The sequence below is a fragment of the Magnolia sinica genome, chromosome 2 (assembly GCF_029962835.1).
Source record: "Magnolia sinica isolate HGM2019 chromosome 2, MsV1, whole genome shotgun sequence".
Classification (NCBI taxonomy): domain Eukaryota; kingdom Viridiplantae; phylum Streptophyta; class Magnoliopsida; order Magnoliales; family Magnoliaceae; genus Magnolia; species Magnolia sinica.
The window spans coordinates 27,873,187-27,945,275 of NC_080574.1; the positions used below are offsets into that span (position 1 = coordinate 27,873,187).

Consider the following 72,089-nt stretch of genomic DNA (forward strand, 5'->3'; position numbering starts at 1 on the left):
CAATCCATTTCCAAGGATTGCCTCACCATTGACTTTGGACGCCTAAAATATCAGGCCGATTTTATTGTCATAATACCAGTTTGCAAAATGAATATTTTTGAGTGGTTGTCAATAATTTTTTATCATAGTGCTTACAATATTATTTTATATAATTCAAACTATACATCAAGATATCCCAAACATGGTAATGAAATTTCATTTTTAAAAAACAGGCTTATATAGTTATTAAATTGGCCACAGAGTAGAAGTCAATGGACAACCATCTAAACATCTCTAAATTCACTTATGATCTACATAATATCTGAACTAGTCTGATTTTTAGGTCATGCAATTTTCATGGTCAGGCAATCCTCATGGATGTCTTTGATGTTGCACCTAAGACCTGTTGAACCCCATCCACAATGTTTGTGGAGTAAGAAAAAGCTTGTTCTCCATGCAGTAGAGGATCCAGCCTATGATAAGCCAGAAAGTATAATATACGACAATAGTAATTAAAAATAAATAAATAAAGGCATGTGCTTTGACTTGTGAGGTCCAACAAGATAATAAACTAGGCTCACCATTACTTCTAGAAACCAAAAATAAGAAAAGAGGAAGAGGCAGCAACATCAGCAAATGCCACCAGTGGGCCACCCTTATTGTCTTATAAAAGCCACGTATTCAATGTAAAATTATGGGTTTTTCAAGCATATGGACCACTCCAAATGTCCTAACACTAGATTGGTTGTCACAGTTGCACATGTAAAATTGCCTATGAATGGCAGTTGAGTCCACCTCATAAATGGAGCAGGGAGGCCTTGGATTAGGACCTAAGACCTATTTGGCCGGTATTAAGTTGAATTAAATGGGATTGCATTGCTAATCCTACTTTGAAATAGAGAATGACTTGTTTGGAAGGAGCCTGAGATGGGATTAAAATTAACTTTATAAGCTTTAAAAAATGAGCCTGGTGTTAGAAAGTGTGAGATGGAATTACAAATCCTGTTGATGATGAATTTTTACTTTATTCAAGTTTAATCCAAATATAATTTGAAAGTAAATTTCAAAATTTATTGTTAAATGCATACATTTCAAACATGGTATTAGAAAACATGAGATATACCTAATCCGAGAACAATACCTTAAGCATGCATTTATTGTAACTTTTACAACTCCATCTACCTTAATCCGGCATAATGTAGTTGGCCAAACAAGCCCCTAATCTCGTCTTGCTTTGGTTGGACCATGGCTGAAAATATCTAGCTAGGAGGACAATCTTCTCTCTCTCTCCTGGTCAGTGATGAGATAGAAATATCATCATTTAGGATTTGAAAAGGCCCACCACATGGGCGGCTTTGTCATATCATCTCCTAAAAAGGGTAGGAGTCTATTGTCCTATTGTTTTAAAATTTCAGAGTCTGTCACGTCATTTTGGCACAACAGAAAAGGCATAAAAGGTTGAGTAGACAGTAATCGCCTGTGACCATATTGCTATGGAATTTCAACATGAGGTCATGGTTGGAGTGTATGTACGGGTAAGAGCGCTGAAAAAGAAGAAGAACCACATCTGACTTAATGGAATCAAAACTTAGATGAGATTTCAAGCTAAGTTACTGGGAAATTCACTCATTGAATAGTCAAGAAAATCTATTAATGAAAAATCACTTATCATATTTGACAAATATTTTTAAAATTTAAATGTATGATTATATAATGAATTAGTTTAAATTTTGTTAATATTTTTCTATTAATGTCTAGATAAAATTTAAAATATACTAGTCTTGTCAGATACCCACATTAAAAATGAAGAAATTTTAAAACAAATGACATTTGTGAAAATCTTGCCATGATATAGTTTGTTATTTGTTAATGAAAATATGGCAGGATTTTTCTAACGGCGGTAACCGACAAGACTTGTAAAGTTGTTGTGGCTAACACTGGAAATGTAGGGATTGATTAGAATAGGAGATATGCAGATCATTTCCTCCATCATAAATCCACCTCTTCCCATGGTATCATCAACAGCTTATTCGGATATTATTTATGAATTTTAAATAATTTAAATACTTGAAGTTATTTTTAATGTTTCTTACATAATCATGTTTTGAGGGAATATTTTCATAAAATTTCTGATTTTACCAAACAATGCCTTAGGTTTTATAAATTCCTAAAGGGTGCTTTTATGGGGTTGAAATAATTATATTGCTGTGTACTCTTTTTTTTTTTTCCCAAAGAAGTGATGGAATCAAGCATGGTAGGACCCATCCATATGGTGTGTGTATGCGACCCAGATTGGGTACTACCCCCACCAGGACCTAGCCAAGAGATGGACAGTCCTCATAGAAGCTCTGTGGGGCCCACCTTGATGTATATATTTTATTTAGCCTTTTTATTCATTTTGATAGATTGTTTTAAGCCATGAGTCCAAAAAATAGGTTGATCTAAGGCTGTCATAGGAAACAGTGCGGATGGGACACATTTAAAACTTAGGAGGATTATAGAAGTTTTGGATCAAGCTGATATTTATGTTCTGCCTTCTGACCAAAGCCTGTCTTACCTTATGAATAAGTTGGATGGAAATAAATTTCACAACGAGCCCGGGAAGGTTTCAACGTGAGCATTGTTGTTGCCTGTGGTGTGGTCAACTCAAGACTTTGATCTGACTCCTTATCTAAGCTCATGCACTAAAATGATCCGTCAAAATGGATAGACTGCAGGGATAAAATACATACATCATGGTGGACCCCACGGACACTCTTTCGTCTCACAAGGCAATCTGAACAGCAGGCGAATCCATGAGTGGCCACACATTGTTTATAAGTTTGTGTGCAGTATATATTGTTTTTTAATGGTGTGGCCCACCTGATGATTGGATCAGCCTGATTTTTTTTGTTCATCTGATAATCATGTCACGCAAACCTTTTGGGAGGTTTAGATGTCATACAAGCACCACCTGGCCCACAATGCCAAGCAATACTGCCTCGTTTGAGGAATAAAAAAAACGTAGACGAGGGTAATTTGTTGTTGGACCCCTAGAAAACACTTTCCGTACTGGGAAAAAAAAAGTTACTGCATTTTTTTTAAATCTTTTGGTAAAATCAAGATTTCAAAAGGAATTAAGATGTACAAATCACTTTACGTAGGCATGAAATAGTAAGTGAAGATCTACCGTAGACCAGATCTGCATGGACACGAAGCTGAGTCAGGTTTTTGGATTTTTGAACTACGGGTGAGATCACCTAAAATGCAGTATGTGGACACTATCCTCCATAGAGATTGAAACCATTATTCTTGTAACCCCTGCCACGAATGGCCCATGGTATCTCATCCGTTGGATAACATTATCCCATTAAAAGTAGCTCTTGAAGAATATGAAAAGTTGGCTCCATTCTAGCTTTAGACATTCATTTGTAGGACCCACATGGATGCACCTGATCATCCAACCAGGGTGCTTTCCAAGTCTTGGGCATTCCATTATAGGTCCCACATAGTAGATAATAAATGGAAGGTGGCCCTGTTACAGTGGAGGATCAAAAGAATAAAGGACGGGACTATCTACCCTAAACGTTTTCCTACGGAGAACCTAGCAGACTATAAATATTGACAGCTCCATCAGGACTGTCCAGATTGGGGGTCCATAAAAAAATCAAGCAAGCTCTGTGGTCCAACCATGTTGTCTGTGTGATTTTCACTCCCTCCATCAGAGGTGCTCTCCTCAATGCTAGGCCGTAAGCTAAAAAGCATCCAGATATAACTCAGGTGGGCTAAACTGTTGAAAAGTAATAATTTAGAATACAAAGGGGATAGAGGAAAAAGATAATTAGAAAATCGAATCTATCATGTTCAAGGCTTGACTTGAATAGTCAATTTCTCAAGGCAGATTTGCTGTCTTTTTTTGATAATTCTAGCAAGTGTAAACGAAAGAAATTTATAAATTGTCTTCATGATATAATGAACTTTCAATCCGAATTTCAACATGAAAATTTATACATTTAAGTGTTAAACAAATCTTTAATTTTGACACCGATATACATTAAAAAAAAGGTTATGAATAAACACAGATGATATATCTAAAAATGGAGATGATGTAATAATGTTTCTGAATTATCGTATCTAGGATTTATAGCAATTGAATGGTCATGGAATTCTTCCTTAAAAGATACCAAATCAACACAAAGGTAATAAGAGCGACTATGCGCACGCTCGAAGTGCTAAGTGCTCCTAATAAAGTGCCCAAGAAACCTTACAACCCACGCCATGCATGCGCGGACGGTGCACGACACCGTCTTTGAGGAGATTTGGACCCTGGTTGCAGAAGCAATAACTCTTTTTCTTACCAGTTGATTATACACACTATTTATGAAAAGTTTAAATAATTAATATATTTATTTACTTTTTATAAATAACTTTTATTTTTAAAATTTATTTTTTTTACAAAAGGACAACATAAACCATGTGGAATAATGAAGATGGGATGCTGAGCATAGGTCTGTCTATGGGGCCACAGTGGTGTGTGTCTTTCATCATACCCATTCATCAGGTGGGGCTCATAAGGATGAAAGGAAATGTGAAATTACAAGCCTTGATTCGAAACTTTGGCCATATCATTGATGTAGAGTGGGTTGCAGACACTTTCATGGCAAAGATGGACCAGAGAAGGCCCGATCAGAGGCAAAAATGATTAGGACCGTCAAGACCTTAAAGTAGTCACATCTTACAAATCAAAATGGGTTTTTCACTATGATTTTGGGGTAGGAGAAGCTACTTTATCCAACTAATGCCCACGCCAGTTTTGGATTATTTTATTTTCCTTTTTTTAAAAGGAGAATTCTGATCCTTTACTTGTCGCAAGCTAAAAAAATCCTACTTTCTTGCATCGTAATTGGTCCATGTCATTACTAATGTTGCCAGTACTACTGCATTAAATACAATGTGTGATGATGTGGTCCAATTGGATTGCAACAAGTAGGATTTTCTTGCTGGTGGCAAGTAGAGGATCCGGATTCTTCTTAAGATGTAAGGCAAATATAGTTTTATGGGTTCTATCAGTGAGAAATGTTTACATGCAATGTTTCTGGTGAAGTTTCACATACAATATTCTTGCTTGCTCTGGCTAATTTGTCTCTTCCATGGAAAATCAAAGTTGTTAAAAAATGTAGCCTACCCCTCAAAGATCTCTTGGGATAAATACAAGAATGATCTACTCATCAGGTGGGCCACACTACCAAAATCATTATACAACCCTGATTTTATTAAGTAACCACCTAATGAATGGATTGATACTATTTTTGCTTCATGTTATCTTTATGGTACAACCCACCTGTTGCGCAGCTCAAATACTCTGCACCAGAAACATGATAGTAGGAATGAGATCTGTATGTGAAATTCTCTACATTCAACGTTATAAGTGAACATTTCTCTTTGCATCTATATTATTTTAATATTTTAAGTAATTTCTGGATCTTCATATGGCTTTATAGAAATCTTCAAATGCAACATACAATACTTTATTTCCCTTCTACATGTTATTTATGGACAACATTTCTAGATTTTCATATGACTTTGTAGAAATATTCATATATAACATGCAATACTTTATTTCTCTCCAACATGTTATTTATGGACAACATTACAGCATTGGAAAAGGTGGGTTGCACCATAAAGAACATATGCAGTGAATATCGGATCCCACGCTCATTAGGTAGGCCACACTGTATATTAAGTAAGTTCATAGGCTGTCCAGTGATTTCGACAGTATACCTTCATGATCAGTGGCCCAACTTCATGTTAGCCTTGGTCATGCAGCCGACCTTTTGCATGAATAAGATATTCATGCAAGTGACACGTTGGAGGGAAAGAAATGCAACATTTACTAAGCTGACAGACAGTACATGTCGGCTAATATGCATACGCCATCACGCACGTCGACATGGCAGAAAAGCTGCAATATCCAAGCCATCCATCACAAGAGTACCACCATATATGTACATTAATTATCAGGTTAGTCCACTTGTCAGGTGGGCCACACAATTAAATGAACATCTATAATACACCAATTTAGTTATTATATCATGGTTCACCTACCGAATGGACCACCTTTATTTTTAGGTGAATGGCTATGCGGTTGCGTTTGCAATTTCTTGGTTCTGGATATTGATTGTTGAGGCTTGTTCCTCTCTAACCTGTTTAAAATAAGTTTATTTTAACGCTTGGTTTGTGGGACCCACTATGATCGATGTGTCCATAAAATCCAGTAAGTTTATCATGTGCGTCGTCCTCTCATTTTCTCCTCAGAGTTAAAAAATCAGACGGATTGGAACAGATTATAGAATTAGGCCTAAACCTCTCAAATCATGAGCGTGACTAGTTGGCTGTGACCTAGAACCGCCATGTGAGTGGGACCTAACTGTGGGGCCCACCTTGATGTATGCATAGTATATCCATGCCATTTATTTGTTTTGCCAAATTATTTAGAACAGTCTCAAAAATGAAGTGAATATAAATTTCAGGTGGACCACACCACAGGAAATAGTGGTTGTTGAATGCCCACCATTAAAAGCTTCCTAAGATCCAAGGTATGTTTGTTGACCATCCAACATGTTGATAAGGTCACGTAGGCCTAGATAAAAGTAAAAAAAAAACAATATCAGCTTGATACAAAACTTTTGTAGTCCATGGAAGTTTTTAAACAGCCACTAACCACTATTTCCTGTGGTGTGGTTCACTTGAGTTTTGGATCCCCTCGTTTTTTGTAGAATGTCCTAAAATGAGCTCGCAAAATGGATGAATGGGGTGGATTTCTAACAAACATCAGGGTGGCTCCCACCTAGCTTCCCAGGGCAGAAAATTCATGTGAAAGGCGGACGTGGATTAGATACTGACAGGGTTGAGTACCGAGACTGGCTGATGAAGTGACGTCACCAACTTCTGTGGCCCCACCATGATTTTATGTTTTGTATCCACACCCTCCATCCATTTGGAGAGATCATATTAGGGCATAATCCAAAGAATGAGGCCGATCCAAGGCTAGAGTGGACCCCACCACAGATAAAACCATACTTGTTAGTGGACAATGAAAGTAAAATGGTCGATGGTTAAGAACTTAAGATCATCTCATGAGTGTGATTATTGACCATGCTCCTTCCCGTGGGACTTACAAGTTAAAATAGCCCAAGCAAAGGCCAACCACTGAGAATAGTGCAAGCAGGGCCCAAACAGAGCCCAGCCATTGTGAATAAGTCTGGCGATGGGCAGCGCCTGGGCCCAGCAAAATCATTTTTTTATTAGGACCACATCCCTAAGGCACGCCGGGTAAGTTCGAAATCCGAGCCGGGCTCAGCCCAGTCCATTGCCACTCCTAAATGAGAACCGGCACAAGTATTATGGATTAACGTCGGTTGGGTTGGGTTGGGTTGGGTTGGGTTGGTGCTCAGCCCTACCCCAACCCAAAGTTCCCATACCTCAACTCTAATCCAACCCAACCCAACCTTGGGTTGGGAATTCTCAACCCAAGTGGGCTCGGCCAAGTGCATTCGTATTAACATTTTGGTTATTACATTAGTCTTATTATATTTCAATATGCATCTTACTCTTCAGTACCTATAATTTTATTAATTATATATGTAACTTTTTATAGTTTAAAAAAAAAAAAAAAAAAACCCTTCATTTTTTCTAAACAAACAAGGTAAAATATATGACAGCATATCCTTCAAAAGTTGTATTGTTCAGCTCGCAATATACATGGGAGAGAGATATCAGGTGTTTCTTGTTAGCTTGAGTCATTGGAAATGAGGTGGACTAATGAGACCCAGCAACATTGGAATTTCCCATGCCTTTAACACATACAATCCACACTCAATTATAATTTATAAGTAACTTTTATATCGATGAGGATCGGGTTAGGTTGGGCAGCCTGAGACCTCAACCTAAGCCCAATCCAAGTTTTATCGAGTTGGTGTTTGTATATAGCCCATGCTCAAGATCAAACCTGATACATCCTGCCTAGCCTAACCCAAGTTGGTCAGGTTGAACTCGCCGGACTTTCAGCTCTAGAAAGTATAGGTGGCAATGGGTCCAATCAGGTTGGGTCGGGGTCAACCCAAACCTAACTGACCTGTTTACGAAGTGGGCCAAGAATTATGGCCAAACCAGACCCACCATCCTATATTTTGTGGCCGGACTCAACCCACTTAAAATTCATCAAGTGCGATTGCGATCTATTTAATTATTATCCGGTTGGATAATTCATCACCATATGTGCTGAAATCAGGACCGTACAATTGTTGATCCGTTTGTGGATGAGCATTACGCCAAATCTCACTTAGCTGATGATGGTAACCGTCCGATTTTTTATTTTTTATTTTTTTTAAATGTTTAACCATCCATTTGTTAGCTTCCAATTGGATGGTTGGGATTGTTCAATCGCTATGACAATATGTCCACTATTTGGATGAATTTGATAGCCATACACGTGGGACCTAAGGAAGATGAGCAACCATCGTCCTCAATTATTTTGCATCCACCAACGTTCCATGTGGTTGCAATGTTGCACCTACTGACAAATATCTAAGAGATTTTTAAAATGCCGCCATGTTTATGTGGACAACCAATCCTGTAGAATAAGCTTAAATCAAGTTATTCACCTATTCACTGCTTACATACACGTGGGACCCACTGTGCTGTGTATATTTCATACAATCTAGGCATTGAGTGGTCCCCACCATGTTACCTGCAATTATTGTCATTTTTAATGCATTACTTATTGGATTTATTTTTTTTTCAAATTCCCTTAGAGCCAATAAATTAATTAGACTGAATAATTCAATTGTTTGATTAAAAAAAGGTCATGATAACCGTCCATTTTCAAAACAAAGGACCAAATTTTGAAATGATTAAAATGATCCAATGTAGATTTTTTGTTATATATCTATCATACAAGTTGAGCCTCACCAACGGATTCAAGGCATCCACAGACCATAAAATAAATAATAATAATAATAATAAATAAATAAAAATCTAAAACCTCAGGAAACAATAAATGTCTGAAAAGAAGATTTGTCACTAAATACACCTTTGTATTATTTCAGTTCCCAAAACGGAAAATGGGCCCATACAAATCCATCATGATTGGTGTAAATGGTAGAGGATTTTTTCTACATACTAACTTGTGTGAAGATGGGCGAACATGGTGGGTCCCAAACCCAGGACCACAAACCATAACCATTAGCCTCGTCTCATTTGGATGGGCACGTCAACATCCACATGATTAAACTAATAAGACCTGCCAGGGGTCCACCGATTCTATTAATCTATTGGAGCCTAATAAAGATGGTTTATGTTTCAAAAATCCAAATTAAGTTCATCAGAAAATCTCATCCTTGACCATAATATATTAATTTTTTGCCATATATTTAATACAACCAATCAAGTGGATATTAATGCATAATAAGTGTAGTTTTTCTTACATGTGCCATGCATGTTGGGACCTAATACACCGATGGCCCTGATCTGTAAGCAAAAATGCCATGTTGCTATGTTAAGGTCTGGTTGATGAATCACAGCCATTGGTTCCTGTACACTTGTTTGTTGAAATAAAGCTGTTAGGTATATTTCATTTTTAACGTCCAACGAATTTCAACCAATTTGATAGTCAGATAGTAAAATATTATTTTTGTTTGATGCATTTAAAACTAGTGCCTGAAATTTAGATGCTTTCTTTTGAGTTAGTTGTATGCCATTTTGAAGTATCATTCATTTCACTCTCCCAAAGTATCAAAGTTTTGTTACGAGATGTTTTAAATTTATATATGTAACAAGGGTTCAAGCGATTGATCCTTCTGGTCAATCAATCAAGTGAGTTTTGAATTATATAAATTGATCTTTGGACAATTTTGGACCATCTCAATTGATCGATGTCTCAGCTCGATTGATGGACGAAATTCAAAAATTACTTATAAACTCTCTAGACAATTTTGAGCATATTTGATTGCTCGAATATGGGAGATCAATCGATCAATGGTGTGCTCGATCGACGATCAATCAATGCTTAGATCAACGACACGTAATTTTGCGGAATTACATAGTTTGTTTCCTATTTCGAGTGCAATACTATATTTATGGCTAGAATTATGGGATTAGGGTATGCTAATCAAGAGGCAATCATTTCTAAGGTTTTGAGAGGTGAAAACGAGAATTTTTCAAATATTGTAAGTGATTTCATCTCTTACAATTTTTGCTTTCATAGCAATTCATTGTTGCTTTATGTCGTAGTTTTTTTCCGCAAGAATTTTTTCATGTAAAATTCGTGTGTGTTTGTGATTGCTTTGTTTACATTTGTTTAATCTCGTGTGATCGGAATTCAGGATTTGCTTCTACAGATCCCTTAAAAGTTCTCCTAAAGATGGTTGTAAACACACAATTATTGTACAATATGCTTATTCTACTAGGTGTGTGGGGGCCAACACTGATATGAGACCCACATTTACAGCGTCCACAAGGTGAGCCCCTTTAAGGTTGTTGCATCAAAATATTAGACCAATCCAAAAAAAATTGGGAGGGATTAGTTGGGATGCCGATGCCTACCATATTAACCTTTAGTGTTTTGTTTAGGACCTACTTTTTAGCATTCCATTCAATCTATTCATAACATTAGTCATACTAGGATTAATAGACACCTAAAAATTCAGATCATTCAAAAACTCAAGTAAACCCCACCACATGATTTTAGTGGTTTTAGGGATAATTTTACAATATGCGGAACACCTGAATTATAAATCAACCTGTTTTTTTTTTTTTTTTAAAACCTCCAAGGTGGACACGAAGGGGGCTTACATGATGGATAGAGTGGATGTCAACCATATATAACAATAGGCTCCACACAGCAAGCCGTAAAATAAACTTATACAATGAATAAACTTACATAAGCTTTTACAAACATGATGTACTAAAATATCATAAAGGCTATATTGTGATGAGAGGCATCTTGTTTGTTTTAATATTGATTTGAGAAGTGTATCATGAGGAAGTATGATCAACCTAATATTGCATTGTATGCTATAGTAGTTGAATATTGAACTATAACGCTAGCTGCATGTAAAAGTATGTGGCTGGCACAAGTATTGAGAGACTTAGAGAAAAAAAAAAAAAAAAAAAAAAAACATCAATTATTCTGTTCTAAGCATGAGTATATAGTTTTATTATTATTATTATTATTATTTTATACACATGCACACACATCCCCACACACTCACGCCGTAGTGAGATTTCACGAGTCTACCACCTGAGCATGAGTATATAGTTTGCTACAAGTAAAAGTACGTGGCCGGCACAACTATTGAGAGACTTAGAGAGAGAAAAGAAAAAGAAAAAAAAAGAAGCAATTAATATTCTGTTCCAATCATGAGTAATAGTGTTAGTTTAATCATACTAGCATTTGACATTTTTATGCCCACATGAAAGAATACGTGGAAGTTTATTATTATATTTACTAGAATACCGTGAGCAAATAGGTTGAGTTGATTTACATCTCAACTAGTGACCGAATGATGAATATTTTCAATAAAGCATTCAGCATTTATCAGTTCGATATCTTCAAAAGAAGTTTGGATGTAAGTAGAATTTAACAATGAGAGAGAGTGTTTAGAATACTTAGTTATTAAACAAACATTTAGTTGAGTTCAATTAGAAAATTGATTAGTTGGAAAAAAAAAAAAAAAATCTTATTAGAGTTGTGATATTAGTAGAATTAGAAAAATAATGAGCCTATCTCCTATGTAAAAGCAGGCTAATATATGACATACGAAAAAGCTTTCACTTCTCATCTCTTTCTTGCTTCTTGAATAAAGTGGTTTTTGTCTTTTAATTTTTCACTCATATTTTATTTTCTTTCTCAGTTTCTTCCCCCAATCTGCAAGGGGCTTATAGTTTTTTAAATGTGGTCCACATCTAATGTCCGATATGATAGACGACCCACATTCAAGGCAGGCTTCATATGATGGATAGCCCACATTGAAGGGTGTGCCTCACAAGGCGGATAGTAGTCTACATTGAAGGTAATTAAGCTCAGTACAATGGATAGTTCACATTTAAGACAGGGCTAAGGTGGGACATAATGAACCGTTCACATCAAAGGTTGGCTCTGCTTGATGGATGGTGAATAGTAAGGATGAATTAAATAAACTTGATAAACAAATACTTATGTGATGTTAAAAAGTAAATATAATTTATATATTTTTGCTAAGTTAATTTATCAAAATACTAATCTACTAAATAAGTAGAAAGTAAGATGAGTAATTGGTTGAGCATATGGAATAAATTGCTATCTATAATAGGTCCAACATGATAGTGACAACTGACAATGGACACGTTGGGTAGCCATGTGAACATACTGATATGGATCTAAGATTATGGAGCATGGACCTCCACCGTATCATTCATCTGGTTCTACTTCCTAACACATTAGGTGAATTACCTTACATGTGCATCATTACATGCCAACCTTACACTTGCCAATCTACACAGTGCAAACTATGCTACATCTAAGCTGGAGGGTACCACACTGATGATCGGGTTGGTGGGACATTTCCAATCGTTGGATTCCACGCCCAATTTTTGGGTTTTCACTTGGTACTAGTGGGCCCATGGCTTTGTAATCAAATCCTCACCATGAATTTGACCGCGTCCCAAAATTCTCCACATTAGAAGATCCTAGCCACTCATCTTGGACTGAATGTGAACAGTGTGGTCCGTCCACAATGGAGCAGGTGGGCCCATCTATGATCACCAGTGAATTTTGCGTAGGAGATGTCTGAAGTGAATTGCAAAGGTTACAAACATCAGTATGATCGGACAATCACAGCCATCCGTTGAGGGCATGCAATCGATGGTGAGATTTTAATTTATTTACCGTCCAGATTACATGCCCTAGTCAGATGTCTCTGGTCAAACCAATCAGGTTGCTTTTGGCGCCACTCGTCATTCATCGTAAGCTTCTTATTCAAAGGGCCAATCGTGATAGGAGACCGGATCAGTGCTCTATCTATCAATGGATCAAAAATCAGGAATTATCATTTGTTGATACTTGATTCTTGAACATCAAAACCACATTAACAAAATCAACCGTCAAAATAAACTCTAGGATTAAATATGGTCAGATACCTATAACTTAAATAATAATAATAATAATAATAATAATAATAATAAGGACAAATTTGGTTGGTGGTGTAGGTGGGCCGATCGAACAATCCTCGATCACTTGCGATCTTTATTTTCTGGGGCAAATGTATCCAACGATATCATTCCCTTAAATTAGTGCAAGTCAATTACAAAGATGGGAAAGGTAGTAAGTAGAGGTTTTCTGAAATACATCCGGATGTACTATAATAAGGTACATTGGGACCTTAACCTTTGAATATGGACCATCTTCCAAAGATCTGAACCGTTTATATGATGTTTCTTAATTTTGAGATATTTTGACCAGAAATAAAATCTCTCAATTGGATTATTTCAACCCTCATAACGATTTGGTAGTTTGCTTGAGTATGGACAGTCAACAATATAGCCTTTATATGATCGAAGGGCCAAAATATTCAATCCTAGATTTTTTATTTTTATCTTTTTAATACCTAAATCTTCATTCCAAGAGGATCCCTATCATATGAACGGTTTTGGATCTTTGAAAAAAAATCCTAAAGCCTGAGCCTTGACATATCTTATTAGAATGCATTGGGATGCATAGAGCAAAACGCACAGACGAGCATCAGTTACCAAATCAGATCCAAATAAAATCTATTTGGAAAATGACGATTGTTACAAAACTGTAAGGCCGAATCCTCTGCAACAGTTGTAGAAGGAACCTATCCTACAACTATTGCATGTGGGCTCGTTGGGATGTTTTCATGGCATCCAATCCATTCCCAAGGATTGCCTCACCATGGACTTTGGACGCCAAAAATATCAGGCCGATTTAACTGTCACAATACCAGTTTGTAAAATTAATTTTTTAGGTGGTTGTCGATTATTTTTTTATCATAGTACTTATGATGTTGTTTTATATAATTCAAACTGTTCATCAAGATATCCCAAACATGACGATGAAATTTTATTTTTAAAAAACAGGCTTATAGTTATAAAATTGGCCACAGATTAGAAGTCGATGGACAACCATCTAAACATCTCTAAATTCACTTATGTTCTACATAATATTTGGACTGGTCTGATTTTTAGGTCATGCAATTTTCATGATTAGGCTATCATCTTGGACATTTTTGATGTTGCACCTAAGACCTGTTGGGCCACATTGTGGAGTAAGAAAAAGCTTGTTCTCCATGCAGTAGAGGATCCAGCCTATGATAAGCATAACATACACAGTAGTAATTAAAAATAAATAAATAAAAGCATGTGCTTTGACTTGTGAGGTCCATCAAGATAATAGACTGGGCTCACCATTACTAGTAGAAACAAAAAATAAAGAAAGAAGAAGAGGCAGCAACATCAGCAAATGCCACCAGTGGGCCGCCCTTATTGTCTTATAAAAGCCACCAGCTCGTATTAGATGTAAAATTGTGGGTTTTTCAAGCCTATGAACCACTCCAAATGTCCCAATACTAGAGAGGTTGTCACATTTGCACATATAAAATTACTTATGAATGGCAGTTGAGTCCACCTCTGTAAATGCAGTAGGGAGACCATGGATTGGGACCATCCGCCTAACCTCGTCCTGCTTTCCATGGACTATGGCTGAAAACATCTGGCCAGTAGGACAGTCGTCTTTCTCTCTCCTAGTCACTGATGACACAGAAAGAAATATCATCACCTAGGGTTTGAAAAGGCTTCCCACATAGGCGGCTCTGTCATATCATTTCCTAGAAAGGGTACAAGTCCACTGTACCATTGTTTTAAATATTCAGAGTCTGTCACATCATTTTGGCACAGACAGGAAAGGCATAAAATGTTGAGTAAGCAGTACCTGCCTGTGACCTATTGCTATGGAATTTCAACACTTGGTCATGGTTCGAGCACCCATTGTGGTGGCGTGAGTGTACGTAGAGGTGAGAGTGCCGAAAAAAAAGAAAAGAGAAGATCTACACCTAACTAAAGGGAATTAAGACTTGGATGAGATTTCAAGCTAAGATACTAGGAAATTCACTCATTGAATAGTCAAGAAAATCTAATAATGAAAAATCACTTATCATATTTGACAAATATTTTTAAATTTTAAATGTATGATTATATAATGAATTAGTTTAAATTTTGTTAATATTTTTCTATTAATGTCTAGATAAAATTTAAAATATACAAGTCTTGTCAGATAGCCACATTAAAAATGAAGAAATTTTAAAACGAATGACACTTGTGAAAATCTTGCCATGATATAGTTTGTTATTTGTTAAGGAAAATATGGCAGGGTTTTTATACCGTGGGCGTAATTGATGTGGCTAACAATGGATTTGTAGGGATTGATTAGAATTGGAGATATCGGAATCATTTCCTCCATCATAATCCAGCTCTTCCCATGGTACCATCAAGAGCTTATTTGATATTATTTATGAATTTTAAATAATTTAAATACTTGAAGTTATTTTTAATGTTTCTTACTTGATCAGGTATTTGAGGGAATATTTTCATAAAATTCTTTCTAATTTTACCAAACAATGCCTTGAGTTTTATAAATTCCTAAAGGGTGCTTTTATGGTGTTGAAATAATCATATTGCTGTGTACTTTTTTTACCTCCTAAAGATGTGATGGAATCAAGCATGGTAGGACCCATCCATATAATGTGTGTATGCGACCCAGATTGGGAACTACCCCCACTAGGACCTAGCCAGAGATGGATATTCCTGGTAGGATGATGTAGAGCGGGTCGCAAACAGTTACATGGCTAAGATGGATCAAAAAAGGCCCGGTCAATGACAGAAGTGATTCAGACCATCGAACCTTAAATCGGGCGTATCTTGCAATTCGGAATGAGTTATCTGACGTAAAATATAAGATTTTGAGGTAGAATGAGCTACTGAAGCCAACCAACCCCACTACGCCGGGTTACACAGCCCAGAATTGTGAAAAACCCCTGAATCGACGGTCGTTTCTCTATTTTAATTTTGTTTTTACTATAAATAGTAAGTTTTAGTTTGATTATAACTCTTCATCCGTCGAGCTTTAGGAGTTGCGCCCAACATGAAAGAGCTTAGAATAATTAAGAGAACGGTTTGGTGAAGCCAAATAGGACACTTACCATTTTTGGCCGAAAACCTTATGCACTAGTAGACATCACGACCGTCTATAAATAGTAAGTTTATTATTTATAGTAAGTCATGGATTCTAAGAGTTTGAGTTGTAGTTTGATTCTAATTTCTTTCTCATTGCTTGGTATCCCTATTTAAAGGGTTGTAAACTCGTTTTTATTAATCAATTAATCAATTTCAAATTTCTTAGAATTTATTTTTATTTTCTGCTTTCTTTCCTCGTGGATTCGAGAAGTCTCTGAGAGGAGTCCAGAGAAGCTTCGTGGACTCGGAGTAGTTATCCTCATCACGTTCATTCCTGCGTCATAGGAGCTCAATGGGGCCCATCTTGATCTATATATTTTATCTAGCCTTTTTATCCATTTTGATAGATTATTTTAAGCCATGAGTCCAAAAAATAGACTGATCTAAGGCTCAATTTGAACATGTCATAGGAAATGGTGCCCATGGAACGCATTGAAAACTTCAGGGGGGTTATAGGAGTTTTGGATCAAGCTAATATTTATATTCTACCTTCATCCAAGCCGGCCTTACCTTATGAATAAGTTGGATGGAAATAAATTTCACAATGGGCCCGGTAGGGTTTCAATCGTGAGCATTGTTGTTACCTGTGGTGTGGTCAACTCAAGACTTTGATCTGACTCCTTTTGAGGCTCATGCACTAAAATGATCCGTCAAAATGGATACACTGCATGGATAAAACATATATATCATGGTGGACCCCACGGAGACTCTTTCGTCTCACAGGGCAATCTGAACAGCAGGCAGATCCAACGTGAGTGGCCACACATGCATTTATAAGTTTGTGGGCAGTGTATATTTGTTTTTTTTTTTTTTTATGGTGTGGCCCACCTGATGATTGGATCAGCCTGAATTTTTTATGTTCATCTGATGATCATGCCACACAAACCTTTTGGAAGGTTTAGATGTCATACAAGCACCACCTGGCCCCACAATGCTAAACAATACCGCCACCTTTGAGGAATAAAAAAAAAGTAGACAAGGGTAATTTGTCGTTGGACCCCTAGAAAACACTTTTCGTACTGAAAGAAAGAGGTTACTGCATTTTGTTTTTAATCTTTGGTAAAATCAAGATTCCAAAAGGAATTAAGATGTAAAAATCACTTTACGTAGGCATTAAATAGTAAGTGAAAATCCACCGTAGACCTGATGTGCTTGGACACGAAGCTGAGTCAGGTTTTTGGATTTTTGAACTACGGATGAGATCACCAAAAATGCTGTATGTGGACCACTATCCTCCATTGAGATTGAAACCATTATTCTTGTAACCCCTATCATGAATGGCCCATGGTATCTCATCCGTTGGAATACATTATCCCATTAAAAGTAGCTCTTGCATGAAATTGAAGAATATGAAAAGTTGGCTCCGTTCTAGCATTAGACATTCATTCGTAGGACCCACAAGGATGCACCTGATCATCCAATCAGTGTGCTGTTCAAGTCTTGGGCATTGCATTGTAGGTCCCACATAATAAATAATAAATGGAAGGTGGCCCTGTTATAGCGGAGGATCAAAAGAATAAAGGACTTGAACTATCTACCTTAAACATTTTCCCACGGAGAACCTAGTAGACTATAAATATTGACAGCTCCATCAGGACCGTCCGGATTGGGGGTCCATAAAAAAAATCAAGCAAGCTCTGCGGTCCAACCATGTTGTCTGTGTGATTTCCACTCCCTCCATCAGAGGTGCTCTCCTCAATGCTAGGCCGTAAGCTAAAAAGCAGCCAGATATACAACCAGGTACGCCAAACCACGTTGAATAATGAGGATGGGATGCTGAGCATAGGTCTGTCTGTGGGGCCACAGTGGTGTATGTCTTTCATCGGATCCATTCATCAGGTGGGGTTCACAAGGATGAAATGAAGATATGAAATTACAAGCCCTGATTCAAAACTCTGGCAGCCACATCATTGATGTAGAGCGGGTTACAGACACTTTCATGGCAACGATGGACCAGAGAAGGCCCAATCGAAGGTGGAAATGATCTGGACCGTCAAGACCTTAAAACAGTTGTATCTTACAAATCGGAATGGGTTTTTCGATATGATTTTGGGGTAGGAGAAGCTACTTTAGCCAACTAACCCGTTACGCCAGGTTGCCCACGCCGGATTTTCAAGGTTCCATCACATCGACAGTCAAAAGTCCCTTTTATTTTTGTTTTTACTATAAATATTAAGTTTTAGTTGGAGTATAACTTTTGATCCTTTGAATTCTAGGAGTCGTGCCCAACATGAAAGTTAGGAGAATAACATGGTTAGGCTAAATTGGGCACTTAACTATTTTTGACCAAAAACCATAAGTCTAGTAGGAATGAAGATAGTCTTTAAATAGTAATTTTACTCTTTATAGTAAGTCACGTTTTTTAAGGTGTTTGAGTTGGAGTTTAGTCTAAAACTACATCCTAGGTTTGAGCTCATTATTTAAAGATTGTAATTTTTATTTTTTTTTATATCATGAATCAATTTGTTTCAAATTTATTAAAATTTAATTTTACTTTTATTTCTCGTGGATTTGAGGAAGCTTTGTGAGGAGTCTAAAGAGTCACATAAATTCATACTAGACATCCCCTAAGGAAGACACTGAACGACCTCATCACCTTCCTCCCTGTGTCAATCATGAAAGAATTTTTAAATTGTTTCCACTTATTTGGCCCATCTAAGTTTTCTTCTTCTTCTTCTTCTTCTTTTTTTTTTTTATAAATTTATTTTTATAACACATGGACGCACACACTCACGCCATAGCGGGATTTCACCACCTATGGATACTCAAACCATTGACCAGGTGTTGAAATTCCAGAAAGTCTACTTAAATTGTTTCCACTTATTTGGCCCATCTAAGTTATGTATCCTACTATATCTTGTATGTACGGTGAATATAAGGTTCCTGTCTTAATGGATATAGTGAATTTCACATATACAACATGATGGGTCCCACAGAGTTTGGGTGTTTTGCGGCTGTGTTGCAGACAAATCAGGTCCTAAATTGGTCCATCTGCAAATCATTGCACTAAATGCTTTGTAGAGGAATCCTAAAGTGAATGGGTTGCAACTCATTGTATTAAATGGTGGCAAAATATCATGAAAGCAACATAGTCAGATTAATGACAAATAGGACATGTTTGCACAAGGCACCATAAATATCAGCTGGGGGGAAATTGGGACCCGTCCATTGATTTCGAAAGTATATCATCCTGAATTTTCACCTCAGCTGATTTTTATGGTGCACACTAGCCAATATTTCTCATGAAATTAAAATAAATAAAACTATTCTTTCTCCTAAAAAAGAAAGGGAAAGAAAATACGGAGTTGCTTGAATGTTTGGACATGGGTGTGAAAGTGGAAGTTTGTGTCCGTGGATAGAGCATCCTGGACATGGACTTTAGTTTTGTGTTTGGATGTGTGGATAATGAGCCCATGAATGTAGATTTGTTTCGACATTGAGGCCACAAGTTCAAGTATTCATATTGTGAGCGTGTGTGTAAAAAAAAAGTCCTTGGATGAAATCAAGGGAAGTTCTTTTCCTAGGTAGGGCAGAGCATATATTCAAATGGTGAGCAATGGCTAGGACTGTCAACTGGCCGGGCTTGGGGTACTTCTCGGCTCGGATTTTGAACTGTTTTGGGCCAGCTGTCGGCCTGGGCATAAACAAGATTCTGATTTCATAGGCCTGAGCCCGGCCCATTGGATGGTTGGTGTCCAACTATTGATATTAAAAGTTGTATAAAAATATATAAAAGTTTTTTTAAATATTATTTTTAATAGTTTTTTGTGTTCTTTTTGCAATGTGTTGAAACACAATGTTCTATACACATACGCCTTCATCCATCTTTAAATATCCCACATGACCCAATGTGCACATGCACCACTAGTACTTATTCCAACACCTTTCTTCAATCTCTAAACATGCACCTCATGTTCTGTTATCCATTTTGTGTTCCTTATTTGAAATGTTTGACAAACAACAATTGGGACAAGTGCTCAAGACAGATTGTTCGGAGTAGACTGTCCAAGGTCAAGCATATTGCTATTAAATAGCCCCTAAGAGAAGTATGGATATTTATTTGAAGATTAAAATAATTTTCAATGACACACCAAACTTTTTAGATTGATAAAATCTAAAAAGTAAATTTAGAAAGGAAAATGTCAGATATGAGAAACTTAATGTTTTAGCACACTTGATTTTACGAAACCTGAAAAGGTTAATGGTTAAAAAGTGAGAGTTGCCTCTTAAAAGGCATTCATTTTTTATTTATTTTTTTGTAGAAATGGAGATTGTCATTTTACAAATGGTGTAAACCGCACGATCGGAAAAAAAAGATCGTATTTCCACATTAAAAAAGAGGATTCTATTAATTTAAACAGCCTAAAGTCAATTTTCGCCATCATAACATGTCCATATTCTTATTTCATTTCCTTTCAACTTTCTGCGGTAAGTTGTTAATGGCGTTATCCTTGATTTTGGTTTTTCTACTTTAACTAACTTGGCGTCTTCCCACCATCTGTCGTAGTTTCCTCGTTGAGGAACCGGCCACCCTTGACGACAGACCATTAACATTGTATACATCTCATACCTACCCTTGCAATAGAAATATCTACCTTTGTGAGGCTTTCGTTTGCTAAGATATTTGGTTTAAGGCGTTTGGGTAATTTGTTCTACATCAAGGTATATATGATATGCCTTTTCTAGTATGGCTTATTGTATGAAATGCTTTAAAATCATCAAGGTATGATTTTTGGTTTAAGGTGTTTGAGTTTTTTCTCCATCAAGGTATGATATGCTTTCAATATTCTAATTGTACGACTTATTATAAGTTCTTGAAATTTAAGTTAGTTCTTCTTATCTAGGCTCTCTTTTATCAAAATCTCTATTTTAGTGGGTTTTGGAGGTTATCTTGGTCTTGGATGTTTTTTTTAGGGTTTTTAATTATCCTCTTAAGGTGTAAAATATGGTTTTAGAATTTAATTGTTCAAACATCTTAATTTGGGCATTTTCACAAATTTTGATATTTATCCTTTTAGATTTAAGGTTTTGCAATTTTCATTTGGAAGTTTGGTTACAGGGTGGGGGTTTTGGATTTTTATTTTCCTTCTTTTTTAGGAGAATTCTGATCCTTTGCCTGTCGCAAGCTAAAAATTCTTACTTTCTTGCATCGTAACTGGTCCATGTCATTACTGATGTTGTTAGCATTGCTGTATTAAATGCATTGTGTGATGATATGGTCCAATTGGATTGCAACAAGTAGGATTTTCCTGCCCGTGGCAAGCAGAGGATCCTGATTCTTCTCAAGATGTTAGGCAAATTTATTTTTATAGGTTGTAAGTGAGAAATGTTTATATGCAATGTTTCTTGTGAAGTTTCACATACAATATTTTTGCTTGCTCTGGCTAATTTGTCTCTTCCATGGAAAATCAAAGCTGTTAAAAAATGTAGCCTATCCCTCAAAGATCTCCTGGGATAAATACAAGAATGATCCACTCATCAGGTGGGCCACACTATCAAAATCATTATGCAATCCTGACTTTATTAAGTAACTACGTAATGAATGGATTAGTACTATTTTCGCTTCATGTCATCTTTACGGTACAACCCACCTTTTGCGCAGCTCAAATACTCGGCGTGAGAAACATGATAGTAGGAATTAGATTGCTGTATGTGAAATTCTCTACATTCAACGTTACATGTGAATATTTCTCTTTGCATCTATTTCATTTTAATATTTTAAATAATTTCTAGAACTTCATATGGCTTTGTAGAAATCTTCAAATGCAACATGCAATACTTTATTTCCCTTCAACCTGCTATTTATGGACAACATTTCTAGATTTTCATATGACTTTGTAGAAATATTCACATACAACATGCAATACTTTATTTCTCTCCAACATGTTATCTATGGACACCATCACAGCATTGGAAAAGGTGGGTTGCACCATAAAGATCTTATATATGTAGTGAATATCGGATCCATACGCTCATTAGGTAGGCCACACTGTAATGACTGTATATTAAGTAAGATCATAGGCTGTCCAGTGATTTCGACGGTATATGTTAGCCTTGGTCATGCAGCCGACCTTTTGCATGAATAAGATGTTCATGCAAGCGACACGTTGGAGGGAAAGAAATGCAACATTTACCAAGCTGACAGATGGTACATGTCGGCTAATATGCATACCCCATCACACATGTCTACGTGGCAGAAAAGCTGCAATATCCAAGCCATCCATCACAAGAGTACCACTATGTACATTTAATTATCAGGTTAGTGCACTTGTCAGGTGGGCCACACAATTAACTGAACATCTATAATACACCAATTTAGTTATTATATCATGGCTCATCTACCGAATGGACCACCTTTATTTTAAGGTGAACATCTATTTGGTTGCGTTTTGCATTTTCTTGGTTTTGGATATTGATTGTTGAGGCTTGTTCCTCTCGGGCCTGTTTAAAATAAATTTATTTTACAGCATGGTTTGTGGGACCCACTGTGATGTGTCAATGAAATTCAGTAAGTCAATCACATGTGTCTTCTTATTTTCTCCTCAGAGTGAAAAAATAGACGGCTTGGAACATATTATAGAATTATACCTAAACCTCTCAAATCATGAGCGTGACTAGTTGGCTGTGACCTAGAGCCGCCATGTGAGAGAGACCTGAATGTGAGGGCCACCGTCATGTATGCATAGTATATCTATGCTGTTTATTTGTTTTGCAATATTATTTAGGACAATCCCAATGATAAAGTGAATAAAAATTTCAGATGGATCACATTATAGGAATTAGGGGTCATTGAATACCTAACAATCAATATCCAGCTCACACAGGCCTGGATATTGATTGTTGAGGCTTGTTCCTCTCCGACCTGTTTAAAATATGTTTATTTTATAGCGTGGTTTGTCGGACCCACAGTGATGTGTCCATAAAATTAAGTCGATCATATGCGTCCCTTCATTTTCTCCTCAGAGTGAAAAATTCAGACAGATTGGAACGCATTATAGAATTGGGCCTAAACCTCTCAAATCTTGAGCGTGACTAGTTGGCTGTGCCGTAGAACCGCCATGTGAGTGGGACCTGGCTGTGGGGCCCACCTTAATGTATGCATAGTATATCCATGCTATTTATTTGTTTTGTCAAATTATTTAGAACAGTCAAAATGAAGTGAATATAAACTTCAGGTGGACTACACCACAGGAAATAGTGGTCCTTGAATGCTCACCATTAAAATCTTCCGAAGATCCACCGTATGTTTGTTAACCATCCAACCTGTTGATGAGGTCAGGCAGATGAAAGGAAAAAACAATTTTAAAAAAGCAATTTCAGCTTGATCCAAAACTTTTGTAGTCCACAAAAGTTTCTTAACCGAACTACTATTTCCTGGGCCGCGGTTCCCTTGAAATTTGTATTTGCATTTTTTATTTTTATGTTTTTTCACCATGGTCTAAAATAAATTAGAAAAATAAATAGACGGTATAGATGTAAGGAAGCGGATTGGCTGGTGTACCACACAGATACGTGTCGTGTGATGATGAGTGCCAAAGCGGACCTAGATTAGATACTGACAGGTTGAGTAGGGAGACTCAATACTGAACCATGATGTATGTTTTGCATCCACACCGTCCATCCATTTGGAGAGATCATATTATGGCTTAATCCAGAGAATAAGTCAGATCCAAAGCTCTGGTTGATCCAACGACAAAAAACAGTGGAGAGAGTGATGCCCACCATTAAAAAGTTCTAAGGGTCACAAAAGTGTTTGATCAATGTAATATTTGTGTTTTCCCTTCTTTCATGTCTTCTTTAACACATGAACAGGTTGGATCTCAAATAAACATCATGGTGGACCTTCGAAAGGTTTCAATGTTAGGGTCAGTCTCTCCATTGTTGTCTATGATGGGGTCTACTTCAGCCTTGAATCTTGCCTCATTCTTTGTATCATGTCCTAAAATGATCTTTCAAAATGTATGAACGGTGTGGATACAAAACATACATCATGGTAGGGCCCACAGAATTTGGTGACGTCACTTCAATAGCGAGTCTCACTACTCAACTCGTCAGTAGCTAATCCACGCCCCGCCGAAGCTCGCCGAAGCTCCGCGAACTCTGAGTCGCAAGAACGGTTCAAAGGATATCAAAGTTACATGGCTCCAAAATGATGTATTTATTATATCCACACCACTGATACATTTTTCGAGATTATTTTAGAGCATTATGCCAAAAATTAATCATATCGAAATATCAATTGGACCACACCAAAAATAGTAGCGAGGATAATGATTTTCATCGTTAAAAAATTCTTAGGCCCACTATAACGTTTATTTTCCATCCAATCTGTTAATAAGGTTAAAAATATATGGATAAAGAGGAAAAACAAATTTCATATTGATCCGAAACTTCTATGAGCCCCAAAAGGGTTTCAATGGTAGACGTTCATTCCCCACTGCCTTTTACAGTGTGGTCCAATTGAACCTTAGATCTGTCTTATTTTTCGGCTCAAGCCTTAGGACTAACTCATCAAATGGATGGATGGTTTGGATATAACACATACCTCATTATGGGACCCACAGAACTTGTTGATGTCAATACACCAGCTATATAACTGATGTGTGGCCAGGTTCCTACTGACATTGCTGGTGGGGTTGCAGCAGTCATGCTTTCAAATCTTGTGGTGTGCCAACCTTAGTATTGAAGTGACCAATTTTTTTGGGACGTCCATCCATCCATCCTCTTGAAGGCACCTTTTAAATGGATTAAATGGAGTATACAAAACATAGTGAAATCATATACAAATTGAAATATTTCAATGGTAGGCCATCTCATTCCAACTGTTCCTGTTGTATGAGCTACCTTTGATTTGTGTCGGTCGGGAGGGTGAATGTTGTCCTTACTTCATGGTGGGCCCATTCGCACCACACATCTTGATTATTAGCCTTTAATTTATAAAAGAGAAATCTTCAGTACCATAATTTATAAAAGAGAAATCTTCATGTACAACAAAAAAAATGTGGTAGCTTATTTTAAGCTGCAAGATTTCTTTTTATCATGTTGATATGTCACTTCAGTCGAACATTGTGTCACTGTACTATAAAGATCACCTGAAGTGAAAATTGGAATAATCCATTTATCAGGTGGGCCATACACAATGTATTGAGTTAGACCGTTGGTTGTCATTGATTACATCGGCACTAAAAAAGCTGTGGGCCCCATCATGTTGTAAATGTTTCATCCTAGTCGTTCATCCATTTTACCAGCTTATTTGAAGACAGTACTGAGCTTTTCCAGTGAACACTACTGAACTCCATGCTGGAGGGATAACTACCGAATCGGTGCTCAGTGTTTGTACACGTGTGATATGCCAGCACGAAAGAGACCGTTGTATATTGAAGTTAATATGCAACTGTGCAGGGAAACATTTCTCTTTATCATATGTTAAAGAAATATAGAGAGATGATCACATACGGAAGTTGCATGTGAACTTTTAACACACATCTTGCCTTTCTACGCCAACGTGTCTCATGCCTACAATATCCCATCTATGAAAAAGTGGGCCACACCATTTTCAATATTGCGAAAATGACGCGTCCCGTGAAGTTGAAATCAATGTACATCCGGTAATATGATTTAGTGAAATATTGGCCCCACCAAATGACATTATCTGTATGATTTTTATAATAGGTAATCATCATCGTGTGGCCCACCTTTTAACCGATGATATATATATATATTCTATACATGTGACTCTTTGGCATCAGGGAATGGCTGTTTGCTGAAAGTTCACATATAGCATGTGATCATTTTTCAAAGTGGACGTATTTGATACTCTGGAAGAGTATGATAGATAATACACAGGCACTTGTGTTTATAAGTCATGGAATGCATGCAACTCAAAATTGAATCGTTCAAAATCATGAAAACTAGTAGAGATAGATTCTAAATCAAACTTATAGAAATTGATTAATACATCTCTGATTTCTGTAGTTTTATTTTTTTAATTCTAACCGTTGATGGTTTTTCATATTGACTGTACATCAAATATCGACTAATCATACGGTTAAGGCATTGATACATGATTTTTTTTTTTTTTTTAAACAAAAACATCCAAGGGTGGAGAGTATTTCATTTTAAATTTCTGAGTGATTGCATATCATCTGTTATACTCCGCGGGAGTATAAACTCTCACTATGTGTAATTATCTAGTTTTTCACTTTCCAATTAAGAATTCATGTCTAAATAAAGCATGTGGATATCGAACATGCTTGCGTGGCATTTTATAGAAAGAAGTGCGTGACTTCCATTGATGTGGATTGAAAGAGTTCACGTGCATAAGATCCATCCCGTCCATCGGCTGAGCTATCCCGTGTTTGGATGGAGACCCAAAAATGAGGTGGATTCAATACTCGAGTGGGCCACCCCATGGAAAACCTTTGAGGAAGGAAGTCCACCATTAAACTCGCCAAATTGTACATAGATCCACCACAGTGTTTCTATCCCATCCAATGCGTTCATCAGACACGCCACATTAGGATGAATGCATTACTTGATAATCGGCAGAATTTTTATAGCTTTCACACATGATTTTGCACAGTACCTTACGGTGCGGCCCATCTAAGTGCCGTCTGTATACCATCTAATCCACTCATCTTACTCGCCACACTAGATGAACCCTTTACCAAAAATCAGAAAATTCCAGGACCCATGTGGACCACACTACGTGAATTTAGAGGTTTTACGTATCATTTTACACTGTTCCCTGTGGTGTGGCCCACCAAACTCTTGGATAATATTGATTTATAATATATCAGTAAGAATATGGTGCGCACCTGATTGACGGAATGGATCGGAGGCATGTTTCTCCCGTGGAGAGAAGACTTTGATACTCTGACTTAGCGTGATAAATAATATACAGGCCCTTCGAAATTGCACACGTGGCGTCTATTTAAATCAAATTACACCGCCCAGATGTTAGCAATTACTCTAAATGTTTTCTGAAACTATATTTATAATGAAATGATTCCTTAGCTGGTCGATTAGATGACATGGATGGACGGTCATCATGAAAATAAATCAACGGACAATATTTATAATATAATGTTTCATAAATAAAAGATTGAAGTTAGTAAGTGTTATAAAGTTATAACCTATGAACAGACTATTTAATTTTAGATACAGATATGCCACGTGTATACAAGCAATTGCCTGTGTACCATCCATCCTACTGTGAAAGAGTATAAAATTATGGATGTATAGGATCTATGTAATGAAATAAAGATAGTTATCCATTATCACACAAAGGTATGGCAATTACCATGATTCATTGGTAAAAAAATAATCATAACATACGTTGAAGATGTGCGGGGTCCATGGTTGTGAATGAGTATCATTCAACACGTCTGATAGATGATCCCTCTCGTGTTATTCCTGAATCCCCAAAATACAGCCGCTCCATGTGCATTCTTTATTCAATCAAACAAAGGCAACATGTGTTAACAAACTCTCATACTTTGGTCAAACATGTATAATTAAGATGGTATGGGTAGCTAGAGTGGTACTTAAGTTGAATTCGATTGAATGCTTGGTACAAGCATTGAGATAGGCCGATTATATTGGATAGGAGAGATCATCTACCTTCCTAGGCACTAATTGCTACAACAATTAAGCAATTTAGAAGGAGAGGGATTAGTCTTCATGGAATGGGAGCTTTTTACACATTTCTTTCAAGAGTGATTTACGCTTTGTATTTCAATGATACAGTGATGAAAAAGATAAAAATTAAATGTTGATAATGCTAATTTTATTAATTTATATTTGAAGCTCAATGCAATTAATAGATGAACAAAACAAGTAGAGAAATAAATAAAAGATAAATACCTATGATCGCATGTATAAACAAGATAATCAAGGTGAATGGTCAATAGATATGATTGAGGAATGATCAAAGCAAGGACTCGGTTGATTAAGAATATGATCACAATAGATTATGAATATTTACACTATTCTTATGTGTGTTACAACAATAATCTTAGATAACAACAATCTAAGTTAATTCAAGTTTTGCACATTCTGCAATGTGGCTAGATAGAAGTGGAGGAATGTAAAGCTAAAATAGGATAAGAAGTGTTACGCTATATGGAGAAATTCTGTTTGGTATGGCCCAAGCTCTTCATCGTATGCTCCTTATATAGCTTAGAAGGCGGCAAACCCTTTTTGAGTTTCCATTAATCTTGGCGATCATAGGATGCCTAAATGTTATGGTACAAAATCATTTTTCAATCTTTCCAACTAAAAGAGATCTTCCAAGGTTGTTGTATGAAATCATTTTTAGATCTCTTAGTTGTTATGGGATCCTTCTTGTTGGACTTAGATTCCTCACAATGTATTTTTATTTTTTATGTTACGAGAAGAATATAATTTTCAAACTTCCATACTTATCATGAAAATAGTAATATATTTTGTGAAGAACTCTGATTTGTATAAGATTGTGTTAAACAGCTTTGTCAAGCATATTCAAATAGCCATAGGATCCGGTCTTGATAGTCATTTATATACTTGTCAAATGCAGTACTTCAACCACACATGACACTCACATTACAACTACGTGTCAATTATCACAGTGCTTCAACTGTTGATGTATGTACCTCCCCGCGCCACAATGCTTTTACAACGTGACATGAGATAAAAGACATCCTTAGTACACGAGTAAAATTTTCATCATTTGTACATGATATTGATGCGTGGTCGTATTTCATTGGTCTAGGTGTTAGCACCAGGACAGGTGTTAACCTTCCAAAGCTCAGCTCAGGTGGTCCATTCCAAGGTACACAATGGGAGACCTTGGGGAGAAATCCATTTCAAAAACTAATATGGGCCACAAGAAATTAATATATATGTTTCATTAGGGACGGTATTTTAATCCCTGTGTTATTTCCAAAACATGATTATGATCATAATGATAGTTGATATGTATGGTGAATATTAAAAGTCTGATCAGATGCACGGTTTAGACTTCTTACAAACATAGGGATGAGCTCGAATGCATGAAAAAAAACCATATATTTGAATTTATATTATCATTCAAAAATATTACTAATGCAGAAGGTGTTGTTTCTATTTACGGGAAACAGAAGGAATGAAGATTGCCACTACCCCGCCCGGCTTTAGCCACCGATGCCCAGTTAAGTGGGTGAGCCCACCATAACATATTTATAATATATTTATTTATTTATGCTGTTTATTTCTTTTCTCGCATCATTTTGAAATATGAGGGCAGGAATGAAGTAAATCTAACGCTCACGTGTATCATATCACAGATGACTTTTGAGTTTAGTACTCTATGCATTTAATACAACCCAAGCTTATTATTTGGTGTGGTACATTTGAGTGTTGGATCTGCTTATGTTTGTGTATATAACTTTAAATGATACGAGAGAAGGGATGGACGGCGTGGATAAACAGATACGTCACGGTGGGCCCGCCGTAGAACTACCTATTGGTGGCTAGAGAGATGGGCGTAGAGGCGGGGTAGTACGCAATGCGCGTCCAAACAGACGACGAAAAACTGCTGACGCTTTGCTTCTAATCTCAACAGTGAGTGTTTTTTTTTTTTTTTACAGGATCTAAAGAATAAAAAAGCGAGGATTCTGGATATGGGTTTTCTACTTTTTCAGTTAGCTTAATCAACTTTTTTTTTTAAAAATCTCAGGGGTTAAACTGTAAAAAGGTAGAAATCTAGAGGTGGTTTTTTTATTTTATTTTATTTTATTTTAATCTTCACCGCGGAAAAAATCTGAGGTATCTCTACCACCAACTGGGTTTTGTTGTTGTTGTTGTTTTGTTTTGGGTCTTAATCAGCGATTTTCTTTTAAATATAAGGCATTTAAGAGTAAAAGGGAAGGAATCTGGAGTTGGGTTTATGTCATTGTTAAAGAAAGAAATTAAGGCATCAGATAGTTTGGTTTTTGCTGTTTGTGGGTCCTAATCAGTTAAAATTTTAAATCTGAGGGATTGAATAGTAGAAAAGGGGAGACATTTTTAGGTGGGTTTTTACTGCTATGGTAGAAACCAAGGTATTATGAAGTGGGGTGAAGTGTTTGGGTCTTGGTCAGTGAAAGCAAGGGAATCTAGAGGTGGGTTTTTACTGTTGGGGTTTAAACAGTAAGAAAAAGACAAGATTTCATCATACAGGGGCTGGAAAGGCAAAAAAGAAAAGAAAAGAAAATGAAGTAGATAGGGATTTGACTGTTTGGATTTTGATTAGTAAAGATAAGAGTGAAAACAAGGTAAAAAGGTAGTGTTTAGATTTTATTTACTGTCAGGGTTAAAAAACTTAGATTTTTGTTTTTTGGGTGTTAATTTCTGAGGGTGTTTGCTGTAAAGACTGCTTTTCAGGGGGTTTTTGATGACAGGATTTCACTTTCAGAGTACCCTTTCTTACCATTAATAGACACAAGGTTGTTTGGCTGGTTGTTGAGGTCCCTTTCATCTCCACAACCCAAACCCTAACTCTCCTTTCCATTGAATTCCCCTTTGTAACGCCTTTTTTCTTTCTTGCTTAGAGCTCCAATTCATTACTTCTGTTTTAGCAATTGGATTTTTCTTGCTGCCCAACTGAAGCTTCGATGTCTTTTTCAGCATAAGTCTTGGGTTTCCATGATTTCCATGGCATTTCAAGAAAGTCCCATTTCTTTTGCAACGTAATTACACTCGATTTCTCCTTCTTCTCTGTTTGGGTGCAATTCTCTTGGCCTTCTGTGTTTTCTGTTTGGTTCCTTTTGTGAATCTGACACCCGTTCTTGACTGCATCTCTAAGTTGTGAAATTCACAAGCCTTTACTATGTAAATATTTCTATCCTGCCAATTACCCAGCAGGTATGAATGCCACCCCAACAAAATATTCAGAAAACTACTTGAAAGAGATATTCTGGAATTTTTTATGTGTATTCATGGTTTTGGAGAGGATCTTTGCTTAGATAGAGTACTTGGGCAGGTTCGTTTCTGTGAGGATTATGGTCGGTGATTCGAACGAAGCCAGATGAGCGCTGATGAGACAAGCAGCGGCTCCTCGTGGAGTAGGGAGCAGGATAATTTATTTGAGGAAGCCCTGGTGTCATATCCTGAGGATTGCAGTGACCGCTGGGAGAAGATCGCCGCAGCTGTGCCGGGGAAGACCATCGACGAGATCAAACAACATTATGAGCTTTTAGTGGAAGACATCAACAACATCGAGGCTGGTCTTGTGCCTTTGCCTTGTTATGCATCTTCATCAGAGGGTTCAGCCGACCATGAGGGTGAAGGAGGGGCTGGTAGGAAAGCTGCCCATTTTGGGAATTTTCAGAATGATTCCAGCCATGGCGGGAAAGCGTCGAGGTCTGATCAAGAACGCCGGAAGGGAATAGCTTGGACGGAAGATGAACATAGGTAACTCATGCCATTCTTCTTCTTCTTCTTCTTCTTCTTCTTCTTTTCTCCTTATTGCTCTGCGAGTATAAATATAGATTTCTGTTGAGAAAATTCTGAAAATATTTTTGGATATAGATTCGTTACTGTTGCATTACTTTATTGATTAGTGGATATGCACGTCTCCAATTAAATATTATGCTATTTAGAGAAGTTGGGGCTTATGATGTGGATTTAAAGACTGGATTGAATGGTCAGTTGGAATTGGAAAGTTCAAGTTGTTTCTAGGAATCCTAATGAAAACTCATTTCTATTTCATGTCTCTTATGGACTAGAGTTGCATGAGTCTTCTACTTAAGCTTCTGTTTCTGCTTCAGAAGCTCATGATATCTAGATGGTCAGGGTCCTAAAGTAGCTTATTTTTTGCAATTGTTCCAGCTTCCTTCCAGTTTTGGTGACTATGGTATTGGCCTAGGAATCAGTCGGGGCATTGGTCATTAAACCCAGGAAATGTTCTCTTCATCTTGAACATTTCCATACGTACATGATGAAAAACGTTGTTCGTATGCTTGCAAATTCTGTTACAATTCCAATTGCGCCCGTTTATTTGTTCTTTAAAATTTTATTCTTCTTTTTTACTTTTGATTAAATCATGAGTGTTAAAGTATAGGATATGTACGTACAGCTGTACATACTATAGATTGCTATATGGATAGATACATGTATATTTGTTAAGATCTCTACGTATCACCTGTCTATATATTCTTGTCATTCCCATCAACGAAAACATACAACAAATCTCCAAAATGTAGTCTCTAAAATAACATAGTACCAGGGCCGCAATTTTGATCTACTGTGACCAATCTCCGGTCACCACCATTCCTGCACTGCTGCTGAACCACCTCCACATACACCATCTCATTTCTGACCAATCTGCTGTTCATACATCACCACCTCAAATCTGAATCCACCAGCCTTAAACCCATCTGCCCGATCTGCCACCTCTGACCTTTGTGCTCCCCATTTCAAACCCATCTGAATTAGATCCACCTCCTGCCATTACCGACATCTGTGTGGCTGCTGCCATCAGCACTCCTTGCCCAATCTGCAACCCTATTTTCAACTTGCTATAACCCCATAGCACCCTGCGACTTCTTGTCCTGAACCCGTCGCTGCCATCATAAGATTGCTGTGATCGGACCCCTGTTCACCATTTGCAGATTCCATCATTCATTATTGCTAGCGTCACTTCCAAAAATCATAATTGTCATACCTGTCAGCACTGCCAATCCCCACCACATCCCATTACAGCTACATCTAAACCCATCCTGATCTGCTGCTGTTGTTGGAGATTGTTGATTTGTTATTCCATGCCCACACAACCTGTTGCCTCTTCCGCACTAGTTGCCACCTGTCACCAGTGCAATGATCGTGGATAGCAACTCAATTTGAAGATTGAATGGACCCTGTTCTCATCCCTGAACTGCACTTGAACTACATCGATCAGAAGTGCCAGATCTGATTTTCCCTCACATGCACCTGATCTGATCAACGCCACGACTGTCTCTGATAATCAAAATCCAATGCAATCAGCATCACCACTGCTGGAATCACCCACCGCTACTAGAACCTCCATTATTGCCGTCCAGATACGCTAATCCTCATCACCTCTGAGCTCCCTGCACCACGGGTATCTGATAGAGCACATCTCCTGTTGTTAGAATGTAAGATATGTATGGAAAGCTGTAAATCTATAGCTGTACATACTATGGTAGTGACATGGATGGATCCATGCATACGTGTTAACGATATATTCTTGTCATTCTCATCGATGAAAAACATACAACTATTCCCCAAAATGTAGTCCCTAAAATAACAATAAGTGAGAGAGGAAATTGGGAAACAGCTTCCTTAGAAGTGAAAGATGGAAACTTGAGAAAATAGAAATGGTCCCTTCTAAAACAACTCAGCTCACAGCCATATCCACAAAATTAATCTAGTATGGTTTAGAGGTTCATAAATGATAAAGAAATGTTATTAGGGAGCATATGCAAGTGAAGGGGGGAAGTTACAATAGAAGCTTTTACTTTGTTCCACAAGATCTGAAGTTACTAAAACAGCAATTTATGACAAGTGAAAGCTACTTAGATGGATAAACCTTAGAAAAATGGTTGGCTGATTTTTCTTTCACAACATAAGATAGAACACTACCCTTGAATGTGACCATATTGTGGGTATCTCTTCAAATAGAATTTCTTGTCTTATCCTACGTAAGATGAGATGTTGCAGCCTTGTGAAACTCAAGAGGAGGATATTGAAGATTTGAGAGGTGCGTGTGAGAGAGAAGGGGGAGAGAGTTGTAGAGAATGTGAGGGGTTAGGGTTTCAGAACCTGAAGCATCTCCTTTTATTACCACAAGTCCACAACCATGTGGATAACATGTGGACATATTGGGCCTTTAACAAATGTCTAAGCTCAATAGCCTAGCTTACTAAACTCCTACAAACTTATTCGACTCTATTACAAGACCTATGCAACTGATCACAATACTTGATGTCTAACACTCCCCCTCAAGCTAGAGCATAGATGTTAATTATGACCAGCTTGTTACATATAGATGCACCCTATACATGTGGTAAACCCTTAGTGAAAACATTAGCTAACTGGGCCTTGGAAGGAACATGTTCCATAAGAATCTCTTTTGACACAATCTTCTCCCTGATAAAGTGGCAATTGACTTCAATATGTTTCGTCATTTCGTGAAATACAGGGTTATTGGCAATGTGCATGGCCGCCCGGTTGTCATAGTATAAAGTCATGGAAGTCCCATAAAAAAGGTGAAGTTCTTGAAGGAGAGAATCGACCCACAAGAGTTCACACACAATGTGGACTATACCATGATATTCAACTTCAGCACTAGATTTGGCGACCGCACTTTCTTTCTTACTTTCCACGTCACTAGGTTGCCTCCAATTGCAATATCCTGATGTCTATCTTTCATCTGGTAGAGATCTTGCCTAGTCTGCATTAACAAAGGCCTTGATGTGAAGGTGCCATTCAATCTGTAGAGGTGACCCTATCTTGCAGTACCCTTAATATAACTCAGAATATGGATGATGGCATCCCAATTTTGAGAGTGCAGTTATGCATAAATCGGCTAGCCATTCTTACAGCACAAGAGATGTTTGGTCGGGTAACAGCCAAATATATGAGTTTTCCCACCAGTCTTCTATACTTCTCGGCATCTTCAAGTAACTCGCCTTGGTCATAAGACAACTTTACATTTGCATCAGTGGGAGTGTCATAGGGTTTGCACTCCATCAATCTGGTCTCATCGAGGAGGTCGAGGGTATACTTCCTTTGGGATAGCATGATGCTAGAGTGGGACCTTGCTACCTAAATTCCTAGGAAGTAGTTAAGGAGACCCATGTCTTTAGTTTGAAATTGCTCCTAGATACAATGCTTCACATCGATTCTCCCATCTTCAATTCTTCAATGCTGCCTGAGATGATCATATCACACATGTACATGATAAAGATCACTACTCCCTTAGGTCTATGCTTTACAAACACAGAATGATTGACCCTGCATCAGCGGAAGCCATAATTCATAAGTGCACAACCGAACTTTTCAAACCAGGTCCGAGGAGATTGCTTTAATCCATAGATGGCTTTGCGTAGCATGCATACTTTGCCAGTCTACACCTGAGCAACAAACCCAGGAGGTTGCTCTACATATACTTCTTCAAAAACGTTGCCGTTGAGGAAAGCGTTCTTTACATCAAGTTGGTAAACGGGCCATGTCTTATTAGCAGTAATAGAAAGTTACACTTGAATAGAGTTTAGTTTGGCCACGGGTGAAAATGTTTTTTCATAATCCAAGCCAACTGTCTATGTGCATCTCTTAGCTACAAGGAGCGCTTAAGGTGCTCAATCAGCTCATCAGGACGATATTTAATGGTATAAACCCACCAACATCCAACTGACTGTTTTCCTGGAGGAAGAGTAGTTAGAGAGCAGATGCCTGTACAATTCATTGCGGAGATTTCATTTTCCTTCGCTTTCTTCCATCCAGGATGGGCCAGTCATCACGGAGAGAGGCAAGGACTACAATACAAGACGGGTTCAACGCAGAGGAACGATATGATGGGTGAGACGTTGATAAGAGACAAAATTAGAGGCAAGTGAGGGACTTGTGAAGACACTGAGTGGTATCAGGGACCTCATGTGGCGACGGTGGGCTAGAGGCCAATCACGTGATCTACTCTCAGTCCCATGAGGTGGAGTGGCTGGAACAACTAGAGACAAGGATGAGATGGAAAAAATGTGATGGAGAAATTCAAAGCTTTAGTAATTTTACTCACGGAAAGAAGATTCATGGGAAACTTGGGAACAAAGAGGACATAGTTTAAATTGGAGCTTGGGGAGGCAGTCCCTTTACCAAGGATTGAGGGATGGGGGGAGGGTTAATGTTACCTGAGCTGTTCACTTCAATGATGATCTAGTTCTTATTTTGCTACTCAAGTCAAGCCCCGATGAATGTAGGTTTGCTGCCAAAAACTTTCATTTTGCTATTCTGCTCTCTTTGCTCGGTTAGTGGCCTTGTGCTTGGTTAGGCATGGAAGGTACACTGATTGTCCACATGTTTTGGTCTCGGTAACTTGGACACGGACGTAGATGTTAGCCTTAGGTGCCAGAAATGGGTGTGATGTGTCAGATGTGGTGACTTTGAAATATGAAATGCTGATACATCTTTTAGTCTTTTGATAGCATTGACAAATATGTTATTACAAATCTATTGGTTTATACCCAAGAATACATAGGAAGAAATATCTTGATATTTGAAATATGAGTAATGCTACGACGATTTGCTCAGGGTTGAAGTTTGCATGAAATCCACTACATTCATCATTTATAGAAGATCATTGTAAGGCATGATCCTAGAAATCAGGCCCATCAAAAACTCAAGTGGACCATCCACACGGAATAGCGGAATATGACACACCATTGAAATCTTCTAGGGACCGAAGCAAAGTCTTGGATAAAGCAGATCTTTGGTTGTTTCCCTTCATCCTCCATTTACTCACCTTATGAATGGGTTGGATGTCATATTAACATCATAGTGGAGCCCCTAGAAGATTTCAATGGTGGATGTCTTTATTCTCACATTTTCCTATGGTGTGGCCCGCTTGAGTTTTGGATGAGCATGATTTTCAGGCTTACCTCCTAAAATGGGCTGGCTTAGGCGATGGATGAATTGGATGCTACATATACATCATAGAGAGCCCTTCATCCTCCATTTACTCACTTTATGAATGGCTCGGATGTCATATAAACATCATAGTGGGGCCCCTAGAAGATTTCAATGGTGGATGTCTCTATTGTCACGTTTGTCTATGGTGTGGCCCACTTGAGTTTTGGACTTGCATGAATTTCGGGCTAAGCTCCTAAAATGGGCTGGCTCAAGTGATGGATGGATTGGATTGGATGCCACATGTGCATCATGTTGGGCCCCTTGGAGATTCACGCTGGCCGCGCTAGAGGAGAGGACATGTGTCATTGTAATTTGGTGAATTGCTCAATGAATCGCCTCTGAGTGAATCGCTGTAGCACCACTCTTGAAATACGGTGAAATTATATGAATGGCACCAATAGATATAAAATGTTGATGGTTGTGACGAGCATAAGAATTTTTAAGACTTGTATCATTTTTGTTACATTAATATTGTTGTTGTTAGAATGATGTCTTGATCATACCCTTGAATGCAACGTCGCAACTCAGCTTAGATATCCTCCAACCTTTAGTTATTTGGTTTGTGGTACACTAGGTGTGGTTATGGCATACAATTTGGTGTTCCTTGGCATGATAAATTTGATTTTCTCCATTTAACTAGAATAAGTGGTTGAAACCCATATTGATGCTCATTAGGGAAGGTGTCCCTAGTATGGCCCATCCATTAGAATGGCCTCCTCTTGGATGGGCCATTGCCTGAAACCCATATTGATTTAGTGGGTCCAAAACATGCAAAAGGTCACCTACAATGGCCATTCATTGGACCATCAACGCACTTGTGGGAGCCATTTGAACACAAGAAAAATCGTATTTTGCACAAGCGAGGACATGTCCCCAAAATTTGATAGTTAGCAAGGATAACATGTCTTTACTAAAAAGGTGGGAAGAAATGAGGAAAGCTTGTCTTTAGTTTGGTGCACGCGTGAACATAATGTTTTGCACACATTTATTACATGGCAACCATCCAAGTTCAAGAACCCCTACCAACATTCAAGTGCCTTTTATGTGTCAATGTGCATATGTGCCTGGTCGACGCCATAGGTTTGCTCCCTATAGGTGTAGATTTAATTCCCTATGAATGATATGTGAAAAATTTGGGTGTACAGTCTTCATCATAGGTTTGCTCCCTGTAGGTGAGGATTTGATTCCCCTTCTTGGCGTTCCTTTTAATGGAAAAATCAAAAGCTGAAGGAATGAAAAGATGATCTGTGAGGCAAGTTTTGGTTATCATGAATCTTTTTATTGGCTACCAGTGATATCCAGAAATAGAGAAGTGAATTTTAATGATGATAAGCTGAGATTACACTGTACGCTCATAGATCTCAATGATTAGAATTTTTCTAATTAATGGAATAATACTTTGAACTTGATTATGAAGTTTACCGTGCACTTGAGTCTAGGAGAAAGTAATATCCAACATTCATGAATCTGGGAATTCTCATATCTGGATTATTCTACAAAAATCACTCGAGTTTATAGAAATTGTTCTGTAATTCTCAACTTACTTTTCGCATATTTTGCTCGGGACTAGCAAAATGCTGGTTGGGGGTTGTGTTGAGGGTCAAATATTGCATATCAGACCCAGTTATTGCATGGATTTACAATCATTGATACCGTTTAATAGCCTGATTTAATCGTGTTTGTGATGCAGAGTGTATTTACAAGCATGAACTGAAAAAGGGTGCTTAAACCATGGATTTGACGCTCTGATGACACCCAAGGCAAGGGACGGACTCCAGGGGACCAAGATCGATGGAATTACACACCAGGGATCCGAGGAAATCAAGCCATTCACGTTAAAGAGGCCCGAAAATGGTGAAAAATGCAAGATCACATAGTTCTCGCCATCTGATTGGCTCAAAACTTCATACATGGCTTGAGGGCCATAAATTAACCGTACATATCAAATTTCAGCCCTCGGATCACTATGGAAGTACCCCAACTGACAGATCAGCCCATAAACCGTTGATTCTGGGCCCACCTGATATCTGAAGCTGCCTAAAATCTGGTCTCAACGCCTTAAATAGGGAGATTAATCGAATGAATGGTTTGGATTTTGCATATACATTACAGTGGGCCCCGTATTTACAGCATGCGTACATAACGTGTACACGTATGAGCCGCACCGAGCTAACTAAAGCGGGTCAGCGCCTGCTGACCCGCATCATCTTCCTAAAACGACAATTGCCGTATTAACGCAGGTAACGGACGGAACTGTCCATTTTTACGGACGCTAGTGGGCCCCACACATTGTCCCAGTGGACAATCCAAACCGTCCATCGTGTAGAGGGCCTCGACTACTACAAAACCTTGCTGAACTTTTGGAAAACTTGTTCACACCCCAAGTGCAGGGTTGTGATGTAGTAATAAACTCGGTAAGACCGAGGTCGAATCCACAGGGACTGAAACCTGTACGTTATCTGAAAATAACTAGATCTAGATCTAGGCTAAGATGAAATCTAAACCAATTGTGATTTGAGGAATAATGGTGAAATATTAATCTAAACTTAAAGAATTCAGAGAAAGGGAACTAGGGATTCAGAGGATCCACTTGTAGAGATCAGGGAGATCTTATACCTGCTTCATGGATATTATACTGAACTTACTTGATATAGTTTTCAAGAGATGAAAGGTATAAGAATTAGGTATGATTCCATCACAAATCCATGCCTAAGAGACAAGGTAAACAACAGAACTTAGACCAATCCATAACCAACTAAAAGATGTATGAGTGTTAGGAAGGATTCCATCATCCAACTATGTCTATGAGACGATGGCGAACAACAGGGTTTCCGAACATCAAAATAAAAGGAAAGGAATTATTCAAGCCATCACAAATCTACTGTAATTTAAATCACAACAAACCATTAATGACTAAAAGAATTTCTTAAATCAAAACAAAGTCAAACAATTCAGTTCAATCAAACCTATAGAAGCTCCTATCACGCCACAAGCTTCACCTCTTAGCCCTAGCTAAGGGATTTAGCCTAACATAATCATAGGAAAAAGAAGAAAAATAAAGAAAAAATACATAAAAATTCCAAACACTTCTCTCTCCGCCTCTCTTTCTCTATCTGACGTCCCCTATTCAAGCATACCCTCTTCTCCACGTTTGGAACTCTTTTTATAGCTTTTGGAGTGGTGGAAATCGGATTTGGGAAGCTATCGCACGCGCAGCGAAAGCCTTTTCGCAGCCAAGTTCGGGGCTTCATAACTCTCGCGTTCCTTGCATTATTTTTATAAAATCAGCGTCTCTTGGAAGTATTTTGGCTGGCCTACACGATGGACGGTTCAGATCTGCCATATGATCAAAGATGGTGGGCCACAACTGCCTGGAAAATCCGATTTCGCGGACGTGCGTAGCCTTTCGCACGTCCGGCGCTGACGTGATCGGTGGGCCCCACAGAGGTATTTTCGGGAAAATTCACCCCGTCCATTAGATTCAGGACGAAATTTCAGTCAAGAATGGGTGGTTTTGAACGTCCATTGACGCGGCCCAGAGAAGAAATCACCTCAAAAATCGTTTTGAACGTCGCAGGACCGCCTGTTTGTGGCCTTTGTATCGCGCATATGTACATGCATGGGTGTAAAATCTCAATAAGATTTTGTAGTAGTCGAGACCCTCTACACGATGGACGGTTTGGATTTCCTACTTGGACAATGTATGGGGCCCACTAGCTTCCGTAAAAACGGACAGTTCCGTCCGTTTCCTGCGTTAATACGGCAATTGCCGTTTTAGGAAGACGATGCGGGTCAGCAGGCGCTGACCCGCTTTAGTTAGCTCGGTGCGGCTCATACGTGTACACGTTATGTACGCATGCTGTAAATACGGGGCCCACTGTAATGTATATGCAAAATCCAAACCATTCATTCGATTAATCTCCCTATTTAAAGCGTTGAGACCAGATTTTAGGCAGCTTCAGATATCAGGTGGGCCCAGAATCAACAGTTTATGGGCTGATTTGTCAGTTGGGGCACTTCCATAGTGATCCGAGGGCTGAAATTTTATATGTTCAGTTAATTTATGGCCCTCAGGCCATGTATGAAGTTTTGAGCCAATCAGATGGCGAGAACTATGTGATCTTGCATTTTTCACCATTTTCGGGCCTCTTTAACGTGAATGGCTTGATTTCCTCGGATCCCTGGTGTGTAATTCCATCGATCTTGGTCCCCTGGAGTCCGTCCCTTGCTTTGGGTGTCATCAGAGCGTCAAATCCATGGTTTAAGCACCCTTTTTCAGTTCATGCTTGTAAATACACTCTACATCACAAACACGATTAAATCAGGCTATTAAACGGTATTAATGATTGTAAATCCATGCAATAACTGGGTCTAATATGCAATATTTGACCCTCAACAGTGCCATAAATGCTACATGTGTCACTAGTCACCTTAAGCTTCACATTCCATCTTTACTTCATGTTTTAGGCGTTTTACATGTAGGGAATAGAACAACTGGTCCAAAATAGTATGACCTAGATGGACTTCTATAAAAGAAAATCTTTTCTTTTATCAAGATAGCTAATTTAAGACAACATGACTTAGCTTATGTGGAACACAACTTTGGTTGCATCCAAACGGTCCCTTAGTAACAACAGAATTTTGACCATCCAGTTAATGAAGATTGCAGGTGAACTTTCATGGTTTAGATCATCCAATTGATATGGGTTTTAGGCCATGGCCTATTGGTGGTTGTTGTAGTCGTTAATTTGGATTTACGAGTACTCTCATTCATGAGCGTTGGTGAAGTTTAACACACTTCACCAATATGGTGAAGATTACCAAACCTTATGTATCATCATTGTATCCTTGCCCCACCTATTTGTCCCTGCTTTATGAATTCCATTTCGCCAATTGTTTCAACTTCTGACCTAAGGCCCTTCTTTAGAAGGTGTACACAGTTTCATATCCTGTTCTCACCACCTTGATCCAAGTCCTTATAGGTCTTGTCCCATCCTCCTTTTAGGTCCTTCAACCTTGATTAGGTGTTACTCTTCTCACTGCAGTCATCACTAGTTTTCGTAGCACGTAGCACATGATTGTATCATTTCAATGTGCTCGACATCATTTTATCTCCTATTAGGGCTACTCTTAGGCTTCTTAGAATGACCTTTTTCTTGACCTCTATTTGTCCCCAGTCTTCCAACACATCCATCTCAACATCCTCATCTCCACAATGCTCATTTCAGGTCATGTTGTTCTTAATTGCCCAAAACACACACACACACACACACACACACACACACACACTAATGGATGCACATTTCCAAAATAGCCAAGGCTTGGAAGCTCCTTAGCCAAAATATCTGCTAAGGAATGAACTTCCCTAGAAACTTGTCTAAGGGGGTCTGGATGGAAGAAGCTAGAGCCTAATTTGAGTGATGGTAGAGCCACACTACCTGGTCGAGTGACACTTCCAAGTTATGACACCTTGCCAAAGACACAGAATTACATTTGGCAATTACCCTTTCACCACTAACTTTAACTGCTAAGAGAACTGATTGTGAAGAGATTAAGTCGTATTTTAATGGCTTCTACTTGCCCAAGCTTGATGACCCCTATGTCATTGCAGGCCACATCAATGATTTTGAAGATCCTTGGGTTGCCCATGGAACAACTGTCAACATTTAGTTAAGCCAATGACTTGGAGTTCGGAGAGGATTCCATCTATCAATCTTTTTAGGATCCCCGTGCTTATCCTATAATAGAAGAATCCAATTTCTCGAGAGGCCCGAGATGGTGATGCCTTTAAACTCCATCGTAATGGGGCCCCAAGTCACTAGGAGGATTTTTGTATTTTCCTCGATATGCTTGGTGGGAAAGCAACATCATTGAAAACACCCACACCCACGTATTTTAGTCATGTGCATGTAGCCACAACGAGTCCATTATTGGAAATCGTGTTTACATTTTATCTTACAAATACTAGTCATTTCATACTTGTAGTTGAAATTTTAGAAACTATGCTAGAACCAGGAGATCAAATAGAAGAAAATAATTGCACTCGGAAGAGTCATTTATTCCATGATACATCGTCATCGTCATCATCATTGTTGTCATCATGTAAGCCCAATCCCAATTAATTGGGGTTGGCCATATGAATCTTGTTCCATCATTCCACTCTATCAAGGACCAAACCTTTAGTTGGACCATAGGTCATCAAGTCTTTTTGTACTAACTCCATCCACATCCTTTGGGGCCTTCCCCTTTCCCTTTGAGAGCTTTTAACTTGTACCAACTCAACTCACTCCTAACCGGAGCAGTTCTTGGTCTCCGTTGCACATGACCAAGCCATCTAAGTTTACTTTCCCTCATCTTATTACCCATTGGTGCTACTCTTAAGTACCCTCGATTGCTTTCATTTCTAATCCTATCCTTGTCTTGCTACTCATCCATCTCAACATCCTCATTTCAACTATACTCATCCTATGAATATGTTGTTCATTAATTGCCCAACATTCTATCCCATAAAACATGGCTGGTCTATAAGCTATCTTATAAAATTTCCATCTCAATTTAAGTGGTACATGACAATCACATAAAACTCAAGAGGCATATCTCCATTTCTTCTAGCTGCATTAATTCTATGCACAACATCCTTCCCATTCTCTCCACTCTCTTGAATTATTGATGCAAGGTATCGAAATTGATCATTTTGGGAACTTCTTGGTTAGCAATCTTAATTAATTCATTCACTCCAATTGTTACTAAAATTTCACTCCATATATTTTTTTTAGTCAAACTAATTTTAAATCCGTTAGATTCTAAAGCATCCCTTCATAAATATAGCTTTGTGTTTATGCCCTCGCTTGTCTTGTCAATCAAAACTATGTCATATGCAAACAACATACACCATGGGATCTCTCCCTACAAATGCCTCATCAACTTATCGATAACTAATGTACAAAGGTACGGGCTCAACGTCGGCCCATGGTCCAAGCCTATAGTAATTGACAACTCACTTGTCTCTCCACAAGTGGTCCTCACGTTTGTTAGCACTCTCTCATACATATCCTTAATCATGTCAATATATCCTCTTGAAACTCCTTTCCCAACACCCACCCACCAGATTAACTCTCTAGGAATCTTATCGTATGCTTTGTCTAAGTTAATAAAAACCATGTGGAGGTCCTTCCTCCTCTCCCTATATTTCTCCAACAATTGTCCAAGGAGGAAAATAGCTTTAGTGGTAGACCTCCCAGGCATGAAACCAAACTAATTTTATGATACATTTGTCTCATGCCTTAGTCTTTGCACAATCACTCTCCCAAAGTTCTATATTGTGGCTCATAAGTTTAACTCCATGACAGTTTGCATGGCTCTGTATGTCTCTTTATTCTTATAAATAGGTATCACGGTACTTAACAAAACTTTGTCAACCAAAATAACCCACTATCTCCCATGCACATTGGTATGTCAGCTAGTCTAAGGGCCTTTCCTTTTTTCATATTTTAAAAAGCTTCTTTCACTTTAGATATCGTAATCCTATAAAAGTATATAGTCTTCAACGTCATTTTAGTTTATGGTTCCTTCTATCCCTGTATTCGTAGAGTGGTTGTCATTTAACAAGTTATGAACCACATCATATTCAAGAATGATTTGTACTTGTAGTTGGTTAGGATCCACTTTTGACTTAACTGCATTCCCTCTCAACCTCTATAGTTTGTCTATTGTTACATTTGTGGTCACACATATGGAGTATTGAACATGGTGGCTACTTGAAGCTTATTTCACAATGCATTAGTAAAAATATATTAAAATATTTTCTGATGTTTCTCTTCCTAAGTCTGTTCAGGATGCATTGTTGGATGGAAATTAGAAAAGGGCTTTGGATGAGGAAATGAACGGGTATTCTAATGATACATGAGAACTAATTGATCTGACATTGGGTAAGACACCAATTAAAAGTATATGGGTTTACAGTTTACACGGTAAAATATCTTCATGATGGATCAATTGATCATTACAAAGCCAGGTTGGTTGCCAAAGGGTACACTCAAGTTTATGGAGTAGATTATCTAAATACTTTTTCATCGGCAGCCGAGCTCAATAATAGTTCGAGTTATCTCAATTGCTGCAAATCATGCTTGGCTTCTTTTAGGTAGATGCAAAGAATGCATTTCAGCATAGAGAATTACATGAAGAAGTTTATATGGAGCAACCTTCTGAGTATATTGCTTAGGGTAAGTCCTCTAATGTGTGCAAAGTCTATATATGGATTGAAGCAGTTGCTGTGAGCCTGGTTTGAGAAGTTCATTAGTGTGATGGTATTATATTGGTTGAAGGGAGTAAAGTAGATCACTCTGTTTTCTCAAAGCATACTACATCTGGCTATATTGTACTTGGTTTTGCACATGGATGACATTATAATGATAGGTGATGACTGGGGGGGTATTGAGAAGCTGAAGTCATATATTCAATCTCAGTTTCAAATCAAAGATCTTAGTCTTCATTAATATTTTTTGGTCATTGAAGTGGCTAGATTCAAAGCTGGAACAAATCTATATTAAAGAAAATATGTTAATGACTTACTGGAAGAGACGAGTATGCTAGGTGCCAACCTTATGGATACATTGATAAATCCTTATTTTAAACTTGAGCCTGAAGAAGGAAAGTTATTGGCAGATCTGGCATGTACAGAAGACTTGTTGGTGAACTCGTCTATTTGACCATCACCAGGCCATTCATTGCTTTTTTTGCAAGGTCAGTTTATGCAAAGTCCAAGAGCTCCACATTTAATTGTAGTTATGAGAATTCTCAGGTATTTGAAGGGCACACTGAGGAAATGTATCTTGTATGGATCTCATGATTATCTCCAGATAGTTGGTTATTCCAATGTAGATTATGCAAGGTTTTGATATGACAAACAATCGACTATAGGTTACTGCACCTTCCTTGGTGGCAATGCGATTACCTGGAAAAGTAAGAAGCAGAATGTGGTTGCTAGGGCAAGCCCTGAGGCAGAATATGGATCAATGGCACGCACGATTTGTGAACTTGTTGGCTTAGATCCCTTTTTGTCGAAATGGATTTAAGGTCCAATGCCTTTACATTGTGATAATTAACCTACTATATGTATATTGTGAATAATCCGGTTTCCATGAGAGAACAAAGCATATAGAGGTTGACTGCCACTTTATTCAAGGTAAGATCTCTTAGAAGGAAATTTGCACTCCGTTTTTCTCCTCCCATGTTCAAGTTGCAGATTTATTCACCAAAGACATCTTGAAAAGTGTCGATTCGAAAAGATTATATCCAAGCTAGGCATGTATGATATCCATGCTCTAGTTTGAGGGGGAGTGTTAAAAGTGTTAAATGTCATATGGTTTGGCCTATTTGGGCCTTTCGGGTTTTATTGGACATGTTTTTTTGGGTTTTATTTTTCATGTTAGTAGTGTTTAGGCCCATAGGAATAGTCTTTACTTACATTACTTAAGCAAGGAGGGATTATTGTAATTTTCAGATATTGTTTAGTGCGGCCCTAATAAAACTAAAGAGAAAGGGGTGTGTGGTGGCTATCCAAGTGCAGCTGTCCCCCCTTTTCTTCTCTTCCTACTTTTCTGGTCTTTTCTCTTTTTTCTTCCCTATATCCTGTTAAATCCTTTCCCTTCACACCTTTGCACAGTTATGACACAAAACTGCTGGTATTTTGACCACTTTAACTACTCAAGCTAATGTCTTCACTGTTTGCTTTTCAAATGACAGGTTGTTTCTTCTTGGATTGGATAAATATGGCAAAGGAGACTGGCGGAGCATATCTAGAAACTTTGTGGTGTCAAGGACGCCTACACAGGTGGCGAGCCATGCACAGAAATACTTCATTCGCTTGAACTCAATGAACAAAGACAGGAGAAGGTCGAGCATTCATGATATTACCAGTGTGGGTAACGGAGAGGCATCGGTACCCCAAGGGCCTATCACTGGTCAATCAAATGCACCAACAGGTACTGCCAGTAAATCTGCCAAACAATCTTCTCAGCCCCCATCAGGTGCTTCTGGGGTCGGTATGTATGGGACGACAACTATAGGCCAGCCTGTTGGAGGATCCCTTGTTTCTGCCGTTGGCACTCCGGTGAACCTTCCTGCCCCACCACATATGGCCTATGGTTTGCGGGCCCCAGTTGCTGGAGCCGTGGTTCCTGGCACACCAATGAACATGCCTCCAGTGACATACCCGATGCCACATACGTCTGCCCATAGGTGAATGCTGTTGAATCTCCCAGTGTACAAAGGAAAGAGAATAGACTAAATATTGGGTTCTCTGTCTTTATTTCTTCGAACGCAATAAGGTAGCCGTGGCAAGCATAGCGCATCTATCCCAATGTGAGAATGTTCTAGTCTGGTTTATAAATTTGTTTCATGTCTGAATAAGCCATGAAAAAGGAATTACAGGTCTGTGTATATGCAATCTATGGAGGAAGAGGTGGCAGCTTAATAGATAGCTTATCTTAGTTCTTTTATTTCTGATGTGGTGTGTATCCTTGCCCCATCAGTTTTTAGGTGCACAGTGACAGGCTCTTAGGGAAAATGTGTAAAAACCCATATACTGTTTTGACATTTATGTAGTGGTTTGTGCACATATTGTGCCAATTTGCAAATTGGTTCTGCTCAGATGCAGGGTGACATGGGTTCTTCAGTAGGCATGGGAAAGTGATCTTTGAAGCCTAATTGTTTGCTTCTGTGGATTTATGATGTGCGATGCGGGTGTCATTCATTGCTCACTGTTATGGAAGATCCAGTGCCTAGTATTCTATGCTGTTTCTTAACCTGCTGAGACCTTTAATCTTACGTGGGCAGGCGGGTGCTTTGGTAGCTCCCTCAAAGTGGGGCCCACTCCATCTCATTTTTGGCTGCAATCCTCAAAACTTGTCATCGTAGAGGTGTTCTGATGGCCAATCCTTGCCGCTGTGCAAACACACAATAAAGGGAGTTGGGCATCTTAAAGTAATTCTTTTGCCTGATTGAGCCTTCAGAAACTGAAGAACATAAAGAATGCAAAAAGCTTCTCTTACAGGTAAGCATTGCGGTATATGTCATTTCTCTTTTCTGAGCAGTGAGATGGGACTTTTTCTTTGTTTGGCAGGTTAGGGGGCTTGAACTTGATACATTAGTGTTGAAGCAACGTGTGCCTTCGGTTGAGCTATGGGCTTGAATTGCGGTAAGATAGATTTTACCAATAACCCCTTTAAAAAAATGCTTGGTAAAGGTTGTTGGTTTTTGCAGATTGATGACTCTCTCCCAATTGACAGCTGACATTCCTATTGGAAACAGGAGGTTACTATGATGTCCTATGTAGCACATTAATGAATAATTTTCTTTTTAGAGTCCCTTTGTTTCATTTATATATAAGATGGGATAACGATACACTAGAGCCATTGAACCGTAATAAGGTAGACCAATTAATGTATGCCATGTGGCAATCTATGAGTACATTTCAATAAAATTTAGAATTTTGTTTTGAAAAGTGCTTTTAGATTCCACTTGCTCATTTTTATTGATGCTCTACATTATTACGGTTCAACCAGGTCTACTGATAATTTCCCTATATGCTGCTTTAACATTAAAGAAGACGAAGATCACCAATCTATGAGGTCAGCTCAAAAACCTCCCGAGTCATCTAAGAAAACTGGTTGGTATAAAAAAGAAGCCGAATCAGCATATATGGAAAGTTGCGAACTATATAGGCACGACCAGTTGATGTAAGACACCATTTACTCTTTGTTCTTTTAGTTTGTTGAACTGGATAGGTTGTTTAGCTCATAGTTATTAGTTAAGATAGGCAGATGTTTAACTTACTTTTCTTGAAAGGGCTATGGATTGTTGTGTATTTGACTATTTGGTTGTCCAGATTGTGGGCCCAAGTGTCAATGGAACATAATCCCCAAAAAATCAGAATAATTGGAGATAGTGGTCCACAGTTTAAGAATTTTCAGCAATCCAAATTCCAGTATCTGATATAAAATGGTTAAAATCATCATGCTGTGAATTTTGGACTATCATCATTGGAATTGGGACACTTGGTCTGGGACAACCTAGATTGGGCTAGGTGGATGGATCCATCGTCTAAAAAAATGGCGATGGATGCAGTGTTCTTGCCCATCTAAAAATAGGGCTGTCAATGGGCTAGGTTTGGATCAGATCCTAGAGAATCCATATCTAAGCTGATTGGGTTTTGTTCTTGCTGGGTTTGGGTCCTTTATCAGGTGTGGGTACCCCATTGGATCTTTGGACCTTGATTTCTGTTGCGGTTGTGTTTGGGCCCAAGTCCGGTCTAGGCCAAATGAGGGTATTTTTATGGTCAGGATCACTGAGTGGATGGATTAGATCGTACATGCATGTGCCATTTGACACATACGTGGTTTGTAAATGACCTCTCTTACATCTGTGTGTGGCTTAGCAAACCTCATTCCATTGCTTTTATATATATATATATATATATATATATAAGATTTAACTGAACCCAACCCATCATTGCCCAATTTTGACTGAGTGCAAGATGGTGGAACCGAACAAGTCAGGTTGGGTCCAGAGGGTAGTCACAGGTCCGGTACTCATTGACAGCCCTGTCTAAAAATGACTAGTTGAAGTAATAACAAAATGGCATGTCTTCCTGAACTGGAGCAGTTGGATCATTTTTCTGAAGAATTACAAAATTTCCATAGATGCCATACCCTCTGACTTTCAATGTTTTCTTTTTTCACTAAAACTAACTTCAAGTTTGAGCAGAGTAAGAGCCCGTTTGGTATCAATACTCTAATCCAATAAGAGATTTTTAAATAAGAGCTACTCTAATAAGTTCTTTGTTTTCTAACTCTTGTTTTAAATAAACTCATTCGATAAAATCACTTTTTAAAAGCCAAAAAAAAGAAGAAGAAGAAGAAAAAAAAAACTCATTTGAATTAAGCTCTTTTGATAAAACCTTCAAATAAGAGCTTTTTTAGGCGTAGTTGATGTCATTTTTTAAGATTACAAGAATTTCATTACAAAGAGTTATTCATATAGTTGTTTTGGTGGATCTCATCATAGATGGACTGTGCCTCATATGACAAAAGAATGGATGGCTACAATCTTCATGTTTTGAGACATTTGGGCAATTTGTTATGTTGTACATTGGATGTGGGTCGTCCATCATATAGAGCCCACCTTTGATGTGGAGTCCTTGTGTGAGCCAAACCTTCAAATTGGTCCATCCATCATGAGAGGCTTATTTTGTGAGGCCATACATTAGATGCTGGCCATTCATCATTAGGGGTTGACCTTTGATGCGGACCGTCCGTTATGTGGGGCTCACCTTGATGTAGGTCATCCATCTGGGGGGACTCCTCATGTCCACTACCCATCACTCATCACACGGAGTCCACATTTGATGTCCATAGTGTGGGCCCAACCTTTGAAGTGGATTGTCCATCATGTAGAGCCCACTTTGGATATCCACCATCCATTTATGTGGATCATCCATCATGTTGGGCCACTTCAAATATGGGTTGTCCATCATCTAAGACCTTGGTGTGGACCGTCCATTAGGTGGGGTCCACTTGATGTGGACTGTCCATCATGAGGGGCCACACTTTGACGTGGGCCATCCATCATAAAAAAGGCCACTATATCCATTATGTGGACTCAACTTGATGTGGACCATTTATTGTGTGGGCCCCACCTTCAATATGGGTTGTTCATCATGTGGGCCTACCTTTGATGTCCATCATCCATCATGTGGGTCCTACCTTTGATGTGGACTGCCCCATCAAGTGGGGCTCACTTGATGTGCATAGTCCATACTAGGCCACACTTTGATGTGAGCCATCCATCATTTGGGATCCACCTTTGATGTGACCGTACATTATGTGGGCCTACCTTGATGAGGATCATTCATCATGTGGGGCCTACCATATAGAGATTGGAAAGGTAAGAGAAGAGGGTAAGATGATAATTATTTGAAATGTCCAAGGACAAAATTGTTAAGGTTGTCAAAAATGTCTACCTGCATAAACCAAATAAGCGGGGACTCCACTTAAAAATTACTTGAATCCTCCTTGTGGGATCTTAAGTTCCATGGAAATAGGGTTTGATCATTCCTCCCCTTTTCTCTATTAATTTATAGAGAAGCAGGATCACACAAACATGGGAAATTCAAAAACACCAGTTGCATAGAAGTAACGCCAGCACAAGCTCACACACATACATGCAATGCTCGCATGCAGAGGCGCACGTTCGTGTTTGCCTGCCTTTTGATGTGCATGTCTACAACACATGCACACATGTACATATGTATGTATGTAGACACGGATTTTCAGATCGAATTCGTCGATTGACTGTATCTACAAATCCAGCAAAAGAGCAATTTCAACTAGTTGTCCAGTAACACTTTTTAACCATCTTCTTACTGTGTTTTTATCTTTATTTTCCTCTATTCTCTTTTTTATTTACTGAGTTTCTTGCGAGAATTGATGTGGTTTTGCTCAAGGTTAGAGCGAGTTCCGGTGTTGGTAAGAAGAGAAGATGCTTCAACTGAATAATTGTTTTGCTTTTCTTCTTCTTTTCTTGTTTGGTTTTTTCCTTCTTTAAGAATTTCTCGCTCTCAAAGCATATCATATTTAATGGAAGAAATCCAATGATTTGACTGAATTTAGAACCGTGTTTCATCCTGAAAATCTGTATTTGAATGGGTTCACTGCCTATATTTTATTTTCTCAAGTATTACCTTATTTGGGTGACAAATTCCTCTGTTGGGCCCACCTATGATCGCTATGTAAGACTCCGGTCACATGATCATCTATGTAGATTTCACGGTTGGATTATTCAGATTGAACATTTCAGTACATTTGTGATCATTGCATATTATGAAATCAGAATGTTTTCTGATCAGATAAAGCTTATTAAAGCACAGAATCTCCGTTATTAATGCATAGATGATCCATTAATACAGCAGTACATAGTTAATAGTTAGTATCATAGCATTTGATTGTTGGAGATAGTCGGCCCTATGTATCCCTATTTTTGTCGGCGCTGCTGCTGTGGGGTTAATAAGGGAAAACTGATCGACAACTATCGATGAAGGTACTCCGATATCCATGGTCGTTAGGCCAAACCCATCTCCCGTCCCCATGCTATTCCGCTGCCGCTACTAAGTTCGGCAGCCATGGCGAGCTGCTGTAACCCGAAGGGTTTTCCACTATCGTCGACCCGATGGATGAAGATGAACCCATCTCTAATCGCAATCATTAAGGCAACAGGCCCCCAGATCGAAATCCTCCTCTTCTCCTCAACTCTTCCTCTACCAGTTTCCGTTCGGCAGCCATTAATGGCAGTAGCGACCCCGGGAATGAAGATGATGGACAGAGAATGGTAATCGATCAGTGGCTATTACGGTTTCGACGAGCGAAGATTGGTTGTCCACTATGGCAGTCATGGTAGGTGGTTGCGGTGTCAGCGTACAGAGTAGGGTTGCAGCTAGGGTTTCAGGTAGTGGAAGGTGCTGTTGCGGCTAGGTTTTCCAACTGCAAGGAGAGGTTGGGCGCTGATCTCGTTTTGGGTGGAATGAGCAGTGTGTGGGCCTTTTGTTTGGGCCTATTTGTTGGGTCTAGCGCCGGGACTATCAACTGGCCTATTTTAAACTATTTATAGGATCCAAAATTGGGCATGGTTGTACACACGGGTGGGTTTGGTCCGGTTCTGGGGTGAAACTGAAACCGAACCGTTCCTAACAGTTCTAGGAGAATCAGAACAGGACCGGACCGTTAGCACCCTAGAACCGAACCGTTAGCACCTTAGAACCGAACCGGAACTGGGCCGTTAAAACCAGTTCAGTTCCGGATCGGTTCCACAGTTCTGGGTTTGAGAGAGAGAGAGAGAGAGAGAGGAATGGATGGGGATTGGGGGCAGCCACAGCAGGGGCGGCGTAAAGAGTTTTTAAATATATGGTTTGATTCCTGGTTCGGTTCTACAGATTGGTTTGATTCTACATACCTCCAAACCGAGAACCGAACCGAACTAATCGGTTCTTTGATTCTTGGAACCGAAACTAGTGCACTCTAGAACTGGTCGGTTCTAGTCCGGTTCCATGGTTCTACTGGTTTGTTGTGCACCCCTATGGTTATTGTTTAATCCAAAGCAGCTATTGGGCTTTCTTGAATGGTTTTGATTGAGCTTGATTTTATGCCCATTTCAGTTGTATCTACGACCCAATTTTAGACCCTGATATGGGTATCTTGCAAGATCATTCTAAGCCCAATCTATGGGACATAATATCTCATTGCTCCTTTTGGACCTTTAAGGGCCCACTTTGGGCACCGGGCCCATTGTCCAAGATGATGATCTAAACCATTGCATTAATTATACTTATGCCGTTTCAAAACAAATGAAATTTAAATAAATTAATTCATGGTTGGTAGGTTACACTTGTTAGACAGCCTTGGTAATTTAGTTAATAGGGTTAAATATATTATTTAGTTCTGATCTCACCGAAATGGGGCCATTACCCATCCATTTCAGGTTGATATTTAGTAGTTGACTATTAAGAAATCAATCCAATCATCACTTTATAATATTTTTGAGCATAACATCAGCGGTATTTTGGGCTAAATCAGAACTTTTACATAATGGTTTATTATTGGTAGGACCATGTAGTAATCCTTGAGTCTGTGAGTGGGGATTGGAGTTGGTTATATTAGCTACCAAAGTCACCTCAATTGGTGAAAATTTCACATTCTGACTTTAGTATATGAAATTCAATGACTCTCCATTATAGGATTGCATTAAGTTGCGTTCGTATCCATAACAGACGATGATCAGAACAAAGAAGTATCATCGTTTGGTAGGATGCCAGTGGGGTAAAGTGATTGGTGATGTTAATATAAGTTTGAGAGATCATTTTGCCTAAAGATGATGGACATCTTAGATTTATTTCGCTAGTACTAGTCAGGTTCATGTTCAGTAAAGCTTTCTGTATATCGTAATTTCATTCAAATGAGAAGTCGCGATGATATGCCAGACTCTTATCAAGATTTGATGATTATGACCCATCATCTTTCTAGGTCATTTGATTGAAGGCCCAAATCAATCGAATGTTAATACATGTATAATGTTTGTGCTTTATATTAATGTAGTATTATGTGGGACTTGTTTATTTATTAATGTGAGTATTATGATTTGTATGTCTAGCTATGACTGTTTCCAATGTTCCAAACCAATTCAATTACATTCCTTTGCTTACTGGGTTTAACTAAAAAAATGAAAGTCATCCATTAAAATAGTCATAAGTTGCATGGACTTGGATTTGCCCTGGAGGAAGCCGAGCCTCCTATCCCATTTGACTCCAGTACGGAACTAGAAAATGCTTACTACGAGGTCTAGAGCAAGTCAAATAAGATATATGTCAAGATTATAAAGAACTCGATTCCAAGACCATGTAGGGTGTCATGCCCAATACTGAGAAAGCTAAAGAGTTCCTGACTGAAATATAGAACCAATTCATGAAGTGGGATAAAACTGAGTTGATTTCACTTCTGCATAAGCTGACTTAAGCCACCTATAAGGGTCAAGGAAACATTAAAGAGTACATCGGTGAATTGTCCTATATGGTGGCTAAAATCCGTGCATTGAGCCTTAAGATTGATGATGAACTCCTGGTTTTATTGGTTTTGAACTCCTTAGCTCCACAGTTCGGTTAATTCCAAATCAGCTATAACACTCAAAAGGAAAAGTGAACATTGAACGAATTGATATCTCAGTGTGTTCAAGAGGAAGAGAGAGTTAGAAGGTTGAGCAAGACATACAGTGTACATCTAATGACATTTGATCAATGATGAAAATGGAATAAGAAAAGGAAGCACAATTCGGGAAAGCGTTCTATAGGTCCTGCAAGTGGCAACCAGCCCAACTCTAAGGGAAAATCAAAGAAAAAAAAAGTGGAGTCCCGAAGATGGTTGCTTCTTCTGCAAGAAGCCTAGTCGTCAAAAGAAGGATTGCACATAATTTTAAAAATGTCTTGTTTTTAAGCGTAAAAATCAAGTTTTAGTCTATTTTGAATATAATTTAGCTATTATATCCACAGACTCTTGGTGGGTAAACTCTGGAGCAATTATTCACATATGTAATTTCATGCAAGATATGCTCCAAAGTTGGACACCAACTGATGTAGAAAGATCGGTTTATATGGGGAACGACATTAGAGTAGACATGGAAGCTATTGGAGTCTTTAGGCTTAGGTTATCGTAATGACACTTTTTTTAATCTAGTAGATACTATTTGTGTCTTTTATAAGACTCAATTTAGTTTCCAATTCTTGTTTAGACAAGTATGGTTATGAGTTTAAATTTGAAAATGAAAACTTGAGTATTTTACATGATTCGGTTGTGATTCATTCTGAACTTTAGTTAATAACCTTTATAAGCTATATTTTAATGTTTCCCATATCTACACCATTAGCTACTCACATGAAAATACTAAAGGCATTAAGCGAAGTTTGGCCTGTAAAAATTCATCCATGCTGTAACACATATGATTAGGCTACATCTCTTGTTAGAGATTAGAAAGGCTAGTGCGTGAAAGAATTTCACTCTTTAGACTTCTCAGACTTTAGGGTTTGTATGGATTGTATTAAAAGTAAAGAGACTAGAATCAGAAAAATGGTGCTATTAGGAGCGTAGTGACACATGGTGGATTGTAAGTCCGGACAGACCCAAAGTGGACTCAAGATATATTAATAAGTTGGGTGTCTAGTTATTTACCAGAGCCTAACAAGGAACATCGCTGTTGTGGATAGAGTTAGGGTCTTGTCATCCAGACCATTCAAACCATGCCTCTCATCATCGATTAACCATGCTAAAAAATAAAAATAAAAATCTACATGGTTAAAAAGAAATAGATAGATCCAGATTAAAGAAAAGAGAGAAAGATTGGACGGATAAGGTCTTTTTCTTTAGAGGATTTTGGGAGCATGGTCTATCCATGATGGGGCCACCATGTCAATAGCTTGGATAAGCCAACCTTGCCTCTGCACATACAAACTCCATGTATAAGGGGAATTTATTTTTAATTTTTTTAAAAAATTAAAATTATAAATAAATAACCCATACTCCAATGGGCACGGAGCATTGTTGCGTATTTTAAGCTCGTAGGTATGGCTGCAATAGCCATTAATGAGTATAGATATAATGGGTGCCCATACACCTGACCTGAAGCCGGCCCATTGCCACCACTAATCATAATCAGCTGTGGAATCAGATATTTTATATGTGAGTCCTGCTGGATGTCAACAGGTACCTTAATTTATGAAGCCACATACCCATGGAACCCACCTGATCTGTATGGGTATGGGTCCAATTATAGGACCCCACTTAGAAATTAGGCTTAGCTTCTTGTTTTTTGTTTTGTTTTGTTTTGTTTTTTTTTTTTAAGACGCACCTTCACCCACACATACCACAGTGGGTACTGAACCATGACCTTATGTTGAAACTCTTGTGAGCCTACCACTAAGAGGATCCATTTTTTTTAATTTTTATTTTTTGGGTTAGCTAGTTAGTACACCCACTGTCAGTTCACACTTCACTGTTAGCCACCCCCGCCGGGGAATCGATACCAAGTGTTGAAACGAGGCATCTCTCACTCAGTCTACCACTGAGCTATGGATCAGGGTGTCTGAGGAGGATCCAAATTAGGCTAACCTTCTCTCTACCATTTTAGAATCGATTAAAAATAGGATACTGGTCCTGGGAAGGATTAAGGTTGGATTATAAGTTTTGAAAATAATTATGGTGCAATTATAAGTTCTGAAAACCATTAAGGTGTGATTTCATGTCCCGGGAATAATTATTGTGCAGTTATAAGTCCCGGGAACAATTAAGGTGAGATTACAGATCTGAGAACAATTATAATGCGATTACGGGTTTCAGGAATAATTAGGTGCCATTATAGGCCCCAGAAACAATTATGGTCCGATTCCATGTTCAGAAATGATTCTGGTCCAATTAGGTTAACTCCATCCCTTGTACCCAATTAAAATTGTGTTGGGCTTAGTTGGGTCGGATTGGGTTAGGAGGTCTGGATCAGGTCTAGTTAATTTTATTAGTGATATTATATATTAATTAGGCCAGCAATAAGGTTTGCTGGGTGATCTAGAATCAAATCAAGGTATGCTAAGATCAACACGTGTGTAAGAGAGCTTGTTTACACACCACTCATGTGTTAAGGGGGCGGATAATATGTGCATTCTAACATAACATTTGGATGGTCTTGGTTATGTAAATGCCCTAATTTGATTTATACCTTACTCGGACGTAACCTGGATCTGACTTGAAGCCAGGTCTTACCCAGATCCAATTGGATGTGCGTCAGGCTCCTTTAAACCGAGACCCGAATACAAAAGGACCCGGATCTGACAAGACCCGAACCTGACAAACCGCGTAATGGTACACGAGAACCCGACTGCTGACACCACCAGTTGGATACTCCTGATTCACAGCCAAACATGGGCCCACATTATGTATGGTCTCACCATCATACACATCATGTTATGGTTTGAATTCGGATCTTTCATTTCGTGGGCAATGTCATGGATGGCCATTGTAGAGAAGGTACACTAATCAGGAAATCCAAGCTGTCCAATTGGTGTGGCTATTTTTGTAAGTTTGGTCCATTGAAATTAGGGGTCACCGCAGGTAGCTGTACAATGCATGCAGATCATTTAACTGGTTGGCTCTACCGCATTTGTCCATATCGTAAGAAAATGACACAGATCAGTCGATACCCACCAGATGACGGTCCAGATTCCCCAACCATACAGCCACGTGTACGGTGATGAGTGGGATTGCCTTTACGAGTTCCATCGAGCAAGCGGACGCCAATTTCCTGCGAAACAGAACTTCCTGCGACCGGAAGTTAAGTGGGCCACCGTGATGTTTGTGAGAAATCTACCTGTTCATCAGTTTTTCTAGATCATGTTATGGCATAGGCCAAAAATGAAGCAGATCCAAAACTCGAGTGGGCTCCACAGGAAGGAAGAAGTGGTCAGGGAAATACTTACCGTTGAAACCTTCCTTAGGCTCACCATGATGTTTATAGGCAATCCATACGGTTCATTAATTCATTCCACAAAAATATTAGCCTGATCCAAAACTTTTCCGGTCCATGAATGTTTCCTCAGTGGAAGTTCAATCCCCACTATTTCCTATCATGATTTATGGGACCTATCATGATTTATGTGTTTTATCCACACCGTTCATACATTTTTCCAGATTTTTTTTATGGCGTGAGACCAAAATTGAGGTTGATCAAAATCTCAGGTGGACCACACCATAGGAAACAGTGGTGATTGAATACCCACCATTAAAAACTTCTCGGAGTTACAAAAGTTTTGGATCAAGCTGATATTCGTGTTTTCCCTTCATCCAGGTATTTGAACTTAATCAACAGGTTGGATATAGCAAATAAACCTAACAGTGGGCTTAGGATGTTTTCAATGGTAAGCGTTTAATTAGCGCCGTTTTCCTATGGCATGGTCCACCTGAGATCTGGACCGGCATCAGTTTTGGGCTCTTGCCCTAAAATAAAAATCGAAAATGGATAGACGGTGTGGATAAAACACATACATCATCGTAGGGACCGCAGAGACCCATCCAGTAGCGATCTCGCTACTGACAGTGTCAGTACGCAATCCGCGTCCAGAAAACTGACCGTTCTAGTCGCGCAGAAGTTCCTCGTATCACCAAAAAATTGGACAGTCCAAAATCAAGTAGACTAACCTGGGACGCATGTGCAAGATCTAATCCGTCCATTAGTACTTACCACAGTGTAGGTGTCTGTGTCGAAAATCAGCTTGGGCCACTCTCAAAACAATCCCCTGAGATAGATTGGTTGACTGTGGCCCATCTATTGTAGTAACCAGGAGATTGACGGTTCGGATCGTTAGAAGACCTCTGCGTGAGCCGTGACCAAAGCAGAAGGGACAAGTGTATCCAAATTAAAATTTGGGAAGCGGATTGCGTACTGAGTAACTCACTACGCTTAGCGTACTGAGTAAACTCTTTGTGGTCCACCATGATTAAAGTATTTTATCCACTCCGTCTATCCATTTTACCAGATGATTTTAGGAATTCAACCCAAAAATGAAAATAACATTGTTCAAATGGACCACACCACAGGAAACAGTTGAATTCAACGTCTACCTTCGAAAATTTCATGAGGGCCACAGAAATTTTGGATCAAGTTTATATTTATTTTTTCCCTTCATCCATGTCTGTATGATCTTATGAACAGGTTGGATGACAAATAAACATCATTGTTGGGCCTAGCAAGGTTTCAACGGTGGATATCATTATCCCCACTGTTTCCTGTGTTATGGTCCACTTGATCTTTGGATATGATTCGATTTTTGGATCAACCAATTAAATTAGATGCAAAAAAGAATAGACGGTGTGGATAGATTACATACTTTCAAGGTAGGCGCAACTGAGTTTACTCAGTACCATAAGAGCGTACTGAGTAACTCAGTACGCAATCCAATTTCCAGCGTTTGTTGGTTTGCTGACGCGTGGAGTTCGCTCACGGGTTTCGGTGATCCATACCGTTCATCAGATGATCCAAACATATACAAGGATTACCGGAAATGTCCCCCGGATTCCATACACGTGTATCCAACGGTGGATTCACGATGTCCCGAAATCCTCTGAGACCGAATGATCCTAACTCCTCAATGAGTGGCCTATAGATGTACTGCGGTTAACAAAAATACAACAACGGTCCACATTCAATAGAAAATGGACAAATGGTTGGCATTTTCTAATCTGGGGCTACATTGGCCCCATCCACTGCGGGCGCGGATTGCCCACTGCTGTAACATCCTGAATTTTCACTGATTTGGATTTCCAAAAAATCCATCAATTTTTATTTTATTTAATTAACCTAAATATTACTTAATGACCATTAGCACTCAATGTCAGTTTATACAGGGTGTACCAGTGAAGAACCGCACAAGTCCGGTTAATCATGTAACGTCCCGTCCAACCAGAACAGTGTCCTGGGGCGTTCACATAGGATTTGCCACTGGACCGTTCGTTTAAGACACTCGTAGTGAGGTATCACAAATAAATTAGACCAAGATTAGCTCAATTGAATAGGTCAGACGAGCCTTGATAGAACCTAGTACGGGCCTCCAAGCCAGATGACCGTTTACACTTAGCGTCAGCCCGTGCGGGCTATACCGCGACATGGGAAGGTCAGAAAATTATAAAAATTCAAGGGAGCATAGATCTCACTGGGCTTGGGGACCATCGCGGACCACGGACCCAGTGGACACCCAGAAGTGGAATCTGGCACTTGCCAGATGCACCCCACCAATGCCAAAATTAGAATCTGGCTCGTGTAAATAAAACTGAAATGTAAGACATTTCAGCCGTCAGATTTCTTCATAATTTACGATGAGGGTCTAATGTATTTTTCTACGCCCGCCCATAAAATCTGGGTCCCGATCGTGGCACGGTGACCGTTGATCGCGAATCGGACCCGTGCGACCAAACCCCTTATCCGATCGTCCCTAAATTTTGCATGGCCCTTCATCGGGCCATGGAGCACCTATCCTATTAGTTTCATGGCTAGAGGGCCACCAGAAGTGCCTCAATTCTCCAAATAAGCTCTACACCGCTCGTTGGTGGGCCACTAGTTCCAAACTATAGAATAATGTCCATCTTACTGGGCTTGACGTCCATCGCGAGAATCGGACCTAGGTACAGTCCAGAACCGGTCAACTTGAGCCGAAGGACGAGTGCATGAGAAGTGCAAATACCCTAAAGGAAGGAGTTGGAACTTAAGTGAATTGAGTCGTCCACTCTTATGCAAAGTTGAGGATTTCGGACTGTCGATTTTTACTACCAAACTTTACCCGTGGAGTAAGGATATTTTTCTGCTCATATCCATATAGCCGCGGCCCCGATCGACCATCGGCGACCGTTGAACAAACTTCTCATCATATCTGTCGATCGGCGCATCCAAATGGCGGGCCGATCATATCCATACGTAGATCATCATTAGGGCTAGCTATCCTACGGTGTATATTGACTTGTACACCCCATAGTGGGCCCTAGAGGCTAGAAAGACCCTCTCATAGGTCTAGTATAGTAAAAACCCAACACTTGGGGCCATTGTCACCAAATCTGGCATTATAAAAGGTCTTATTTGGGGCACCCACTCCCTCATACGAATTTACCCTAAGGAACAAAGGGAGAGAGGAGAGAAAAAGGAGAAGGAAGAGAGGAAGAGAGAGTGAAGGTGAGAGTGAAGGTGGACCGTAGGCAAGGTGGGATCTAAGAGAATTCAACTTTGCACCACCCTACCTCTTCTTTAAGGAAGAACCCTCTACCACAACTACACATTCGCTCCGTTGATCATCTAGGTAAAAACCCTCATCCCTTTTCTTGAAAACCTTGAGTTGAGGAAGGATTTGCTTGAAACTCTAACATGCGAATGGTTGCTTTAGGGATTCCGGTCATCCGACCCCAAAAGCCCTCATTCCTAGGTCGTTTTTCAAGCCTCTAACGATCCATAGGTGCGGACTATTATCCTTAGGTGACCTAGCACCAATTTTAATGCGAGATTAAAGATTTTGATTGCTTGGATGTATTTTTTGAAAGCCTAGGAAATCCTAGGAATTGTATGTTGGTTGATATGATATGAATGTATATGTTTTGACTCTCCCTATCATGATGTCGTTTATGTTTCTCACATGATTTGATGTATGGATGATCATATGCTCATGCCGTATTGATTTTTATACGTCGTTGCTTCATATTTTGTATGATTTCATTACTCTTGTGTGTATGATTTCTCAACATGGAGGAAGTGTTAACTTCCTCAATAACCCACACCACACACATACACTTTATTTATAATATTAATGATTTTACTTGTAAGAAAATTTGAATTGTATGTTGAGCAATATGAGATCAAGGTGTTGAATATGTTTGATGTTACATTGATAGTTGGCATGCTATGAGTCACTATTCCTACCCTTGGGTTGGTCAGGAACATGAGGAGAGCGAAGGTGGTTCCGTTGGTAGGACCACCTTGAGGCTAAACCCATGGGTTTGGACGAGTACGTGTGGGCGGCAGTAGTTAGGCTACATGGGTCGCTTGTACCCGATGTCGTTCCGCCACATACTTGCCTGGGCTCGTGCGGTTTAGTCCACTGGCTGACCCACCTAGTTTGTTAACCTTGTTTGCTCACACATGTATGGAAACTGGAACACCCCACCACCGTTGTAGCCCATCGATACCGGATAGAATATTGATCCACAGTCTCGTGAGCCGGGCATGGTGGAATGGGACACTATGTCCGAGCTGTCGGCCTACGCTGGGGTGACGCGCCTCCCCGTAGTGACCGCGAGCGACCCCACATTCAGCACCCCCATGTGCTTGAAGTCGGGGATGGGGGAAACCCGACGGGGTCAAGGATCGCGAGGTCTCGGCCTCACACATTGGGGGTCTTGGCCTCACAACTAGTTCAGGGCATTTGATACATGGGGTGTATCAGATTCCCAGATCTGTTGGATGAATGGACTTAACTAAGAACCCGGTTAACATCATCATTGCATGGCATTAGCTAGGTTGGCGACTCGGCAGTCGAGGTCGCACTGAGGGAGTGTTGGCATTGGCGATCGTTAGATGTTGTCGCACGAGGGAGCGTTGTGGTGAGGGCATACATCATATCATCCTGCATCCATGCACATTAACAAGACTAGATAGATGTATATGATTGATTGCTTTTCATTAAATTCTTATTATAATTGTTGCTTGTTGCGACTTAAGGCTAATAGCACCCACTGAGTTGATCACTCACTCCCACTCTAGGACGGTATTTTAAAACACCAACCAGACTCGTTCATAGATGCAGGTATTACAGATTTCATAGAGCCTGGCGATGCGAACCTCGAGGAGGAGGACGAGTTCCCTTACTTCCAGTTGATGAGCAGGACCCCGTCGGATCAGTAGATGGGTCGTTGGATCGTTGCGCAGAGGGCTCAGCTTTATTCCTTTTGACATATTATTCTTTGTGATTTTGTTGGGTGACACCATGTGTGACCCTTTATATTTTTCTTGGTCATATATATGTGTGTGTATATATATGTATGCTTGTTCTCTTTCATTTCAGTCGGCAGGTGTATATGTGCTTCATGTTCCAGGAACTCCAGGCTACGCATTTAAACATATATTAATCGCATATTAATGAAAACCGATTACAAGTGACCCCGGGAACTCGAGAGTCAAGCGTATGCACGACCCTCGATTTTCAGGGTGTTATAGATGTATCAGAGCAATAGTTTGGAATTTCTTGGGCCATCGGTCATGAACCCAACCGTTCAGTGGTCCAAAAGTTATATCATGGCCCCATTATGCACCATCCATAAAAAATCCCACTTATTAAAATAAAATAAAATAACATAAAAACACCTGGACCTTTTATAGGTGGTCCACATAAAAATGAAGGCAGATCGAAGGCTAAAGTGGAGCACACTACAGGAAGTAATGGGGATTGAACTCCCACCGTTGAAATCTTCCTAGAGCCCACTGTGATGTTTATTTTCCATCCAACCTGTTCATAAGGTCACACAGACCTGTACGAAGGGAAAACATAAATAACAGCTTGATCCAAAACTTCTGTGGCTCACGAGAAGTTTTCAACGGTTGGCTTTCAATACCCACTGCTTCGTGTGGTGTGGTCCAATTGAATCTTCTATCATCCTAATTTTTGGTATCGTGTCCCAAAATGATCAATCAAATTGTAAGGACAGTGTAGATAAAACATATACATCGCGGTGGGCCCCACAGAGCCCCTGACAGGACCGTCCGTCTCTAGCCAGGTCCTGGTGGAGGCAGTATCCAATCCCCACCCTCCACTGCTAGCCAATCAGATCAACGAAAAGAGCCATCAAACCATGGGCCCCACATTTACTTAACCCTGCGTAAAAAAAGTAACAACTAAGGCAGACTTTAGTCAACCAAGTGGTTTTGGATCCTAAAAGAACTGAAGCTTCTGTTACAATCCAAGAAATCTAAGTAGATATGAAGTGACTGCTATTAAGGGTTCTAATTACACCTGTCTAACAAATCTCTCTACTTAAGGAGAATATCAACGGCTGTTAAGAGCCTATAAAAGGAAGTGTCACTCCTCTCCTAGTAAACAACCAAACAAACCCCAATTCTCATTAGAGAGATTCAATCACAGCCATGTTTAGATCATCCCTAGTTCTTGCTTCCTCACTCTTAGCCTTTTTTGTATGGGCCCCACTAACCATTGTGGCCCACAATCCTCCGGTCCTCGACATGCAAGGCAATGATCTCCAATCAGGTATGGACTACCACGTGATGGTAGCCACTTTGGGTTCTGGCGGAGGAGGACTGTCGCTAACCAGCCAGCACAACACGTCCTCTCCCTATGTTATGCAAACTAGGAAAGATTCTGACGGCAAACGGTTGCGATTCAATCCAGCATCATCTAGCATGGATGGGATCATTCGCCAACCTCTACCTCGATCCTGGGCCACAGCAGAAGGAATGATTGGAGAAAACCCATCTGGAAAATCCGTTATTCGAGAGTCGTCCGATCTAAACATTCGATTCTCCAGCATACCATCAGTTTGGAAACTTGGGGAGCCGGACGAATTGGGAATGAGATATGTGATGATTGGTGGGAAGGTAGGGCATCCTGGCCGTTCAACAGTTAACAACTGGTTCAAGATTGAGAAAGTTAGATATGGAAAGCATACTTACAAGATGATGTACTGTCCTAGTGTGTGTGGGTCATGCAAGACTGCATGTGGGGAACTTGGTATTTCATATCAGAATGGGACCAGATATTTGACTCTGTCGTCGAATCATGACCATCCATTGGTGGATAACCACTATCCGTTGGTGGTGATGTTCATGAGGGAGGAGAATCACTAGACCTCGACGGTTGGATTAAGCTGATGACTGCAATCTCTAACATGACATGGGTGTTTAGTGGCTCATTGGTGGGCCCCTGATCGTGAATGAATAACAATAACATGTTTTTAGTTCTAGTATCGATCTGGTCGATGTTGATGTTTTTTTTTTTTTTTTTCCTTTTATGCTGATTTTGTTAATGGATTTTCATGTCTATTTCTAATAAATCCCGTTTCTTTTGTATTTTGAAGATGCATGGTGCAATGACCCATAACAAGTCTCTCTCAATGATCCAAACCGTCCATATGATGGGGCCCACTGTTGATGGGAACCCCAAAATATCTCCCATCTTGGAATATTCTAAATCTTCGATCATTGAACTATTTTCCTTTGAATATGGACCATCTTTTTGAGTATCCCAAATTTGAGTATTTTCGAGGCACTTTCCAGTTTTATTATTTAATTAGATCAACGGTTTGGATCATCGAACCATTTTGCTGATGAGCAGGACCCTGTAAGTCCTCCCATGAGCTGTGGTAAGCCCACACGTATCTCTCTACTCGTGAACACAATGTGCCGACCTACTGCTGTGCAAGAGATACAGTACCGTTGATTGAGTGGGCATCAGTTTGGGATTGACCTGGTCCGAAAATCTGGTCAGTTGAGTCATCAAGTGGCTGAGATGTAAGAATATAGTGGACGGTTTAAAAGAAGTCATAGATGGTCCACATCCAACGTGTTCGTTTGTGCTGACTCATTAGTGAACCGACCTGAATTTTTGGGCCAGGTAATCTATGGGCCCATCTGATGGACAGTGATGTGAGCTTAGTTAAAATCTGTGTTCTATTGCGTGAATGAAAATCGTTTCTATAAAAAGTAAAAATAAATAAATTAAAGAGTACAGACTATGATATATCAAACTAGGGCTGGCAGTGGGGTGGGCCGGCCGGTTTGGGTACAGTCATGAGCTGAAATACTAGTCCTGAGTACGGACTTGGGAGTCCTAGAGGTGTACACGAACCGAGCTAGCTCGACCCGACTCGGTTTGAAGCTGAGTTCGAGTCGAGTCGTGCTGATTTTTTGAACTCAAAAATGAGTTCGAGCCGAGTTCGAGCTGGCCCCAGCTCGACTTCACTTGGATCGAACCCAGCTCGAATCAAACTTGGATCGAACCTGTTCAGTGACTCGGTTACTTTGATATTGATGTTGCTCACCAAGTATTTGATGAAATGACTCAAAGAAGTATGGCCGGTGGCAAGGAAGGTATGTATATGAAACCAACACTCATTTTTTCTTGTTTTTTATGTTGCTTAGAAGGTGTTTGATAAAATACCTATAAAACTATTGGTGCTGTCTCAAATACAGTGAGATTTTGAAGGTGCAGTCAATGTGTTTGTGAAAATGCTGCAATGGCGAACTCGGCTCAAACTGGCCCGAGCTGGCTAGTTAGGCTTGAGGACCAAGCTGAGCCGAGTTTGAGCTGAGGTCAGCTAGTGGCTGAGCCGAGTCGAGCGAGGCCAGCTAGACTCGGTTCAACTCGATGTACAGCCTTACTTGGGACTATACTTTAAGCCTGTATATTAATCAGGTCAGGCTTAGACTGCATCTTACAAATTAACATCAATGTAGGTAATCTCTAACAAAGGCATTTTAGATCAACGAGCAATCAAAAGTGACGCCTACATAATGAATGTCTAGATTAATAAATAAATAATTTTTAGTACAGTCCATATAGACCATTTACTTTCCTAGGCACTGATTGGAGGTTAGGATCATCCAACTCAAGTGATGTGTTGAGAGATGGCAATCTAGGGTAGTACCCATGTGATGGATCTCATAGAGTGAGGATCGGAACCTTTGTAGCATGTTTAATATAGAGTGTCAATTTCTAAGTGAATCTTTTAAAGGTACGGACAGTCAAGGGTGAGACCTACATGAAGGATGGTCAATGATTGGACCATTTGTAGTATGGTCAATATAGCCCATTTACTTTCCCAGGCATTGGATGGCAATGGAAGTGATTTTTTGAGAGGCTTGGGCAACCATGGTGAGACTCACATGATGGATAGTCTCTTGTACTCTATTTTGGGGCATTTTAGGAAAAGCTAATAGGAGAGATACATGTGGTATTGTATGAGAAATGGGAGATGAATGAAAAGATCTTCAAGATATTTGGAGCATTTTTTCGGAATCATAGCTGGTGGAAGTTCAATTTTATACATCAGTGGATGGTCGACAGAGTGATGTTATCAACTTACTTAAAAGTTTAACGAGTGAAGAAAGAAATGCGGTTGAGCAATCTGAGGTACAAAAGGCGACTGAGAGGAGAAAAGCTTGCCCGACAAAAGATAAATAATCATAAAAAGGAAACATAACAAAAAAAAATGATATAGAAAAAAGCTTGAGCGACAAAAGAGGAACAATCGTAAAAGAGAAACATAACAAAAGAATGATCTAGATAAAGGCTTGGGCGACAAAAGAAGAACGATCATAAAAGAGAAATATAACAAAAAGAATGATCTAGAGAAAGACTTTTTTACTGTTATAATAATAGAACAAGGAGATGGAAAAACAAGCTACAACAAAACTCTGTAAATAGTAGACGGATATCTCAAATTAACAATAAAATCCCAACAATTAAAAAAACAACCAATCAAGTCTATCAATTTACTTTATTATCCTTAAAGTAGCGATAAATCTTACTTATATAATCTTTAGTTATAATCCAAATCTACACTCATATGTTGGATTTATTCTCCATCAAATATCATGCAATTTTTCCAAGAGATGCATTTATCTAATTGCTCATAATGACTGATTATGAGTTTTTCCTTTTGTTTGATTGCATTAGTATTCTGAAAGTCATTTTTTGTCGAAGGCATAAAGCAACCCATCTTTGGAGGAAGAACCCCACCCTTCGATTGACGCCTGATCATTATAAAATTATACAAGTGGCTGAGTAAGCGATCAATCTTCTTATAATATAATCATATACATTTATATTAGATATATCTACTTATTTCGACGCTTGGGGTCAAAGTCGATCAATTTGGATTGAGTTGCTTTATTCATTATAGCACGCCCGCGTAAATTACACGTGACAGAAAACAAACCAAAGTACTAACATTTTTGGCACGCCCAGTGGGACTACAAAGTACTAGGCTGCCATACATTTTTATTGTGCGCTGGCCATGTGACCAACATTTTTGGCATGCCCGGTGGGACTCGAAAAACTACTTGGTTGTCATCAATTTTTATTTTGCATTGACTATGCAACAAAAATAATTTTGGCACACAAGTATACATATTGGTATAATAATATCTCAGAATCATGAGTTGAATATGGGTGGTCATAATGCTTCAACATCCACTACTAATATTATTACAGCAAGCAAGCCTCCTACTCAAGACGAGAAGTTACAAATTCAACAGGTGCTTGAGCAAGGAAATCCACCACCTAGTCTAATGCCTGTTCCACTAAATGCAGATAGACCATCGACATCCTGAGTTGAACCGCTTAGGATTATGTCAGCCAAGATGATTGATATGCAATAAGAGATTCAATACATCATAGAATTGTCACGAGTTCAGGCTGAACACTCAAGAACTCATATGAAGCCTTTAATAGGTGGATGGTTGCCAAACTGAGAGCATGAATCGATTAACGACTTTATTTGCTGAAAGAGTACCTGTTGCAGCTCAGCAACAAGTCAATATTAGTTTTGTTGGGAATCTGGAATCTATACCACTAGTTCAGCCAGTGCCACAAATACTTTCATTATAGTAAAATACACCACCTATTCATATCCCTAGTCTAGTCTAGGACATGCGTAATTCACAAATATTGGTGGATTTTAAACGTCCTAAATGTATTCCTGTATAGGATGTATGAAATTCACCGCCACCAATAGATTTCAGGCATTCTAAACGTGAGAATATGAAATTAATCTCAGAAGCCAGGAATTAAGGGATACCTGGGGGCAACCTTTGACTAAAAACCAACCTTTTAATAAAGAACAATATTAAGCTAGTCTGAAAGTACTGATAGTTGCTATGCAAAAACACCGGGAATGTAACCAAATTATTTAACTAGTTTAGGATGTAGTAGACCAAGTTCTCGGTTGAACTACTACAGTTTATCATAAGCCATATCCTAACTAGATCGACCAGCAATATCCATTACCAATGAATTATCGGCCTGACTTTACACTGTTTACAGATGATACATGTACCATAAAACACATAGGTTGATTTACCATACAATGTAGAGAGTTAGCCAATAATGAGTATTATAAATAGAGCCGGCAAAACAAATTCGATCCGGTGGATCAAACTCGATCCGACCCGATCTTAACCGAACCGACAGTCTGGATCGGTGCGGATCGAGTTATGTATTTCAGATTCGAATGATTTTTCGATCAAGATCGGGTCATCGTCAATCCGGACCGATTCGGTCCGAAACCCGATCCGAATGGATTCGATCCAATCAGATCTGACCCGATCTGGAGCCTAGGAGGATTTTAATGGAGGATATCCAATCATTATTGTTTTCCTGTGGTGTGGTCCACCTGAGATTCTTATCCCTCTAATATTTTTCATCAAGCTTAAAATGATCTGTAAAAATAGATGAACGACATTGATGAAATACATACATCATGGTGGGGCCCATAGATCATCGAACACAGGGCCCGCAGATCACCGAACACCAACTACTGCTATAGCCTAGGCTAGCTGTAGCTGGCTAGGTACGTGGCGTGCAAAGAAGGAAGCGGATTGTGTACTGAGTAACTCAGTAGGCTTAACGTACTGAGTAAACTCTTCAAGGTTCACCATGATTTATATATTTAATCCACTCCGTCCATCCATTTTACTTAATAATTTTAGTGCTTGAGAAAAAATATGAATTATATCTAAAGCTTGAATTGAGCGTCCAGCATTGAAAAAATTCTTGTGGGCCACAAGTTTTTTATCAAGCTTATATTTGTGTTTTCTTATCATCCATGTTTGTAAGATCTTATGAACAAGTTAGATGGCAAGTAAACATCACTGTGGGCCCAGAAAGGTTTCAGCGGTGAAAAATCATTACTACCACTGTTTCCTGTGGTATGATACACTTGAGGTTTTGGATATTCTTAAATTTTGGGTTCATCCCCATAAATGAGTTGAAAAATCGTATGGATGACATGGATTAAACACATACATTCACGGTGGGCCCAACTACGTTTACTCAGTACAATAAGAGCGTACTGAGTAACTCAATACGCAATCTGGTTTCTGCAAAGATGAGACTGACGTTCCTCGAGCTCCGAGTTGTACGAACAGTTCAAAGGAGATCAAAGTTATATGGGCTCCACAGTGATGTATTTATTATATCCGTTCATATATTTTTAGAGATAATTGGAGAGCATTACCCAAAAAATGAATAATATTCAAAGATCATCTAGACCACACCACAAATAGCAGCAGAGAATCATTTTCACCGTTAAACACTTCTTGTGGTCCACTTGATAGTTAGATCTGTCTTATTTTTCGTCTCAAGCCTTATGACGAGCTCGCCAAAAGGATGGACGGTTTGGATATAACACATACCCCATGATCAGACCCACAGAACTTGCTAACGTTGTTACAAGCTTATAGTAGGTAACTTGCGTGAAAAGTATTCACCAGACTTTCATGTAGTGCACGTAACACATGTCCGGTAAAAATATATATGGTGATGAAGAGTTCTTTCAGAGCCATGTTGGGCCACTTTGATGTAAATGTTTTATCCAAGCCATTCATTCATTTTGACATATCACTTCAGGTGTTGAGCACAAAAGGTCGATATATTAAAGGTTGAAGTAGACCACACCACATGAAATAATTAGATTAAATTTATACGATCCAAATCCTACCGAACCCGATTCGACTCGGTTTCACTGACCAAGTCGGACTTGGTTCGGGTCAGGTCAACCATGCATCGGATCGGTCTGAGTCAGGTGACCCAGATTCTGTCCCGGATCGGATCGAGTTCGGGTAAGGCTAGTGAGACTTCGGATTAGGTCGAGTTAGACCCAATCTGATCCAATCCGGACCAATGCCCAGCTCTAATTATAAATTACAACCATTTGTTCATTCACTCAATGGAGTAGCTTTCACCTGGTATTCCGATCTACTACTAAATTCTATACATAATTGGTAAGAGAGAAAAAAAAAACTTCATGCTTAGTTCTTTTATAAGAACAAAGAAATTTCTATGACCAATCTTTCTCATTTTTGACAATTGGAAGGAGAATCCGTTGAAAATTATATTACTCGGTTTAAGAGACTAAAAATCCAATACATTGTAGTTATGACCAAAGCAGAATTTGTCCAGTTAGCTTGAAATGGACTTGAATTCAAGATTCAAAAGAAATTTATCAAAACAGAATTCGTAGATCTTTATCATTTGACAAGGATTGTATCTCCGTATGAAGCGTCGCTTTGGGAGTTAATGCGATAAAAGAATTTATCAGTAGGGACATTAGTGTTACACTAATTATAATTTTGTTGTGGCTGTAGTGGTGGTTAAATAACCATTTAGATGCTCGGCTTTATTTAAAGTAGAGGCAACGACATTCTCTAATAAGAAAGTTCAAAGAACATACACTTTTGATATTTCTCTCATTGACGAAATCTTTGATATTATCTTAGCCAACAAATTTATCAAGATTCTTATTAACCATAAGATTCCACCAACCGAAGAATTGAAGAAAATTAATTATTGTAAATGGCAAGGAACTTAGTCGCATTCCACTAAGAAATGTGTTGTTTTAAGGAATGTTATTTAAGACAATATCAACAAAGGATTGCTGAAGTTTATTGAAAAAGAAAAAGAAGCATTGTTGATCGATACTGATCTATTTTCATTTAATATCGATATCAATATAGCCACCATTAATCCTCAAAGTTTGGTTCAATCGCAATACAAGATTAATCTCAGAACTCGTGTGGGTCAAGTCGAGGAGCTAAAGGATGTCGATAGTAGTATGAGGCCTAAGCCTACAGTTGATTAGACTGAAGCACATTCAGAAGCAATAATGTTAAATTATCAACGCCTTTGTGATAAATGTGCGAAGTCGACTCGATCAAATGAGAGATTTTATCAACCGAAATATTAGAAGACACAATCGATCAATCAAAACTATGAGAAAGAAAATACCTTTTACCCACAAAAGGCTTAACACACCAACAATCACTTTGGGCCCGTCCAAGAGTAAAGGATGGTTAAA

At 39.0% G+C, this 72,089-nt stretch overlaps 2 protein-coding genes across 5 annotated transcripts; both read left to right on the forward strand.

Annotated features, from left to right (window-relative positions):
• The first annotated feature begins 30,770 nt into the window (after positions 1 to 30,770).
• LOC131236813 (transcription factor SRM1-like) lies at positions 30,771 to 47,550 on the forward strand. 4 transcript variants are annotated; one of them, XM_058234274.1, is made up of 4 exons: positions 30,771 to 31,010; positions 31,071 to 31,107; positions 31,226 to 31,656; positions 46,633 to 47,550. In XM_058234274.1, the coding sequence occupies exons 3-4, from the start codon at positions 31,271 to 31,273 to the stop codon at positions 47,129 to 47,131; spliced, it is 885 nt and encodes a 294-aa protein (XP_058090257.1). In that variant the 5' UTR covers positions 30,771 to 31,010; positions 31,071 to 31,107; positions 31,226 to 31,270; the 3' UTR covers positions 47,132 to 47,550. The 4 variants fall into 4 exon arrangements, with proteins under 4 accessions (XP_058090257.1, XP_058090256.1, XP_058090255.1 ...); XM_058234273.1 differs by having other exon boundaries at positions 30,771 to 31,107; XM_058234275.1 differs by lacking the exon at positions 31,071 to 31,107 and having other exon boundaries at positions 30,776 to 30,932.
• A 16,565-nt stretch (positions 47,551 to 64,115) lies between these two features.
• On the forward strand, positions 64,116 to 65,243 carry LOC131228115 (miraculin-like). Its single transcript, XM_058223950.1, has one exon. It carries the CDS (start codon positions 64,144 to 64,146, stop codon positions 64,858 to 64,860), a length of 717 nt encoding a protein of 238 aa, XP_058079933.1. The 5' UTR covers positions 64,116 to 64,143; the 3' UTR covers positions 64,861 to 65,243.
• The last annotated feature ends 6,846 nt before the right edge of the window (positions 65,244 to 72,089 follow it).

Bases quoted from the DNA above. Each gene is read 5' to 3' on its own strand.
- LOC131228115 (XM_058223950.1), top strand. From the start codon at position 64,144: ATGTTTAGATCATCCCTAGTTCTTGCTTCCTCACTCTTAGCCTTTTTT.
- LOC131236813 (XM_058234272.1), top strand. From the start codon at position 31,271: ATGAGCGCTGATGAGACAAGCAGCGGCTCCTCGTGGAGTAGGGAGCAG. The intron at 31,657-46,632 runs GTAACTCATGCC...TTCAAATGACAG, and splicing joins TGGACGGAAGATGAACATAG to GTTGTTTCTTCTTGGATTGG.